Below are 57,408 nucleotides of genomic sequence, written 5' to 3'. Positions count from 1 at the left end.
TGACCTCTGACCTCAAGATATGTGAATGAAAATGAGTTCTATGGGTACCCACGAGTCTCCCCTTTACAGACATGCCCACTTTATGATAATCAAATGTGTTATTTTTTAGCCTTGGATGGATTATTGGTCATTTTGATCAATTCTCGAGTGGTAAAAATTTTTTTAATTTAGCACCAAATCTTTGTAACGAATGGTATCAACCTAAAAATTGCTGCAACAACTTATGAGAAATAATAGAGCATGTGAATAGCCATAAAACACTTCTATCATAATGTTCTAAACCCTTATACACTTTTATAATTTATTTTAATTGATTTATTAGATAAATAATTAATTCATGTTTATTTCTGATTACTGACTAGAACAATTTGACACACAGTGCTGATGGATGGCTTTCCTAGCTACATTGACAATAAGGGAGTTTCTGAGCAGTTTACACAACAGAAGTGCTCGCAATTCCATTCGCCGAAAAATGCAATACTTGCAGAAATCTCCAAATGTCAAAAGTTTTTGATCCCAAATCACAGCATGGCTTTTTCTATGTGTGTTCCTCATTGTCTTGGTGTCTTAATGTGGTATTTTGGAGGGGGAGTTTTTTACCCCTGAAAAAATAAAAAATCCCACTGGAGAATCCCCCCATTTTTTACCACTGGATTATCCAGTGGTAAAAAATAGTTAAATTTAGCACCAAATCTGTGTAACAAATGATATCAACCCAAAAATCACTGCAACAACGTATGAGACGTAATAGAGCATGGGGATGATCATCATATACTTCTATCATCATGTTATAAACCCTTATACACTTTTACAATTTATGAATGAATGAATTAATTCATGTTTATTTCTGATTAATGACTAGAACAACTTGACACACAGTGCTGAGCTGCATCTCAAATTAATCTTCAGGTTCTCAGCTTTCAGATGACGCACACCACTTCTGTGACATCTACTGTTGACCTGCTATCTCCCCCTAAAGACCCCCTCTACCCCTCTAAAAAAGAATAAAACAGGTCTATTGTGGGTCTCAAAGGGTTAAAATACAAATTTTCACTGCTATGAAAATTCCATATTTAGCCACATTTACAGCCACTACATAACTGTGCCACGATGTGCCTTCCATCTTGTGTTTTACACTTTTTGTATTACAGTTTGTGAAGCGAATATGACATAAATATTTTCTATAATATTTTTGAAAGAGTGTGGGTAGGCACTCAGGTATAGTATAGGAATATTATACACTGTAGTCCAGGGGTCTCAAACTCGCGGCCCGCGGGCCAATTGCGGCCCGCAAGACGATATTTTGTGGCCCCCACCTTGATATGAAAGTTTAATGTTAGTGCGGCCCGCAAAGTTTTTTTTGGGGGCATTTTTTCATTTTTATTGACAGGACAGTGGATAGAGTCTTGGAAAGGGGGGAGAGAGAGAGTGGATGCGGAAAGGGCCACAGGCCGGATTCGAACCCGGGCCGCCGCGGTCAGGACCAAGTCTTGTTACATGGGCGCCCGCTCTACCAACTGAGCTAACCAGGCGCCCTCGGCCCGCGAGTTTTATGTGAATGGCAGTTTGCCGTGGAAGGTCCCTTTGTTGCGCGAGCCCGAGCTGAACGAACCTACCAATCACAGTGGGGTATATGGCTCCCGGGGGCGGGCAATCGGCCGGGCTTGATGCAAGCAGAGAAACATTTCACAACAACTATGGCGGCGCCCGTGTAACATCGCATAAGCTTGATTAAAGCTTGATTTATACTTCTGCGTGTAATCGACGCCGTAGCCTGACGTGCACCTCTCCAGAAATGTAACTACACGTCCCGGCGACGCAGACCGCAACAGCTGTGATTGGTCCAGTCTCTCAGCGATGCTGAGCGGCCAGGACCAAGTTCTACTTCTCTCTGCCTCCATCTTTTCAATGTTTGTTCACACAAATCCACTCAGATATATTTTCTCTTTTCGGCGTTGCAGTAATGTCAGTAAAAGTTCTGTGGTTCAACAGTTATTAGCTCCAACTCCCTCAGTTTCTGTTTGTAGTACAAGAAGAAGAGGAAACTCATAGAGACGCCGCCGCCAACTAGCGGTTTGGTGGTGTAATTGCAGAGCAACACAAACACAGCAGGCACAACTTTATTGCGGAGTGACACCAAGTGGAATGAATATATATCTTGTCACACAGCCCCAATCATGTCTTTTTCAAAGCCTGCAGTGAAGAGAAAGGTTGGTGACGAGCACAGACAATTTCAGGAAAAGTGGGAGACGCAATAGAGGCCATGTTCAGAAGAACCGTTCATGTTCTTCAATGTTCCATTAATGTTCAGGACAGTTCATGTTCAGAAGAACCCATTCAAGTTAAAGAACTGTTAATAATGACGTTTGAGAAGATTGTTGTTTTTTTTAACAAAGCTCCTTTTGTGGCCCAGCCTCACCCAGACTCTGCCTCCAGCGGCCCCCAGGTAAATTGAGTTTGAGACCACTGCTGTAGTCTCTACTTCATTGTGTATTTACAGCGTGACTTACACATTGTGGTTGTAAAATAATAAGTATCCACCACAAATTAAAATAGAAAGTCAAATCATAACTTGTGGGGAAGTTTGGGGGTGTGAGCTGTATGTCGCTTTTTTTAACGGATTTCTGACTTTGAGTGGTTTTATTGATGAAAATATAGGAGGATGTTTCCTAGTCACTTAGACATCTGCATCCTGGGTAGCTTTACTGTACATCAAGGAACACAATAGAATTAAGTCTATGACTTTATTACGTTATCCATGTCATTTTCTTAGTATTTTCATAATCTAATGTTTAATTTATGTGTTGTTTTTAGACCACACCCACTCACACCCACTACATTACAGTGGACAGTTATACCCAGAACCTACAAATCCTGAATAAATATGTAACAAAGAATACCTGACTCCTACTCACCCCACAGAGAAAGTCATGCTTCTCTAACTGGCCACCAACCTGAGCATATAATGAAATTACCAAAACCCACTGACATCATCTGGACCTTGGTAATCCAGCCTCACACGTTCCAATATCAGCTTTGAATATATAGAATATAGAAACACAAGAATTTGTTTTCTTTCAAAACATTTCTCTTTATTGCGCTTCAAAGAAGCCAAACTTTTGGTCTTTAGTAGACTCATTAAGTCCCACTGGGACGAGACCTACAAGACATCAATCATAAATAAATACAAAGTTTTCCTCATCCACTCATGAGCATTCTAAAGCCTTCAAATGCTCAAACATTCCATGTGCAAGACAAACCAAATAAATAGATAGTTATCAAAATATTATATATATTATATATTAGTGGTTAAATTATTATTTTAAACTATACAAAACTATATAATAGCTATTTTCTTCGATGACAAGGCCTTCAATATGAAAAGAAGTACAGTGAAATACCAAGCTGCACTGGGCAGAGCTGTAAACAGTCCTACAAAACATACATTATAAATGTATCTATGACAAATAAATATATGACAATAAATAAGCCTATAAAGGCTGATGTGACTTTTGACTTTTGAAGTCTTATATTATCCCAGAACTATCCCAGGGGTGTCGGCTGTGTGATGAGTCCAAACCAAAGTGCTGGAACCTGCTGACCCATATCTGCCCATTAATCACACCGTAGGACCTGACACCCCGGAGTTACACTGTCCAGAGAACTTTATGCATTTTAAAACAAATACAACATGAACTATAGTGTGCCACTTTGACAACAGGTCTGGATGGATCCCTTCTAGGGTGAGGACTTGGCTCTGGCGCAGGTACAGCCCACAGCTACTTTCACAGAAACTGGCTTCAGATAGTACGTCTTTCCATCTTCGCAGAGCTCCCTCTTGAGAAACACCCTGCTCTGCTTTATGGGGACTGAGTTGTAGTCGAAGCTCTCTACTGGGCGTTTGTTGTCCTGGATCAGGACGCATCCGGAACACAGGCACTGAGCCTCGGCGTAGGTGGAAGGAAAGTGGTCCTCCTTTGTTACAAGCCTGGAAAGGAAGAAGAGGACTCAGTGAGCAGCTTATCCAAAGATATGTGTCATCCAATAAGATTACGCTTGATTATTGTATTATGATTTCTTCTTTTTCTTTACCAATAAATTAAAAAAATCGAAATAAAATGTGTTTTTTGGAGACAACTACACTTTGTATGTTTAAACATACATAAAAACCTGCACATTAATTCCAAATGATTTATGGAAATATTCTGAGTATAGCAAGTGACTGGGGGTTTCACTTCTCCTGATTATGGCCTGAGTCCAGATTGGAACATATCATGGCTTAAATAGCAAATGCAGAAAGGATTAATAATAAAATAACAATTCACTAAATTTATTTCTATGTATTTATTTGTTACATTTTGTTTTACAAAGTTAGTAAATCAATGATTAAGTCCAGCCTGGTGTTGCCTAATAGAGGAATGATCCCAGTCACTTCCTCACAGTGAGGCATACAGTTGATTAATTAAACACTGGTATCACATCGGTACTCGGTATCAGCTGATACAAAAAGCTCAGGTATCGCTTTCGGTATCGGTACTGAAAAAGTCGGACCGGTGCACCCCCTACTCAGTAAAAGTAAAAATACAACAATGTAAAAAATACCCCATTACAACTGTAAAATAAAGTATTTAAATCCCTTCACTTTTTCACATTTTCTTATTTTGCAGCTTTATGCTAAAACCAAATTAATTTTCCCTGGTCACTGGTTACTGGTTAACAATGTATAGTGATTCATAAACGAAATGTAGTGGAGTAGAAGTTTAAAGTAGCATAAAATGGAAACACTCAAGTAAAGTGGAAGTAGTAGGCCTAGTTACTTTGCACCTGTACAGAATCCATGTGTAAAAATATACTTTTAACTGCTTTATTTATTTGGTTTGGGTGCATATTCATAAATAAAGTTGTGGTTAATGAAATTACTAGAAACTGCCACGCAGCAGACCTAAGGTCAGGTAGCACTGAAGCATATTGGTTGGTTTGTCTCTGGGAAAATACTACAACTCCGATATATTGTGTGCTGTGTGCACTACCCTTGGTTGAGACTTGGTGGCGACAGACTACACAATGCACAGAGGGGCCTCACAACTCATCTTTTTCCCTTTGGGCCTCCAAACATATTAAACCGGCCATGAATCTTGCAGTTTACGATTATCATATTATAGGGCAAGAATCTAGTAAAAACAACCAAAGTATAATCAGCCAACCTTTGGGATTTCTCATTAAAAATGTAAGGAAAGATGAGAAACAGAGTTAGAGCGGGTCATCCACTAATTGGAAGGTTGGCGGTTCGATCCCCGGCTCCTCTAGTCCACATGTTGAAGTGTCCTTGGGCAAGATACTTGCCCCTGAACCATCGGTGTGTGACTGAGTATTTAGATTAGATCCTGATGGACATACTGTTACTGTACATACTGTTGCTGCTCTAGAAACAACATCTAGCCCAGTTGTATTTACAATATTACTATATGTATAGCTAATATGCACACTTCAATATTTGTTTATTTATCGCAAGTCGTATCGTCATCTCTATATCGAACAATGATATCGCACATCGCAGATTTTCCACATATCGTGCAGGCCTAATGGCAGCCTCAGCCATCAGTGTATGAATGTGTGAATGCTGACTTGTAGTGTAAAGTATGAGGGGCCGTACAAGACATAATTCATTCTTGCACTCACACACACATGCATTCTCCTTCCACATACATACATTCTCCTTCCACATACATATATTCTCCTTTCACATATATATTTTCACTCTCACATACACATTTTTACACTTACACACATGTATTATTTACTCTCACTAATCAACTCTGAGTAGGTTGAACCTGAACATAAGAAGCCATCATCAGTAGAGCTCTGATACTACGATTCACATGGCGACAGGTAAATAAGAGGCAGAGCCTCCATTTGAATCCAGTCCACGTAGAGATTGTAGTACATGTACGTACAGTATATGCTGACTGTGCACATTTATCTATAAAAAAGTCAGAGCGGGGAAAAGTGTCAATAATATAATAAAGTTTTATTCAGTGTGGTCCATTAATTCATCTTTTACCATGGTGGAATCTGACTGTGTATTAGACTGTAGCCTACATTACATCTACAATATATTTGTTTTGCTCTGATGGGGACAAAACACAGGAGCAGCAACTGAAGATGAAAAATATAGTTGAAGATTTAAAAATATATTTAAACACAGAGACATGATTGTAAACTCACAGTCTGATCCAGTAATAATGTGCTTGGTGATTCAAAGGTTAAATAGAGAAGGTGATAATATACACCTTACATAATGTAATCTTAGACTGTCTTATCTTGTTTGTAAGGCGTCCTTGGGTGTCTTAAAAGGCGCACATACATATATACATATATTCTTCTCACACATACATCATACTGAAGCGCTTTGAGTGGTCGGAAGACTAGAAAGACGCTATATAAATTAAATTAAAAAGCATTGTGTTCGTACAACAAAGAAGAGTGTGTGTGTTTCAGTCTGTGGGGTGGATTTGTGGAATGGGTTGAAGCGGAGCACAAATATAAATCACTTTAAAAAGCTATAAACAAAAAATAGATTTTTGGGAGGTATATGGATGAGGAAGAGTTGAGATAAGGGTTGTGTTAAGGGTATATTTACTTTTTAAGTCTGGATGGATATGTGGGTTGTAAATAAACTTGGGATGCTGTTCATATATTTAATTTAGGATGTAAATAAATCTGGGATAGTTTATATATTATATTAAATTATCATTCTATGATATATGAGTTAATAGAGGAGAAGTGAGAAAGGGGTAGGGAAATATTAGTTTCCCTTCTCCTTTTCAGACACTATTACTCATGTTTTGTTTGTTATTATTTTGTATCTGTTGTTATTTATTTGTATGTTCCAAATAAAGTCTTTCATTCATTAAATGTCTATAAAAGTCCATTTAGCAATTAGAAAGCCGACTGTAGGAAGCAAACAGGGAAATAAACTCTGCAATCAGCAGGTAATAAAGTGTTATAGATTGGAGATAGCCCTCAGTGAAGCAATTCACGTCATTCCCTGTGGGTGTGTGTGTGTTTCGATAGAGCCGCGGTCACTGGAGGGAGAAGGGATTTCCCCTCCTCTGGAGATCTGGGTGTGGCGCACGCCAGCGCGTCATAGGCGCTCAAAGCCTCGGGCAAAGTGTGCCACAGCACGGCCACTCTCATGAGTAAGAAGGTCAAAAGGATGCACGTCTGCAAATGTTGTGCAAATATTAATTTCCCCTTTAAGAGTTCATCATTTCACTGAAGCTTTATGGTGCTCATGCATCATCATGTGCAAACAGGATAGCCTTTATTTTGGTATCTGTGAAAACTTTATAGGATTCTTATGAATTATTTCCCAGTCCAGTCGCTCTCACAGCTTCCCCAAGACAATCTCAGCCTACAGTAGGATTTTTTTTTTTTTTATCTCATGATGAGCTCATTGAGAGTTTCCAGTCTAACTGGAAGCTCATCCAAAAAAGTAAATAAATCACAGCATCCAAACCAAAAGTAAAGGATCACACAGTTTAACCCTTTAAAGACGCTGAATTTCACTGAAGCCTTATGATGCTGATGCATCATCATGTGCAAACAGGATCATTTTTATATCAGCTTTCTCCTTATTTTAAGATATTTTGGTATCTGTGAAAACTTTATAGGATTCTTATGAATTATTTCCCAGTCCAGTCGCTCTCACAGCTTCAAGACAATCTCAGCCTACAGTAGGATTGTTTTTTTTAATCTCATGATGAGTTCATTGAGAGTTTACAGTCTAACTTGATGATCATCCAAAAAAGCAAATAAATCACAGCATCCGAGCCAAAAGTAAAGGATCACACAGTTTAACCCTTTAAAGTCGCTGATTCCATTCATGTGGTGTATGTGAGAGAAGTTTGAAATGTCACTTACACGTATCTCCAGGGGGAGAGAGACCTGTCGTGGATGTGCTGCGGCGGCTGCTGGAACAGCTCCACCGGGCAGGACGCAGCGGAGTCGGGCTCTGCAGCGTGTGCGGGCTCCGGAGGCTGCGGGTAGTGACTCCTCAGCTTCCTCTCAGCGGCCAAGTTCAACTCCTGCTCCTTATAGCACCGGGGCATCCCGGACGACCACACGGGACCGACGATAAGTCCAAAGATGAGAATCTGTGGAGGAGAAGAGAGTCAGAGAGAGAGTCAGACAGCTGGAGTGATGGAGAGCAGCCTCAGCAGCAGCAGCAGCAGTCTGTGTGCGTCTCACTCACCTGCTTCATGTCCATCCTCTCTTGTCTCTTGTCTCTTGTCTCTGACTGATGTGTTCTGCTTTTTACCTGCCTCCATCCTCAACCCGGCTACTATTTATTGAGTCGGTGCAGCTGGTGGGAAATACCGGCATGCGTGAGGGAATGGAAACCTTTTTTATTTCCTGGACTTCCTCTTTCCTAAGTGAAAGTATCCGCGTGCATGTAGGTAGGTAGACGAGAGTTGCATGCACGTGCTGTTGTCATAGGAATTCATTAGAGACCGAGCGCGAACCCAGGAATGTCCTGCACGCGCGCGCACGCACACACACACACACGCACAGGTGAGTGCAGAGAGAGGTTGACATCACCCAGGAAATATGCAGTCAAACACAGTGTGTTGAAACCAGAGACTGCTGTTGGAGAGATCTCAGTCTAATTTAAGAGCGACCTCTTGACCTTTTAACCAACATGAGGCAATAACCAGAAGAGCTACCTGAAGGTAGGCCCTATTATATTATATACAGTATATAGGCTGTAAGTGTCTGTGTATTATATGATATAGACTGTGTTTGAAGTGGAAAACAATAAGTGCCGGTACTCCTCTTATTCACATGTTGTTGTGTGTGTATCGGCCGGTGCCAGCAATCTCTTGCAACTTATTCCTATGTATTCATTATTCCTTTAAGCATGTTAAACTGTATCAGTCATAATCAGTTGTGATTTTATTGTTATAATATAATATTTGGGCTATGCATCTTCTATAGTAAGTCTATAATACTCCAATAATGTTCTAACTGGAACATTATAGGGTTAAGGTGGTGTGTTTGTATATAGTGTTAATACTTAAAGTGCTTTCTGTGTTATTTGTAGTATCTCTCTATAATATATGATAGGATGTCAGAACACATTTTATTGTTTATTACACTTAGAAAGACAAGACAATTTAAACATCATCCATCCATCCATCCATCTTCAACCGCTTATCCGGGATCGGGTCGCGGGGGCAACAGCTCCAGCAGGGGACCCCAAACTTCCCTTTCCCGGGCCACATTAACCAGCTCTGACTGGGGGATCCCGAGGCGTTCCCAGGCCAGAGTAGAGATATAATCTCTCCATCTAGTCCTGGGTCTTCCCCGTGGTCTCCTCCCAGCTGGTCGTGCCTGGAACACCTCCCAAGGGAGGCGCCCAGGAGGCATCCGTGCTAGATGCCCGAACCACCTCAACTGGCTCCTTTCGACGCAAAGGAGCAAGGACTCTACTCCGAGTCCCTCACGGATGACTGAGCTTCTTACCCTATCTCTAAGGGAGACGCCAGCCACCCTCCTGAGGAAACCCATTTCGGCCGCTTGCACCCGCGACCTCGTTCTTTCGGTCATGACCCAACCCTCATGACCATAGGTGAGAGTAGGAACGAAGATTGAACGGTAGATCGAGAGCGTTGCCTTCCGGCTCAGCTCTCTTTTCGTCACAACGGTGCGGTAAAGCGAATGCCATACCGCCCCTGCTGCTCCGATTCTCCGACCAATCTCACGTTCCATCGTCCCCTCACTCGCGAACAAGACCCCGAGATACTTAAACTCCTTCACTTGGGGTAAGGACTCATTCCCTACCCGGAGTAGGCAATCCACCGGTTTCCTGCTGAGATTTAAACATCATTTATTTATTAATTAATTTGTTTGTTTATTTAGATGCTTCAGTCAGAAATTTAAAAAAACAAAGCAATGATAACATTTAAAGTGTATTCATTTGTTTGTTTCAGAGCACCTAGAGATGTATTAATTTATTCATTTACACAGAACGGTATTTATTTATTTATTTCAGAGCACCCAGAAATAACAATAAAAAACAGTTTATCTATTTATTTGTTAATTTATTTCAGAACATTAAGAAATACAACACAGTTTTAACTGAGGAGAACATGAACCATTGACACAACACAGCAGTTCCGATGAGGTAATACTTCCCGTTTTTAATACAGGATTGTAAACCCCATGGTCTGATATCCAAAAATAGCAGGATTTGTTATTATTTGTACCTCCCGTGTTTTTTATGCCAGGAGAATTTCCAGTAGAGGCTTGTATGGCTGGCCCAGTAACACTGCCAAGCCTCCTTTGAAAGAGATAAGGTGACAGCTGAGCTATTATTAGCACCCCTTTGTGGTTATATCTCAACGGCACTGAGGCATAAGAAAGTCTTTTTTGTTGTCTTTGTATAAAGGGTTACAACACTCTCTCTCTCTCTCTCTCTCTCTCTCTCTCTCTCTCTCTCTCTCTCTCTCTCTCTCTCTCTCTCTCTCTCTCTTACATAAACTTGATGTAACAATAAACAAATAAAAAACGATTTAGAATATAATTTATCTGACCATCCATATCAGTGTTTTTCTTACCAGCCAAAGTGCATTTTTGTCAGTATAGGAACATGTCTAAAACATGTGAAAAACTGACATGAACCTCTATCAATCCTCTCGAGCAGTGAGAATGGGCCTGCAAACGTGTGTCGGGGAACATATCGTAGCAGTAAGGCTCAAGAACATTAGGTGTGGAAATGAAAAATGCTCAGTTTCTATATGTTTCTATATGTTCCCACTGTAACATACTGGACGCTGTGTCACCGCTCGTTGGACTGACAGGCTTCTAGTGACACAAACACACACGTGAGGTTCATCCCCATGCAGAGACTGCAGTGATTGTTTATTAGAAATCTTGTAAGTCGTTTGTTTTACTGCTTAATAAGAAAGTAAAGATAAGCCCCACCCATCTGACTCCACAGTAGGAAGAATGTGTTTCTCACCACATCTCTATAATAAGAACAGAGCCATAGCTGCCCTGTTTCAAAGAGATGTCGTCTCTATTCCAGATGTCATGGCATATTGGAATTGGTTTGTATATGCTATGTAGGGTATTAAAAGAAGGTCTGGATTCTTCCTCATAAATACCTGATAGTGAATAAGGATAAGGAAGTGAATCACTACATGCAGAAATTTAAAAAAAGACCTTTGCAGATTTGTCATTGTTCAAACAATACTTGTGACCATAGGCACCTCTCTCTCTCAAAGACAGAAACCACGTCTCAAACTGGTGATGCCATAGGGTACTGTCTAAAGTCTGGAACGGCTCCATAGACAATAAATGGGAGACCAACAGAATGTTTGTTTTCTTTTAATTTATTCTATTGTAGTGTTGTCAGTTGTGAAACAGAAAATGTTCCCATATACTCACTCACACTCATAAACACTCCCCTGGGTGCTCTCAGTGTCATCTATAACATCTCTCCCATTCATTGTCTATGGAGCAGCTCCACACTTTACACCCTATGACATCACCCGTTGGAGTTTTAGCACTCTAGTTTTTGGATTTGTAAAAGAGTTGTTCATGTTTACTCATATTTTTTGGACTGTCTTAGACCATAGGAATAACATGTATGAATTTTGTATGAGTTTCCCTTTAAAGTCATTATCCAGGCTAAAAGCAGTTTAAACTGTCAAATACAGAAAGGACAGCTGGCAGACACTGTAACAGTAAGACTCGAGAATAATAGGTGTGGAAAGCAAAAATTGTCAGTTTATTTATTATATATGTATTTATTATTAACTGAAATAGAAATTAAAGGAATTAAAGTTGCACTAATCAATATTTTTGTATTAATAATGGAAAAAAACCTCTGTGGGCATTACTAGCAACACCTTTCATATTACATGTCAGTTTTTCCAAGCCCCCAGGAAAAGCGGCGGTCGTTGATCCCAACTTTCGTAATGGCCAAACGGCGGTACTACATATTCCCAGTCCATCACGTGATGCCATTGGGCCCAAAAATAGTTTTCCCCATAGACTTGCATTGGGAAAGAGACGTTTGTAACTCAGAGGATCATTTTTTTTTTAGGTAAATCAACTTTCCTGTATGAACACTCTTATAGCCCGTATTTACATCACTAGGTCCTAAAAGTTGTAAAATGCACTAATAGCTGAATCCAAAGTTATTTCCCTTCCTCCGTTCATGTGAATGAGACCCAGACCGAGGCTGGAGTGCAAGCCGTGACGACAGCGTGACGTTGCTCCTCAACATCGTTACATGAAACAAAAGCATATAATTATGCCCTTTCTTTTTGGCCTATAAGCACAATTACAAAGGTATTTCAGCAGCATCCACCACATATTAAATGATGAGGAAACAAACAATAAAAGTAAAGTGAGACATTTTGGTGACACATCCAATCACCTCAACTTCCTCCTGTGGACTTTGTGGCTTCATAAAACGTCACACTACTTCCTCATTTTCTGTAAGAGTCATTAGTCCTGGAGGACCTTTGCCATTTGAACATGAATGAATGTCATTTGGGGCATTTGCTGAAGCGCCTGATGCTGCCGGTTTCTCTTGGAGGACAGTCTTGAACCTTCTCCCTCTCTCCCATTCTCTCGTCCATCTTATTTTGAGATTCTTACTGCCCTTTCCTTCCTTGCCTTGTTTCCTCTCTGGAGCCATATTCGAGCTAACACGCCAGCCCAGTCACACAGCAGTTCAAGAAAAAGTCATGAAATGAATGTGTTCATAGACATTACATTTTCCTTTTTTTGCGTGATGGTCTGCACAAAATCAATTTGTATGTAATCCACGTAAATGTGAACCAGGAAGTATAGAGAGCGTAGGGAGGAGATCGGGGTGTTTGGGTGAGTCAAGAGTATAGAAGCAATATATGTTCTTTGGGGTGGGTAAAGAAAACACAGGACTTTGGCCCAGTAGACCGACGGCGTTCGTGTCGTGAAACCAGAAGTCAAAGTTGATTTATTTGTCACGTAACTTCCGTACTTAAAGGTTACGGCACTTCCAGAGTTATTTTAACCCAAACCACCATCTTTCCCTAAAGCTACCTAAGTAGTTTTATTTTGAAAATACTAGAGCGGAAATTGAGATGTGTTGCTGGACATTCGTAGGAAAAAGCATGAAAAATACGTTGTTGAAAGTCGTGCTGAGCGTCACGATAAAAAAGGTAAATTCTTGTCTATGTACACGAATCCAATAGATTACATTTCGTGACTATTTCACGAACTGCAGCGAGACTGTGTTCAATATGCCTAACCCCTCGCTTGGAAGCTGGATTGTCAAGATTGCTTGTCCTAAATCAAAATGTTTGAAAGTCAGTCAGAAAATGTCAAACCCAAATGTCTTGACCAGAATCAGCTCCGTCATTAATGTTTGCTTTAGATATGCTTACCCCTTGTCAGCGTACACTTCAGAACAAGACTTCTTCTCCTGCCTTATGACACAACCATGTACATCGCCACCTAAGAAATGATGCATATTATATATGCAATAACATGTCTATTGTATACATATGCAACGTTTATATACACAGACTAACGTTCGCAGACACGTGTGGAAAATAATAATTAAGCTACTGTAATGCAAATTAAACTAAAGCTGAATTTATACACGGCGTAGCAGTGGACCGTCACAGTGTATTGGCGTGTGCAGTGGGATATTTTGTCAATACGAAGGGGCGATCTGTCAACAGAAGGGACTGTCCTCTCATCAACATGACATGTTAGGGACATTCACAGTTAACTTTCCACTGGTCAGTCCCCTCCGAGTGTGTTGAACAGTGTGAAGCCTCTGCAGATGTGAACACCGATGTCTTTGTGTATGTACGCAGAGCAGGGACTTCTGGGAAACTGCTGGCAGCAAATGACAGTTCTAATGAGACGTTACTAACCAGACAACACAGTCTCATGGCAGTTCATGAAATAGTCACGAAATTGTATCTATTGGATTCGTGTACATACACACAAATTTACCTTTTTTTTGTGACGCTCAGCACGACTTTCAACAATGTACTTTTCGTGCGTTTTCCTACGAATGTCCAGCAACACGTGACGCACGTCTCAGTTTCCGCTCCAGTCTTTTCAAAATAAAACTACTTAGTTAGGTTTAGGAAAAGATGGATTAGGTTAGGCTTATAGGAAACAAAACTACATACGTAGTTAGGCAGGAAGAGATAGTGGTTTGGGTTAAAATAACTCTCTGGAGGTGGCGTAACTTATGTACGGAAGTTACGTGACAAATAAATCAACTTTAACGTGTGGTTTCACACGGGACACAAACACCGGTCTCCTGGGCGATAGTACTGTGTTTTTTTTTACCCACCCATCCACCCTGAAGTTTTCCCTACACCACGTTCGCTGCTCTTTATACTTCCCGGTTCACAATTACGTGGATTACATACGAGTTGATTTCATGCTGACCGTCACGAAAAATAATTTGAGATTTGTGTCTATGTACACAAATCAATATATTAAATTACGTGACTATTTCATGAACTGCTGTGCGACTGGGCTGAATCAGAGGAGTAAAGAAGCACTCATCTGTTTCTGATAGACTGACATGTTGTTCAGGAACAAACTGAATAAAGACCTGTTGCAAGACAACCTACCACCAACAAATGACTATGGCCATGAATATTTATGCATACATAACTTCTATTCTTATCAAACTTTGAAAACCACATTTAAGGATCACGTCAGCAAAGGGTTCTCACCAGTCTGTGTATTTTAGTCGTGTTCAGAAAGTCTGTCTTGAGAATGATCAGGTAATAAGGAGGACACAGCTCAAAGCCATTGTAATTCTGTTTAAAAGGCCAAGATCATTTGAATAAACACAAAAAAAACAAAATTAGGGCTGTCAAAATATTTAATCGCAATTAATCGCATGATTGTCCATAGTTAATCGGGATTAATCGCAAATTAATCACACATTTTTTAATCTGCTCAAAATGTACCTTAAAGGGAGATTTGTCAAGTATTTAATACTCTTATCAACATGGGAGTGGGCAAATATACTGCTTTATGCAAATGTGTGTTTATTTTTATTATTGTAAATCAATTAACACAAAACAATGACAAATATTGTCCAGAAACCCTCACAGGTACTGCATTTAGCATAACAAAATATGCTCAAATCATAACATGGCAAACTGCAGCCCAACAGGCAACAACAGCTGTCAGTGTGTCAGTGTGCTGACTTGACTATGACTTGCCCCAAACTGCATGTGATTATCATAAAGTGGACATGTCTGTAAAGGGGAGACTCGTGGGTACCCATAGAACCCATTTACATTCACATTCCACAATAAACCTGTTCTAGTGTTTTTTTAGGGGGGTACAGGGGGTCTTTAGGGGGAGATAGCAGGTCAACAGTAGATGTCACATAGAAGTGGTGTACATCATCTGAAAGCTGGGAACCAGAAGATGAATTTGAGATGCAGCTCAGCACTGTGTGTCAAGTTGTTCTAGTCATAAATCAGAAATCAACATGAATTCATTCATTCATTCATAAATTGTAAAAGTGTATAAGGGTTTAGAACATGATGATAGAAGTATATGATGGTCATCCCCATGCTCTATTATGTCTCATAAGTTGTTTTTTACCACTGGAGAATCCGGTGGTAAAAAATGGGGGGATTCTCCAGTGGGATTTTTTACCCCTGGAGAATCCAGGGGTAAAAAACTCCCCCTCCAAAATACCACATTAAGACACCAAGACAATGAGGAACACCATAGAAAAGCCATGCTGTGATTTGGGATCAAAAACTTTTGACATTTGGAGATTTCTGCAAGAATTGCATTTTTTGGCGATTGTAATTGCGAGCACTTCTGTTGTGTAAACTACTCAGAAACCCCCTTATTGTCAATGTAGCTAGGAAAGCCATCCATCCTCTGAATGCTCTAGGTCTCTAGTTTGTGGCTGTAAAGTTTCTTGAGGCTGTGATTATCCTAGAGGTCACCACAGGTCATTTTTATACAGTGAGGTCAATGAAATGGCTCCTGTGGGGACTAACATCATCACACATGAATAAAGTTGGGCTCATTAGATCCACAAGAGTCTCAGCTTTACAGTGATACACAATTTATGTAATTCAAGACTGTTTAGGGACCCCAGGATGCAGAAATATTCAGATACACCATTTTAGAATAGGAGACAATAACACATTTATACTGCATGAAAACAACTGCATGTTTTTTCACAAAAACTGCATGTGATTATCATAAAGTGGGCATGTCTGTAAAGGGGAGACTCGCGGGTACCCATAGAACCCATCTTCATTCACTAGTATGCTATATAGATTCATATATCTGTACCTTATCTCTAGCTCTAGAACTGAACCTGCTACAGCCTCTGAAAGACAGTGAAGTCAGTCTGGGTCTCTTAATATCACACTGATCCAGATCCACTGTGAATATCAGCTTGTTTTAGCACCAAGCTTTACTGTTAGGTTGTTGTGTCACCATAACGCTGCTTAGCCTACAAACCTACTGACAGACTTTATGATATTACGCAAGTCTGGAAGTGCATTACACAAGTTCAAACTTGAAAACAATAGAACGTGTCACTGACCCAACGTAACAGGAAAATTACAAGTTAGCAATATATCAAGGCAAGGCAAAACAAATAAACTGCTTAAAGGTGATGTCAACTTGGAAGATTTCAATTACATTAAACTAAATGGACACATTGCAAAATGTTAGGACAGGTTAAGTGACTAAATAGGACAGACGACATGCAGGAGGCAAGACTGAAGGACACCTTTCACACAGAGTGACAGAGGCAAGACGTGAAGCTCAGTCACCTAGAGGACGAAGATCCAGATCCGAGACGTCTGGTCTGGTTGGACAACGACCAAAAAGAGGGTTAGAGCGTTTTTTCATAAAGTTTACAACATTCTCGTCGACAGGACAGACATGGACTTTAATACCAAGACCTCAAGCTTAATAGCTGCAGCGAGACTGAGACCAACCAACCAACCAACCAGAAAGACAGTGGTGGGATGTCATTAAACCTGCACTGGTTAAACATCCCATAATAACCTTTCAGCATATTGTAATATGAATAAAAAATATTGTAAAAAAGAGATAACTAGACTTCTGCACCTCCTCATGGCTGTTTTCAGGCTTTAAAAAAATCTAGCCCGTGACGGAAGACTTTGACCAATCACATGTCATTTCATTGACAGAGAGAGCGTTCCTATTGGCTGTTCATTCAACGGAGGCAGCTGTCAATCACTCACTAACTTCGATAAAACGTCAAACTAGGCAGCGCTGATCAAATAAGAATCAATATTCTGTTACTGTAATGCCTATTTCTCACATATTCAGAAACATCTTGTAGTGTACTGTTTAGCTGTAAAATGAGAAGGTGTGCTCCGGCTGGTGGGCGGTGCTTGGTATTTCTTCAACTGATCTCAACATGGTTGCCGGGTCACAAACTTTCTCATTTTAAAGCTAAACAGTACACTACAAGATGTTTCTGAAAACATTTGAGGAGAGAAATAGGCATTACAGTAACAGACTCTTGATTCATATTTGATCAGCGCTGTCTAGTTTGACCGTTTGGTCGGAGTTCGGGAGTGATTGACAGCCGGCTCTCATAGACGGCAGCTGGATGGCAGACTCCAGATCAGCTCTGACTGCTTGTTTGCCAGTCTCTTTCCAAATAAAGAGGTAAAAAAAAACATGTCTGTGATCTTCTGACATCGGATTTAATCAGCTTGAACACACCTTGGAAATCATCAAGACTCATAAAATCAGTATTCTGCAACAATTACTAATATTTAGCTCTCAAGTGCCAAATTTGTAGCACCCCGATATCTATATCTTTTCATAACATATAAACCTACATCTCTTGCTTTTATCGCAAAATGCACAATTGTTATGAATATTTCAGCTTAGCTGCCCCACTATTTAAAACAAATACAGCTAGTTGACAAACCAAACCGTTGGGAAACACCATCATACCGTCCTAGTGTGCTGCATGACATGACTGATGCAAATTTCTGTATTATTGAGTGGGTGAGTTGTAAATGTTTCTACAAACTAGTGTGCAATAAATGTGATAAACCTTTCCACTGGGATTGGTGTGTCAGCTCTCATAGTGATGTTTATGTCCAAGTTATGGAAAACTAAGCAAATGTCCAGCTCCGTTAAAGGTCACAGGGACCGGAAAGGAATTCCCACATGCAAAATGTGTTATTTCCACCTATTCTTTAATGCTGTGTTTTGAATATTTCTGCATACTGGGATCCCCGTCTATCCCAACAGTCTAGATTGGGTATCACTGTGAAGCTGAGACTCTTGTGGATCCAACGAGCCCAACTGTATTCATGTGTGATGATGTCAGTCCCCGTAGTGGACATTTCATTTCTACAGTGCCTCTTTTATTTAAACACTTCTTGTCTTGCACGACAGCAGAGAAAACCCAGGCAACTGACCTTCTTTTTATCAAAATAGTTTATTTAGAAGGCTTTTGTCACAAAAGCAAGACATCTTGTCTCTAAATGTCCCCGATCCACCTCTCACACTCCAACTAAAAATGTGACACAAATAAAACATCGGTTTATCACTTAAGAGCTAAGAAGAAAACAAAATGCTGTCGATTTTTTTTTAAAAAAAGCAAAAAAAAAAAAAAGCAATACTTCACATCACTGTCTATAATTATACGTTCGAAAGAATTTGATGACTTGCTATTATTGTACAAGGTGAACGGTGGACACTGCCCTAAAACACAGAACGCAGACGAGTCATTGGCTGAACATGGCCCCCCCTCTGAACAAAGCTTGGGCTCCTGATTGCTGACAGGGGCCAAATACGGATGCTCAAGAATTTGTAGATTTATGCAAAGAAGCGTTGTGAAGCCCTGTAGGTTGTCAGTCCCCTGTAGAGCTGACCCAACAGTCACACCGCCCACAGAGGAAACTAAAGAAAAGATGTGAAAGAACAAGACGATAAAAGGGGGGCAGAGACAGACGGACAGAAGTAGTAGATTCAATGTGTATAAATCTTATATTCATAACACCAGATGAGGAAGATGCTTCCTTTTGACTGAAGGAACAGAGTGAGCAGCAAGTGATCAAGTTCTGTTTCTGTACTGTGAAGTCTACACAAAGTACACTCCATTCCTGAGATGTCCCTCCCTCACCAAATGCTCAAATGTTTCCTCCCGTTTCTCGTTGATGAGGTGAACTGCAGCCAAGACATTCAAAGACTTCTACGGGGAGCTTAAGTCGGGCATATGGGAGTGAACAACACTCTAGAATGGAGAGCCAAACCACTTCCTGTTCACTTACACGATAGCCTTTATACATGAACCATACAACATTTTTACACGTCCATTGAAGGCAGCGAAAAACGCTCAATCCCACGGTCCCCACTGTTGCCCCGGCTCACGAGGCCGCACGGGCAGGCCGCCGGGCGAGGAGCGGGCTTCCGTTTATTTGGCGGGTATCTTTGCTCGTTTCCGGGCGATGGCGTCCTCCACAGCCTTCAGCTGTTTCAGCAGCTCCTCGCGGCGGGACAGTGTGTTGCTGGGTTTGTTGGAGCCCGAGCCCGAGCCCGAGCCCGAGCCCGAGCTGGAGCCGGCGGCCGAAGTGGTGCCCGGGGCGGCCGGCTTGCCCGATGGCGCCGCTGGGCCTTTTCCAGATGACTTGGGGGGTGGTGACAGGGGACGTTTTCTACGGAAGAGAAGAGAGAGTCTTTTACTCATGTCAGTTCATACAAGCAGATAGCGTGATGCGACTTAGAACTATAATAGAAAGTACAGCAACAATAAAAATAAGCTGTTGTAAACATTAAATGTGGGTGCAGAAGTCTGGTTTTACTGTCATCAAATCCCATGAAAAAATGAGTTGATCCTACTAACAAGTAGGGCTGTGTATCGGCAAGAATTTGGTGATACGATACGTACCATGATAAAGGGGTTACCATTCAATATATCGTGATATATTGGGAAACTGTAAGGCAGGCGATATATTGAGATGTATATAATCTAATTTTAGGAAAACTGTCTATAAAGAACACACCACCATATGCATCAAATTTGAGTGAAAAAAGTGAACTTTTTTTATGCAATCAGAACAGTGAGATCTGCGTTTATCACAGTCTCTGTAACATCCAACATCATAGCTCTACTTTGAGAGGGCACATACACTGAGAGGACACATCTCTTTGCAAATGCAAAAGTATTGACTTAGTTAATCTTTGCATATAAACTATTAATTAAAAATCGATACAGTATCACAAAGCGAGTGAGTCAGCATGTCGACAGTCAAAAGACACACTCAAGTACAAAACTGTACTAAACTTCATAGTATGGTTTTAATTAGGGCGGTCAAAGTTAACGCGATGTTAACGCGTTAACACAAACTATCATGGCCATTTTCAAAGGGGTCCCTTGACCTCTGACCTCCAGATATGTGAATGAAAATGGGTTCTATGGGTACCCACGAGTCTCCCCTTTACAGACATGCCCACTTTATGATAATAACATGCAGTTTGGGGCAAGTCATAGTCAAGTCAGCACACTGACACACTGACAGCTGTTGTTGCCTGTTGGGCTGCAGTTTGCCATGTTATGATTTGAGCATATTTTTTATTCTAAATGCAGTACCTGTGAGGGTTTCTGGACAATATTTGTCATTGTTTTGTGTTGTTAATTGATTTCCAATAATAAATATTTACATACATTTGCATAAAGCAAGCATATTTGCCCACTCCCATGTTGATAAGAGGATTAAATATTTGACAAATCTCCCTTTAAGGAACATTTTGAACAGATACAAAATGTGTTATTAATTTGCGATTAACTTTCCACAATCATGCGATTAATCGCAATTAAATATTTTAATCGATTGACAGCCCTAGTTTTAATGGATTATTTTTCCTAAAAAATACAAGACTAAAACACTGTTGAAATTTTTTTTTTTTAGGACTTTAAGCATTAATAATGGAAGCCCTGCACGATCTGAAAGGCTGTCATATTAAAACTAGAATTACAACCTCACTGTTGTATGCCTCCGCCAACCAGTCAAGTTTACATCCATGTCTGTCTAAAATGTCAATACTTCATCATTATATCCTAATAGACAACAAGCACCTTTAGTGAACGTAACATTGACGCTGCTCACTTGCCTTCGCAGCTTATTTCGCGGCTGCCGGTAAAAGTAATTTTCCCTTAATACTGGACCAAAAAATTTGTCCCCATTAGTCACTTAGACACAAAGACATGAGATAATAGGGTCCAGGTTGAAACATACCAAAGTTACCCTTGAAAACCCTGATGTGTTTGGCCTGAGTAAACATGATCACTGCTGGGGATAAGGATGATGAGTCAGAAAGATAAATTGACTCTAGAATTTCCACACTGAATGCGCTCCCCCCTCACACACCTTTTTAATCAATTTTAGACTTCTGTTGTTGTATGATAAAGTGTTAAAGAATAAATATCACAGTCCTATAACAATAACACGCTGAAGGGTGCACCAACCTGTCTCCCTGGGAAGGCATGGGTCGGGGCCCTTGGCCTCTGGGCCGCTCCATCCGAGGGGAGAGTGGGGGTCGGCCAGGAATCCTCTTATCACGGACTGAAAAACACCAGTTTCAGAGTTAGTGAGGTTGTTAAAGCAGCAGTAAGCAAGATTGGAGCAAATCTGATTAAAAATAGTTGTTTTTATAAAACGGTCACTGTATCCTGACAGTAGTACATAGTAGATAAGCTGAAAAAAATCATGTTCCTCTGTGTCCTCCGGTGCTCCTAATAACATCTGCAAGATTTCACAGGCCGGAGGAAAAAACAACCAATCAGAGCTGATCTGGAGTCTGCCATCTCTGAGCAGCTGTCAATCATTCGTGAACTCCGACCAAACGGTCAAACTAGGCAGCGCTGATCAAACATGAATCAATATTCTGTTACTGTAATGTCTATTTCTCTCCTCAAATGTTTTCAGAAATATCTTGTAGTGTACTGTTTAGCTGTAAAATTAGAAAGTTTGTGTCCCGGTAGCCATGTTGAGATCAGTTGAGGAAATACCAGACACCGCCCAGCAGCCGGAGCACAGCCAATAGGAACGCTTTCTTATTTTAAATGACCTGTGATTGGCCAAAGTGTCCCGTCACGGGCTAGATGTCTTAAAGCCTGAAACAGAGCCATGAGGAGGTGCAGAAGTGTAGTTTTCTCTCAGAACACTTGAATTACAATATGCTGAAAGTTTTTATTATGGAATTTCTTCTCTATGACGCCTAAAACTTTCTGCCTACTGAAGCTTTAAGCAACAAAAAGAATATCAAGCCCTTACAATTTAAGGAGCTGAAACCAGCTAATGTTTGGCATATCAACTGATTAAATAACAAAAGGATTAACTATTAAACCTTACCAAATAATCTTCTGTCAACTATCTCACTGATTAACCAAACAATAATTTTAGCACAAATTTGGGCATTGATTTAGTATCAAACAACATACACAAATCTGACCAGAGATTGCAACATCAAGAATAAATGTTACTAAAATGTCAATGTTTATAAATTACAGTAATTATAAAACATGTCCATGTGTACTTGTGTGGAATCTGACCAAAATGTTACATCAGAGTTAATTCAGGCAAAAGGGTTCCCATAGACAAAACACAAACTGCATCATATCCATCATGCCAGAGATGGACAAAAAATAAAAAGCCAGTATTGTTCCCATATGTTGGTCTAGGTCTTGTGTGTATTTGTGTGAAACAGTAAACGATGTGTGAGAGTGAACGGGTGTGGATGCTGTTTGTAAGCACGTTTCTCACCTCTGTCTGGAGACATGGCCATCCTCTTGCTGAGGGGGGAACTTGGCCTGTCTTTGTCTGACGGCAGGTACCTCTTTCTGTTGCCCTTATCTCCCTGTTGCTGGAAAATGACAGGATATATGGAGTCAAGCAATGAAAATGAAGGAAGTTTAAGGAATTTAATCCAAGAAGCGAGGTCAGGGTCCAACTGATTTATTCCACATCTGAGTGAAAAAAAACCCCAAAACAGCTTCAAGTGATTTACCCAGTGCTTTTCATAGAAAATATGTCTGTACTGTGTTTCTCACAAGTATGGAACTAAATTGGCGGAGGGGACGGGGTAGTGGAGGGAAATATTTTAGTGATGGAAACCAGCACATTTAAAGCTCACTAATTAAAATGTGATATCTTGTTTGTTCATATGAAAACCAAAGGGTAAAACAGACAAGTTGTGGGGAGGTTATGTGCTGGTTTATTTCTTGGTTGGGTGCAGTGACTTCCTGGAATGGACTAACTCTCGTCAAGAAAGAAACAGACCCTTTAAAAATGCAAAGAGGAGCAATACTAACCTTATTGAGAAGGGTGAGTTTGATGTCTTTGTGGGAACCTGAACCTCCGTAGTTTCCTGGGGGGCCCATGGCGCCAGGTGGGGGATGTAAAGGATGGCCACCCCTGCTACCAGGTCCTGATCTGGGCATAGGGTTGCCTCCTCTAGGCGGGGCACCAGATGGGTCCATCTTCCTGCGGTCCTCCCTGAAAGGCTCATCTTTCTTTGATGGTCTCTCTGTGATGAGGACAGAAAAACATGAGAACTGATGAGCTATGGAATGCTGCTCATCATTTCTATAACTCCCATTTAGAGAGAAATGTCAAATATTTTAAATCTATATATCATTATCTATTTATAATTTAATTGTATTATTTTATACCTACCATTTTACACTCTTGCGTTTTTTGTTTGCAATACATACATACATACAGGGTCTGAAATTAACTGTTTTCACTGCCTGCCACTGTGGCAGGCAAGTATTATTTTTATCTGCCACTTTTGAAATCTCTGCACTAAATGAAGGAAATATATTTTAGATCTGATGTCATTCAATGTTCAATATACTTTACATAAAAAACATTATATACATGGTAAATTACAGTGTTCGAGTACCACCGTAGACTCCGGGGGAGCCCTATTTTTCAGCGGAGGGAGAGTACTGTACACAGTACTGTACTGTACTTTGTTATTGTCATCTATAGTGGTTATTTGCATAACAACACACAATTCAAATGATTATGAATATTTTAATAATTGCTTTGATTAAAAACAATCTTGGCAAGCTGTTAGGAAGTTAAGCAGGTCGTAATTCCCTCTCTAATATTGTTTTTATATTGCTGTGAAAACATCTCCAACAAACATCTGGATTTATTTAAGTTTCCCACCAAAAACTTAATTTTACGAGATTACATTTGAACACATCATGATAACGTTATAATTTACCTTCGCCCAATAGTATATTTCCATCCCAAGCGTTTTCCCTGTCTGCCAAAGTGGTGGATGGCCTGACAATTTTATCCACCACTGCCAACAAGTTACCCGTATTTGGCGGGTGCTAATTTCAGACTCTTCATACATACATGTGTATATGTGGAAAAAACTCACAACTGTGGTACTTTTGATTTTATTAAAGCTAATGAAAAACAACATTTTAATTTTGAAGAATATGTGTTGAAATCTTGACTTTTAATGCCTCTAAAACAGAGTTATGTCATTTCACCAACCTGTTTCTCTTCTCTAACTGAAATACTGTTTTCAGTCACTAATCGCTTCCAGTCACTTGTAATTTTCTGTCTTTTGATTGCCGTTAAACTATCGTCAATGAAACTCAAACTTCCTGAACAGATGTTATATACTAAAAGCCTTCCAGTCGTGCAATGGGCATAATCCCTTTTCGGGTGGGCTTTTACTTTGAAACATCTACAGGAAGTGAGTTTAATTGAGAGTAGCTCAACAACCATCATAAAAAACACTGTTTGGAAAAGTTACTGGAAGTAATTGGTGAATAAAAGTAGGATTTGTTTTAAAAACAGAAACAGAGCAGCAGAGTGGTGAGAGTGATGACATGACACTGTTGTTGTACTGATTGAATTATGGAATTGAACATTATGCTGAATTAACCATAAGAGCCAGTGGCCCAGGTAATTCCAGCCCCCTCAATATTTTTATCCCAGCCTTTATTTGCTCATGGTGGCTATTTTTGAGGCCGTTATTTGAATACCGGTTTATTTGAGAATCTATGATTTGTATGTCAAGCTGTTGTGTAGCAGCCTGCCTATGCGTCCTGGCCTGCTGCATAGGGACTTTGTTGCCAACACTAACCCCTGATCTTGTCTCTGCCATGTGGAGGCCGGTCCCGCGGCGGCGCTCGCTCCTTGCGAGGTTGATTTGGTGTGGGCGAGCGGGAGCTGGCAGAGGACACCGGGCTGGCCAGGTCAGCATACATGTCATCGGAGTCTGCGCTACGCACCGAGCTGCTGCTGGACGATGCCGATGACACCGATGACACGCTGCTCACGCTCAGCGATCTGTGGCAAGAGACAACAGGTCTAACTGAGCATCACAGTTGTGTATAAATGACACAAAATGCCCACATACACACACACACAACAATAACACCCTGAATAATAACTACCTGGATTTTCTGGAGGGTTTCCCAACAGTCAGTCAGCGCATGAAAGCAAGAGAGAAGAACATAGAATGAATACATATTAGGATGTGTAATCACAATAACCCATTATATATACATTTAACATACCTTTATATTTTCAATATTTAGCTTGCAAACTTACACAGTGACTGAAGATGAATGCAACCGATCAATAAAATAAAATTCTGATAGTACTAAAACCTAAAAGCAGCCAATTGTAATTGCAATAAACTATTATAAATCCCACCTGTTCTCTATCCATCTGCTTGCTCATAAATAAGTTAAAGGGACTGTTTGCAAGAATCAGAAATGCTTGTCAACAGCGACAACTGTGGCCGTTAAGTCAACGGAAGTCAGCGTCGGGCTCGCGCTTGCTCGCTCTTAATAGACATGAACGAGCATCGCTCAAAACAGTGAGGCGACACGTCAGCTAAAACCACAATATCATTCTATATTTCACCTGCTTGGCAGTAATGTTAGCTGACCAAACACACAACCGTCCACTGTACATTCTCTAGATATTCTCAGAGCTAAACTAACTCTTCTGCAGTGTGGAGTGTGCGTGCATGCATGTGAGGTGGAGCGAGCTGAGTGAAGGCAGGCAGGCAGGCAGGCAGGCAGGCAGGCAGGCAGGCAGGCAGGCAGGCAGGCAGCGGAGCAGAGGAGCAGAGGAGCAGAATACAGCAGAGACTCCGGCCCTGGAGACCAAAGCTACGGCCTTCCCCGAGTACTACGACCGCGGCCAACACTGTTTTGCAAGATAGAGTTATATCACTTGATATAACTTTGCGGTTTTGGTGCTTCCTAGTAGTTTGTGTTGGAGTCTGAACAGCGTAGCCACACGCGAGTGCGCATATGCGAGCGCGTATACGCAATCGCGCATGGGACACCGACCCGGGTGATTTATACGTGTAAGAACTTACAAACAGTCCCTTTAAATATATAAATGACCCCCCAGAATACAATATCTGGTCAACAACATCTCTCAAAAGGAAATGGTTGGGAAACTACAGCGAGTACCTGGATTTTCTGGATCCCGAGCGTGAGCGGGAGAGGGAGTTGGAGGAGGATCTTGATCTGGAGCTAGAACCAGTATAACTGCTAGCGCTTCCACTAACACTCCCACTCACAGTTCGCCTGGAAGAGACAGACACAGAAGTGAGAACACAGCTGCTTCTTTTCCCCTGCCAGCACTGAAAAAATCACGGAGGGTGTAACAGCGCTAGGTTCCTGCGGCCTGCCGTACCCACCAGTTCCATCACCCCACTTTGCAGGAGCCCTGACCAATCAGTTGGAGTCACTAATGTAGTTAGGATTTGGACCATAAGCCCCCTTTTCAACCGCAAGAACTTTCCACCAGAGCTAGGAACCTTTGGAGGAACTAATTGCATTCCGTCCGCTGGTTCCAGGGACATTTTACCCCCTAAAAGGGCCCTGGCTGGGGATGGTACTTTCTGAAAGTTCAGGAACGTTCGGGATGGGATTTTCAGGAATGACAGTCGCTGATTGGTGAAACACACAGAGTGCCGTTGCTTCAACTTGTGTACCGCTTCAGTCATAAAACAACTCGGCTTACCAACTTAAAAAAAAAGACAGAAAAAGAGAGAGAATGCGCGAGCGGGCTGAGATGGCGGGCGGTAGAAGAGACAGGCGAGTGCAGCTGTGTTGTGAATGAGAGAAAAAAAAGTAATTTTTTGATTGTTTAACTGCAGTTATGTTCTAAAGCACAAATAAATAACCATCAAAGACTCAACAGAGAATTTAGTGTGAAGACAGATACTTAGTTTAATTTTCCTCCACTGCATTTCATTCATCACATCCAACGTGCATCAGTAAATACTATGCAGCAGTAAATGTCATCGCAGCGACGTTTATTTTTTTTCAATGTGCTTTTTTAGATGAAATGGGGTGGGTTCACTGAATTGCATTTTTATTGGCACAGATTAAAAGAAAATATCTCACAAATATGACCTTTTCCCTCGTTATGGAACTCCAAAGGAGGAGCCATCATGTGTGTGTCCTGGCAACACTGTGTGTTTTATGTACTGTATCTTTAAACAGTGTTGTTTCAGCAGACAATAGTGAATTCATCTTTACTTTTGCAGAGTACCACTGTGGTAAACCACTCCTTAAAAGACAGACACTACCGCTGTCTATTCAAACACGTTCAGAGCCAGAGCCTGGTTCTGCCCAAAACCAGGCTCTGGTTCCAACTGGTTCTACCAGTTAAAAGGGAGTTTTTCCTTGCCACTGTCGCACCAAGTGCATGCCATCTTTTGTTGGGTCTCTTAATTAAAGAGTATGGTCTAGACCTGCTCTATATGAAAAGCGTCTCTAAATAACTTCTGTTATGATTTGAAGTCATAAATATAAACTGTATTGAATTGAATGTTACTTAGGGATGCAAATTTTGAAAAAAATATTGAACCAATGACTCTCACTAACCGATTATTAACCGTTAATCGACAAGATTAGTGCCTGCATGCAGCTGTGTGCCAGCTGCAGTGTTTGTCTGCTCAGTCCCCAGCTCACTTCTCCGGGAGCGTTACTGTAGCAGCCATGGTGCTGCGTGTAGTGTCGCGGACATGCAGCCACTTTCCCAGTAGTCTCCACCACACATTTAGTTTAGTTTAGCAGGTTGTCAGCTGTGTGTCTGCCTAGTGTACCGATAGCGAGCGTCCGACAACCCGTGTATGTTTGTGCTACGTTAGCAGCTCTAGCTGCTAGCTGTGGCTACGTGCTCCCCGTTGTCACACACATAAGGTCTGTCAGCGCGGCATAACTTTAGCAAGTGTCCGACAGACACGTGTGTGTGTGTGTGTGTGTGTGTGTGTGTGTGTGTGTGTGTGTGTGTGTGTGTGTGTGTGTGGTGAGTGTGGGGTTGTCGGTGGCTTTATAGCTGTAGCAGACAGTGTACTGTGTGCAGTTTATTTGTCGGTGAATACATGCTACAACTCCTCAGCTCTGCTAAGGTGGGCTGTTAAGGTGGACCAGCTTTTCCCCTGTAAGTGACGAGCCGCTCCTCTGAGTTTTGCTCAGCTTTTTAATTAATTATTAATATTTCTTTTAACCATTTAACCGATAGCATTAATCAGTTAGAGTTCTTAATGTCGGTTAACGGTTAAACGGTTAATTATTATCCCTAATGATACTCCATCCTTCGCCCCCGTCAGTATCACTAAACTATACCTCATATCATACCTGTCAATCAGAGGGAAGTAGTTTACAAACAAAATAAAAAACAGGTGTTGGAACTGGTTTTCCTGGATAGTTTCCACAGTGTAAACCTTCAGCCCACACTCACACCCACACTCACACACACACCCTTACTGTTCTTCCCTGACCTTTAGCTTTTCTTCCTCTCTGTCTGTTATTGATCGGTCACACGCACACACATAATTTGTGCACTCACAACGGTGCTGCATTTTAACTCAAGCTACCCACCCACTCCCTGGCACACACCCAGTCTCTATGGTCTTCCCCCGAAATGCACAGCTGTGTCATAAACCTGCAGTATTGCATTATGCCACACACAAACACAGACACAAATATGCAAATGTAAATGTGTTGGGAAATAAAGTTCTGCTTATTGCAAATGTATCTGTTTAACAATCATTCACTGTTGACATACTTCCTTGCAAATGTGAGTCAGGGGGGGTCAACATTCACCCACATGTACGCAACTAAAACTAATAGCACAGCATCCAGACAGTTGCCCTGTATGCACACAGCGTGCTCACACAGCGTTTAACCTTTTCCAATCCCCCCCTCTTTTTCATAGACCCGTTTTTGTCTTTTTTAGGGCGGTACATGGGGTGATAGCAGGTCAATAGTAGATGTCACATAGAAGTGGTGTACATCTGAAAGCTGGGAACCTGAAGATTAAGCACAGCTCAGCACTGTGTCAAGTTGCTCTAGTCATGAATCGGTAATAAATATATATAGTATATATATAAATATATATTAATTAATTAACTAATTGAAATAATTGTCAAATTGTATAAGGGCGTAGAACATTATGATAGAAGTTTATGATGGTGATTCCCATGCTCACTTATGTCTCATAAGTTGTTGCAGCAATTTTTGGGATGACGCCAGCTGGCACACAAACTGTAGCAGCTTATAAAGAGTTCAACAATGTTGTGGCAATCCATTTCCAGTAAACTGACTATACACGTACATATATATATAAACCTTACCTTAGTCACATTTTGTGCTGACAACGAAACTAGTTTTTTTATTCAGTTTCGAGAGAAACACCATTTTCAGCGTGGGTGTGTTGGGGGAGCTACTTCGAAAGTGTAGTGAGTTACGCAACCAGTTACTCTACATTTAATGAAGTTTCACTGCAGTGAAAAAATGTAACAAGCTAAGCTACAGCAACATGGCAAAATGAGTTTAACTACATCAAACCTATATATATATATATATATTTTTTTTTTTTCCATCGAACCAACTGAATTTGAAGTCAATGCTATTAATACAAAAATATATAATACAAATATACTGTATATAGGCTTAATATAAATTATAGAATAATTTAATAATATAATGAATAATATAATATGAATTGTAATGTATAATGTCTTATGACACATCATAGAGCAGGGGAATGGCCATCATGTACTTCAAATCATAATCATCTATCATAATGTTCTTACACACATTCACAATTTATTTTAAGTATTAATTTATTCTTCTGATTTATAACTAGAACAACATGACACACAGTGCTCAGCTCAAATCTCCAATTAATCTTCAGGTTCCCAGCTTTCAGATGATGTACACCACTTCTATGTGACATCTACTGTTGACCTGCTACCTCCCTCTAAAGACCCCCTGTACCACCCTCGTTAAAAAAAGACAAAAAGGGTCTATGGTAAAGAGGGGTGGAGTGGAAAAGGTTAAATAAAAATAGATTGTACATTCTATAATCTGATTAAAAGTTGCTGATTTTGATCTTCTCTCTGACAACACTCCTCAACACTAGCGGTAAGAAACCCCTTGAGATCGGCTGTTTTTTAGTTTGTAGTAAAATTTGGATACTAAATCAATGCTAAATTGCCAAGTTACTACTGAATTAAACACTCTGCTAGTGCTGTACTGTTGTATTATGCTGCCACTTAAGGCACAATGCTGCTCACTGTGCATCAGGTGCAATTGAGGCCGTTTGGCCAAACGTTCTCCCCTCACACTTAACGTCATTTTTGACTATTCTTGACTATTTATTATGTGTTTTATTTGTTATAGTTGATTTTTAAATTATAATTGTATATTAGGCTTTCTTATTCCGGGACCTGAGTGCTATATTTCGTTCCCTTTCATGTACCAACATGTTCTGGAATGACAATAAAAACTTCCATGATCCTTGAAACATCTCTGGTTTAAATGGGAGACGCTAAATTGAATAGTTACAGTTGACTGCTTTGGCCGAAGTAAATATTTGGCAGTTATAGGTACTTGAACTGAATTAAGTGTTTTCCAACCTTAGGTGGATTTAGATTTAAATGAGACATCTGTTAGTTTAAAGTATTTGAACTGAACTGAGTGTTTGATTTGAATTAACTACTTTCCAGTTTGGGATGTTTGAATTGAATTAAAACCTTTTCAGTTTGAATTTCTTGCTACTAGATGGAATATTGTTCAAGTTAAATCATTTGATGCTGAATGAAAAATGTTCAGCTTGATTTTTTTGAGAACTTGCAGTTTAGTTTGTTGGATTGAATTTGAGATTTTACTAAATTGATGGTATAGGGTTCGAAGAGGCTCGACGCTGCCTCATTGAACCAGGCGAGGCTCTTGACCCAGACAAACTAACTGGAAAATAATTTTTCCTTTTCCTGATTCCTGCCATAAATCAAATTCCTTTTGCCAATGTAATGTAACACCAGACTTTCAGTCAGATCTGAACCCATAGCAGATAATGTAAAATGTAATACACCAATGTATTATCATTTTTTTTTAACAGCACTTCAAACAGGCCTCAAAATGAGCCGAGAGCTTGAGGGTGAGACACTTACCTCCGTGGAGGATGCTGCTGCCGTTCTTTCCGCCTGTCTTCCCTTGGGTTGGGAGGTTTTCCAGGTTCTCTTGGAGGCAGGGGTCTCCCCGCTCCACCGCTGCCTGCCCCGCCACCTGCACCTCCAGCCTCCCGTGGATTGGGGGGAGGCTTCCCTCCCTCTGGCAGGGGTTTGGGAGGCCTGCCCTGCGGTCCACCAGGTGGAGGAGGACTGGGAGCTTTCTTCATGGCAGGCTTTTCCCTGCGAGGAGGGGGCATCGCACCCGGCTTCAGCGGCATGCTTAGGGATGGAAAAGGGACTTTTTCAAGCATGCAGACAGTGATGGGCAGGCATGAGCTATCAACTAGCATGTCAGCGGAGCTCATGCAATGCTCTAGCTAATGATCAATAAATAATAATCAATAAACAGGCATGATGCAACGTGATGCTGGAGCAGGCCCACACTACAGACTTCATTGTTATGACAATCTATGACTTACATTATTTACTACCACATACAAAAAAAAGAAAAGAGTTGAACGCTAATGAGAAAATGTATTTAAGGAGGAAGCAGATAATAAACGCATGGCTGACTGTGGATTAAATGGATGTAAGTGCTTAATATTTACCCTTTAGTTAACACCGGGGGAAGATCTGGTTTGTTCTTAGCAGTCCTCTGTGCTGCTGGACTCGGTGAGGGGGATGTGGAGAACGATCGAGACCTATAAATCACAGAGATGCAAAGACATGTACGGTGAAAAAAGAGAGAGCCACCTGAAGTGCAAAAAAAACGTGACATCATAATATCAAATCCCAATGTGACGAATGCCTGTGCTAAATAAATTGGAAATTGGAGAAAAGTAGCCAGCTAGGGGTGTCTGGGGGCATGCCACCTGGAGAAAAATTTTGGCTGTGAAAGCCAGATTTTGGTTCCTCTGGCACATCTACAGTTTATTTTTTGACCACCCGCAGCAAAGTTGTAACCGCCTGTCTTTTTGCCTTTATTAGATAGACAGGACAGATAGACTGGAAAGGGAAGATAGAGGGGACGACATGCAGCAAAGGACCATGGGTCGGATCTGAGCCCAGCTCGCTGCGGTAAGGACTCAGCCTTGTTACATGGGACACCCGCTCTAACAGGTGAGCTAACTGGGCGCCCCTCTAATCAGTTCTTGAATCCAAATTTTGTCAAAATGTGTGCCAAATTTGAAGAAATTTCCTTAAGGCATTCCTGAGATATCGCATTAATAAGAATGGTACGGACAGACAACCCGAAAACATAATGCCTTTGGCCACAACTGTCACCGGGTAGGAAGCATACAAATTGAATGCCGTATGATTTAGCTGGAAAATCAACAATCTTTTTAGATATATGGAATCCATTTTTCACCTACTTGACTGGACGGCTTGGGAACACCTCAGGAGGATAATTTTTTTATCTCTTGAAGAAACACATGCTTACTCACCTATTGCCATTACACCATTACATCCAGTTATTTTCAATAAGTGTAATATGACAACATGTGCACATCATTATTCCCTATGTCTTTCAAGAGGTTAAGATTTTGTATCGACTTAATAAAGATGGCGTTTATCTACAGTATATTAACCGTTACTGTTAAAACAGATGCCGACTTAACATGGAAGTTATAATGTAAACTGTTCTCGATTGAAAGAGATGTAAACAACCTTGTAGTGGCTAAAAACTTTGTGAAATCCCACAGGAGTGGGCTTTGTGGAAGTATTGCAAACACTGTATAAACAGGTCTGCAGGTTGAACAGAATGAGAGGAAAGACTGAATGTGTGTATGTAAAGACTGTAAGTGCAAATTCAACAGCTAAGTGTAGTGAAATACACAGAGATACACACAGACACAAATACTTTTGTGTACCTAGAGCGGCTGCCACTGAAAGAGCTGCGCTGGGAGGAGTGGCTGGAGTAGGAGCTGAACGAGGAGGAGCGGCTGCGGGAGCGAGATGACCCAGAGCCTGTATAGGATGAAGAGCGAGACGAAGACCTGAAACACACAGATACAGATTAAGATTAATGAACGGCCTCTTAAACACACCTGCAAACTCTAGTAGTGAAACAGGTGACAAAATACAAAAAGCTGTATGATAAATGTAGTGGAGTAAAAGGTACAATATTTGCCTCTGAGATGTTGTGGAGTAGAAGTAAAAAGTAGCAGAAAAAGGAAATACTCAAGAAAAGTACCTCAAAGTTGTACTTAGGTACAGTACTTGAGTAAATGTACTTAGTAATAATTAGTGGTGGAAAATAACTAATGATTAGCGCTAATAAGCGAATGTTAGCATGCTAAGAAGCTGGTGAATATGGTAAAAATACCTGCTTTGAAGAAGAACAACTACTTTATTAATCCCTGGTGGGGAATTAAATATTTTCACATTTCATACCAAATTTATACATTTTCATTTCACTTCAGGTTGAAAATGGCTCAACACACCATCTACTGTTTTAAATCAGCCCTAATCTTGCAAGGCCAGTTCTGAGATAGAGTTGACTGTTTGGGACTAATTACCTCCACCAAGGCCAAAGGCCTTGGGCCAAGGAGGTTATGTTTTCACCGGCATTGGTTTGTTTGTCTGTCTGTTAGCAGGATTACTCCAAAAGTTCGCAATGGATTTGAATGAATTCTTTTGGAGGGGTGGGGTGTAGCACAATGAACAATCCATTAGCTTTTGGTGGCGATCCGGATCATGATCTGGATTCAGGAATGTTTTTAAGGATTCCAATCAGCCTGAGCATTAAGACCACAGGGTATAACACATGCGCAGTGTAACTGATGATGCGTTGATGACGCATGACCCATGAAAACTTCCTTTCCCATCATGATGACACAGGACATCCCAACTTGAAGGAGGAGTTCTTACCGGGAGGAGTTGGACAGAGAGACAGAGGAGCCTGAGGGCCGATGTCGCCGGCGGCCTCGTGGTGGGGAGCCGAGCCCAGGGCGTCTCCTGGGGGATTTGGACCGACGCCATGGGTCCTTCCACTCATCTGGTCGCCTCATAACCGGAACAACCTCTTTCTTTGAGGGAGGTTCCATCGGCCTGCTGAGAAAATTGAAAATGGCTGGTTAGAGACAAGTGACAGTGCAAAGACAAACAGCTTTTTTTTCCTTTAAATCATTCTAACATCTACTAATTTGAGATAAACTGGGTGTACGTCACCATTTTTTTTGTGTTTTAAACATTGCATACAATTTCATAAGTCAGGGAGTGACTTATGAAATCACCAGCAGATGATCTAGGGGTAGTATACTTTCTGAAAGTACTGAAAATGTCAGGGTGGAGTTTGCAGGGACGACTGCTGCTGATTGGTCAAACAAACACACAGCGTAACTCCTTCAACGGCGTCAACTCGCGTACTGCTACATACTAACAAGGAAGCACTCTAGTATCGATTTAGGACCATTTTAGGACGAGGGCAGAGCATTTTTCTTTATTGGATAACATTGAAAGTAAAGTTCTGCGGTCGACCTTCCGACTCATTAAAGAAAAAGACAGAGACAAAGAAAGAAAGAGATTGTGAAGTGAGACAGTATGGTGGTGTTGTGAATGAGAGAAAGTAAAGTTATTTTCTGATTGTTTCACGGCGGATACGTTCTAAAGCACTAATAAATAACAACCAAACACTCAACAGATGATTTACTGTGGAGTCAGATCTTAATTTAATTTTCCTCTGCTGCATTTCATTGATTACGGCAAATTTCCCCACTGCGGGACTAATAAAGGAATATCGTATCTTATTTTATTACATCCCACATAATATGCAGCAGTAAATGACGACGTGTTTTTAGATGAAACAGGCGGACACACTGAACTGCAGGCTGCAGAGTGAGTTTACCCCTCCTATCAACATGTATGGGATTTTCCCCAGTAGAAAGGCCAATGTTCATTTTTGCGGGAACATTTTTTCAAATGTTTATCTTCAAGGGTGTATATAAATATTTATTGGAGGCCAGGCACTTGCTAGGCATTAGAACTTGTGTGAGAAGTATGCAGTGTTTCCCGTATCATTGTACAACGGGAGCCCCCACCAGAGAAAATAAATCTTTTTTTAAAAGGTATATATACAGGATTCAGAGCATTAACACAGCAGCAAACAATGGTTTGCAATGTTAAGATATAGTGGAGTAATGTCTACCTCAGCAGAGAATGAAGTTGCTTTCCCTATGTGTGTGCTGTAATTAGAGTTTCTCAGTGCTTTGTTTACATAGACAGGTCAGACACACTGAGCTACTGTTCAGTTGTCACTTACCTGGCAATAGCACTGTACTTGCCTACGCTTTGACAAGAGTGTGTGGATGAAGCATTAAGTTGTTCAATTTTACTCATTTACTCTGGCTTCTTTTTTTTTGTAGTTACAACTCCACTGCACGTTTGAATGGGAATGTCCATTCTACTCTTATTCTATTTCTATGGTTTCCCCTATATCCACTCTGCAGCGGCACACCGCTGTGAGTCTATGAACAAGGCAAGTGTCTGTGGTTATTTCACATGTCTGTAATAACAGCAGGACTGTCGAGTGTATGTTCTCTAAACCGCTCAAGTCAGTTGAACAAGTGAAGTGAAGATAACGTTGTTGGTAGTCTACGCTAACATGCTGACGGAATCGGTGTTTTTAGCTGAGCTAGACCAGAGCATATTCAGTTTAAACAGATCAGTGATGCTGGTTTGTCCTCATTGCTCTCCGTTTGCTGGAAGTGATGTACATGTAGCCCTGGTGGGTTTTATATGGAGTGAGCGCTGCACCTTTTAAATGCTACATTGCTTGTCAGCAACTTTTCATATGGTAACTTAGGAGAAAATTTGGCCTTGTGCACTCTGATTAATTTGGCATGCAATTAACACACCAAGTCATAATTTAGTTTTAATGAAAACTCAACTCCTGGCATTTGCTCCTGGTGTTCTTCACAACTGTTTTGGAAGTGACGTATTTTCTTATTAATTAAGTGACATCTGGTAGATCTAATTTATGCTGATGTGAAGAGTGGTTCATGTGGATTTCGAAAAGGGTCTGATAAATATTTAGAAAAGTAACTGATAAATATTTAAAGAAACTTTAAAGAAACTTTAAAGTGTTAAATTTGAGAACGGAATTTGGTGTAGTGTAATTGTGTTAGTGTGAGTGCGTCCTCCCCCCCGCCCATCCACCAGGCCAGAGCAGTCAACCTCGGGGAAACACTGGTATGTTTTGGTTTACTATGACAATAGTAACTGCCTTTGGACAATGTGCTGCACAAACTGTTGAAGCTTAATATCACATGTAACAGGGAATTAAACATTAACATAAATCTGGAACAGGGAAACATACTTGGAATAACATCTGCTCACCCATAACGAATGAGTGGGCATCTTTTAATGAGTAAATAAATAATGTGAGTACATGAAAGGAACAGTGGATGAGAAATTCCGCAGGTGTAATGCAAGAGCAAACGACGTCAGCGCACTCATAGAGCTAAAAATAGAATCACAACACAGGAGCTATTTTTAGCTCTCAAACTTACATCCTTGTCAACAGAATGTTTCCTTTGAGGAAGTAATGAAAAAAAAAAGGGAAGTGGGGCAAATAAACTCATAATGCCCACGGAGTACAACAAACGGTAACTACTTAATTACCTAACTAAAGGAAATTAATGGGTTTATATGGTGACTTTGCTGTTGTAAACCTTATTGTTGCTGCTCTAGAAACAACATTTAGCCTAATTATATCTAAAATATATGTATATGTAATATGCACACTCCAATATTTGTTTGTTCATCGCAAGTCATATCGTCATTGCAATATTGAATAATGTTAGCACACATTGCAGATTTTCCTCATATCAGCAGGCCTACCACGGAGTACAACAAAAGGTAACAGGATGTTTGCAGACCTCTGTAGGTTTAATGATCACCGCCTTTTCATTTTGAAAGAGCAACGGCCAATAAGGAAAGTTCAATAGTCGGCTGAACAATCGTGTAACTTCATCACTCAGTCACTCACTCAGTGACATACTTTGGCGTTTGTAGGGCTGGCCCTCTGCAGTCCAGCCAAAAAAAGTGTCAGAGAGTACAGGCTTCAGGAAGTTGAGACAAAAAGAAAGACATGAAATTGAACACCAATCGAGGCAACTATCTTGCATCCACCGGTTTTGAGTAGTGATGGCAAAATCTTTCGACTAAACTGATTCTTCTTCATTGCTGGTAGCTTAACGGAGATAAAAAAAAAGGAAATACTTTGCACATAAAGACCGTATTTCTGTTACAGAGTAGTATATGTCACTTGATCATATTGTTGTCCTGATGAAGTGAATGATTGAGTTTGCATAAACTGGGAATAGGGGAAATTAGGAATAGGTCTGTCTCCATATAAGTCTGTTCCTAGTAAAGGCCATGCCTCTACGGTTTGGGTATTGACAATTTATTTAACATTAAGGTTAACTTGAGGGATATCCTCTCTTTAATGACCGAGGCCAGTTTTTTGGTGAATCCACTATTCTGGCAACCCACTGATGAACAAGGTGTTGCACAAATATAATTAATGTGTAGATCAAATTTGACTGTTAAGTGAATATACATACTGGTTTTCCCACAAATACTGTTCAACATACAGAACTTTTCCATACCATTAACCCAAATATAAATATACTACTATTGTGCAGAAGTGAAGTAACTTCTGCAGTCGCAGTAACATCGGAAGTTTGTATTACTGCAGATTAGAAAGTAAATAAATAAAAATCTTTAAAAAGCAATGGTTAAATGAGGTTGGGTATTGTGTACCAATATCATGTTCTATTTACAGTACATTTCTTAAATTTTTCATTAAAATGTTTTTATTTTTCACTTGGGACCACTTGGCATTCAAGATCTTCTACCGAAAAAAATATGACACAGAAAAAACAACGCTCAGTATGTATTTCTACATTTTCCAAGTAGTCAGTGCAGATATGTTGAACTAGTAGTTCTTCAGCCATGTCCAAGAATAGATCACTTCAGGGACTTCCACATTGCCTCAGGCAGGTCATATTGCCTAAGGTCTTTGCGTGATTCATCATTAGACACAATAGGGTGTGGCTCGGAGTTGTTAACAATAAAAGTCCCCTATATCCTTTAGTGTGTAAATACACAATGTACTGTAATTACATGAAAAGAACATGTCCAACAGTGGATGAGAAGAAAGTGTGATGCAAGAGCAAACGTGTGATGTCAGAGCACTCAGAGCTAAAAATAGAATCACAATACAGGAGCTACAAAAGGAAGGAAGGAAGGAAGTGGGGCAAATAAACCCATAATGCCCACTGAGTAGGGCTGACCGATAGATCGTATTTTCATCGTCATCGCGATATGAACATGCGCGGTAAACACATCACAAAAGGCTGTCTGAATGAATAACGCGATGAATAATGAAAATACAGCCTCTCCCTGCTCTGTGTCGGAGCTCTTCAAACACAAACACACACAGCGCAGTCAGTGAACAGCTGATCAGAGAGGCCGCGGTGGGGACAGAGAAGTGAAACCAGGTGAAGTCGAGCTGACGACACTTTGCTCCTTACTGTAAGTAAAGGCAATAAATCTTTGCAAGTGTAAAACCAAGATACGTTATCATTACACCTGTTCAACAAGCATAAACATGAAGAAACGCTACACATGTAGAAAAACGATATTTCAATCTGCTCTGTCCGCAGTCTCTGAACCACCACCGCTATGTTTACACAAGTACAGGGCGTTAGCTCGGCGACTAACAGCGGGTTGTAAACACGTGTAAGTTATTTAGCTGAGTTGTGACTGACTTTAGTTCCCTCTAGTGAGCAGTGTTTCAGTGTATCAGTGTCTGGGGAGTTTATTGTGAAGGGTGGAATGGAAGACGTGAAGCGGTGATGCGCCATTATTGACATGGTTGGAGCCTCCGCGTTATTAATTTATTGTCTTCATGAAGTATAGGAGCAACGTAACCCTCGGCTACACAAGCTAAAACTGGCAGTAGGTTATGTAGTCTAACTGTTTAGGTTAGTTTGTCCTGTATCTTACTAGTAAACTGATCAGCTGGCTGAGACAAAGCAGTCCCTCCTCTCTCTACCAGCCCTAACGTTACCAGCAGCAGTGAATCACATCAGCAGAGGGAGGAGGACAGAGGAGAGGAGGAAGGACTGATACTGACTGATGTCTGTGTTCTTCAGTCTTTAGAAACTTCACTCAGGAATATGATTTATTTTATTAACATTTTAGGTTTGTTTCCAGTGAGATATTAATGAGTTTATATAGCGACTTTGCTGCTGTAAACATTATTGTTGCTGCTCTAGAAAGAACATTTAGCCTAGTTATATATAAAATATATGTATAGCTAATATGCACACTTCAATATTTGTTTATTCATCGCAATATTGAACAATGCTATCGCACATTGCAGATTTTCCTCATATCAGCAGGCCTACCACGGAGTACAACAAAAGGCAACAGGATGTTTGCAGACCTCTGTAGGTTTAATGATTCTACCTGAGGAGCCTTCTGGAAAAGCATAAGCCAATCTGGTGGAAGAAAGCTTGAAACCGTTGAACGTCGCATGAACCCAACGTCACTGTTTGTTTTTTAATATAGAGCAGGTGTTTAAAAAAAGTGTCCAAATTTCGTGAGCCGGAAGCGTCCCAGATAGTACAGACTTCAGGAAGTTGAGACTAAAGAAAGACATCAAATTTAACACTAATTGAGGCAACTATCTTGCATCAACTGGTTTTGAAATATAAAATACAAAATTTGACCATATTCACAACTATTTACAGTCTTAAATTCAATTTAATTACGTATTAAGACTTGCTAAAAACCAAGCGATGTTCATAGTGAAGGCCATAGCTCTCTGGTTTGGGTATTGACAATTTATTTAACATTAAGGTTAACTTGAGTAGTAAGTGACCCAGAGTAGATCACTGTAAGGATTTCCACGTCGCTTCAGGCAGGTAATATTGCCTAAGTGCTTTCATCACTCATCATTGAACACAATAGGGAGTGTCTCGGAGTTGTTGACAAACATGACAGGAACGTCATCATGATCGTTGGTGCCTCCACGGCTGATGAGAAACAGCTAGCTATGTTCCACAACTTCAAAAACAGAAACTATGAATGTGGGCAAAACAATGGCTGGCTGTGTTATCAGTCATAAACTGGTGGAATGTGAAAAGATTTATCAATTCTGAATCACAATGAGGGAAGGTTTCCAAATACGGACTACTGCTTTTCCAAAGACGTAGCTTTATCGTTTTGAAAGAATGCCGACTGAGACGTAGTATATTGTGGCGCATTGAGAGAAATACTTATTAGCAGTAAGTGGAATTTCTAATTACAAATTGACATGCCTTTTGTGACGGTGAAAAGAAAACATTAAATATAAAACCAAGGCTTTAAAAATGGCTCAGTAAATAAGATAATGTTAGTGCTAGGGGTGTAAGATCACTAGTTTAATCACATTACAATATTATATTGATTTTTTGGACAATACGATATTTGCTCATATCACAAAGTCTGCCACAATACGATTTCCATCCGATTCAGGGGCCGGCGCTCGATATGAGACGATATAATATTTCATATACAGTACATTTAACACAATCGTTTACAATTATATCAACTCATAAAAAAACAGCAACATTATGTTTTGAAAATTCTACTGGGCTCTTCCAGACATTTAAATGAAAAATTATTCTTTTCAATAAAAATAATAAACAATAGACCTCCTGATGTTCACTAGAAAGTGCCACATTTCTCATGTTTAAGTGCAGATGTTTTTTTATCAGTCAAGAATTTCAAAATAAAGGTGTATCTTAAAGATGATCATACACACGTGGACAAAATTGTTGGTACCCTTCCGTTAAAGAAAGAAAAACCCACAAAGGTCACTGAAATAACTTGAAACTGACAAAAGTAATAATAAATAAAAAATGACTGAAAATAAACTAATGAAAATCAGACATTGCTTTTGAATTGTGGTTCAACAGAATTATTTTAAAAAACAAACTAATGAAACTGGCCTGGACAAAAATAATGGTACCCGTAACTTAATATTTTGTTGCACAACCTTTTGAGGCAATCACTTCAATCGAGCGATTTCTGTAACCTTCAATGAGACTTCTGCACCTGTCGACAGGTATGTTGGCCCACTCCTCGTGAGCAAACTGCTCCAGCTGTCTCAGGTTTGAAGGGTGCCTTCTCCAGACTGCATGTTTCAGCTCCTTCCACAGATGTTCAATAGGATTTAGATCCGGGCTCATAGAAGGCCACTTCAGAATAGTCCAATGTTTTGTTCTTATCCATTCTTGGGTGTTTTTAGCTGTGTTTTGGGTCATTATCCTGTTTGAGGACCCATGACCTGCAACTGAGACCAAGCTTTCTGACACTGGGCAGCACATTTCGCTCCAGAATGACTTGATTGTGTTCAGATTTCATTGTACAGATTCAAGACACCCTGTGCCAGATGCAGCAAAGCAGCCCCATAACATAACCGAGCCTCCTCCATGTTTCACATTAGGTACAGTGTTCTTTTCTTTGGATGCTTCATCTCTTCGTCTGTGAACATAGAGCTGATGTGACTTGCCAAAAAGCTCCAGTTTTGTCTCATCTGTCCAAAGGACATTCTCCCAGAAGCTTTGTGGCTTGTCAATATGCATTTTGGAAAATTCCAGTCTCGCTTTTTTATGATTTGGTGTCCTCCTCGGTTGTCTTCCATTAAGTCCACTTTGGCTCAAACAGTGACGGATGGTGCGATCTGACACTGATGTACCTTGACCTTGGAGTTCACCTCTAATCTCTTTGGAAGTTGTTCTGGGCTCTTTGGTTACCATTCGTATTATCCGTCTCTTCAATATGTCATCAATTTTCCTCTTGCGGCCACGTCCAGGGAGGTTGGCTACAGTCCCATGGACCTTAAACTTCTGAATAATATGAGCAACTGTAGTCACAGGAACATCAAGCTGCTTGGAGATGGTCTTATAGCCTTTACCTTTAACATGAAGGTCTATAATGTTCTTTCTGATCTCCTGAGACAACTCTCTCCTTAGCTTTCTGTGGTCCATGTTCAGTGTGGTACACACCATGATACCAAACAGCACAGTGACTACTTTTCACCCTTTAAATAGGCAGACTGACTGATTGCAAGTTTGAAGATACCTGTGATGCTATTTACAGGACACACCTTAGTTTAACATGTCCCTATGGTCACATTATTTTACATCTTTTCTAGGGGTACCATCATTTTTGTCCTGGCCAGTTTCATTAGTTTGTTTTTTAAAATGATTCTGTTGAACCACAATTCAAAAGCAATGTCTGATTTTCATTAGTTCATTTTCAGTAAATTTTTACTTATTATTACTTTTGTCAGTTTCAAGTTATTTCAGTGACCATTGTGGGTTTTTCTTTCTTTAACGGAAGGGTACCAACAATTTTGTCCACGTGTGTATGTATTGATGTTTTCACTTTGCATCGATATATTGGATTGTTGATCGTTGAATCAATATTGATCTAAATCGATGAATCATTATACCCCTAGTTCGTGCATTTTGTGGAACCTGTTTTTTCCATGTTAACTCTAAATTGGCAGTTATACAATATAAAAAGAACTTTGCTGTCAACTAGGTTGAGTTATGTGAAGATATACTAATTCAGAACATCTAAATTTGTCCACTGCCAAATATTTTTATATATGATTTACAACATTATAGCTATCCATTTAATATCTCTGGATGATTTTAGCCCACTGTGGACAACGTTGCAAATCAATGAGCAAAACTGATTTATGGTAATATTGGATTGTTATATGATTTTTGCATCAATGTGATGAAGTTCCTTGATTTGATTTGCTGAATTAGCCAAAATCAGGCAATCCTGCCTGTTTATTTCAACCATGAACGGCTCAATAGAATCTAAATACAATCATCTTCTTATGATAAAGCTGAGTACTGAATCAAGGAATCCTTAAGACAAGGAAATACGTTGTTTTTTTTTAAAGAACATGTAATCACCACCGATTGATGTACAGAACAAAAATATCTGCATATTTCCGACACCAAATATAGGCTCCAAAGAACAGTAAAAAGATGTATCACCATGTGCCATCATGCCATGTGATTCTTAATACTTGTTTAGTAGTCAGTGTGTTGACCTACAACAAATTAATGTTTTCTAACCAAATTTCTCTCGCACTGCCACATACTGTATGCTTGTGTTCGGTATGTTAGTATCAAAGAGGATAATTCTAATGAATTGGAAGGTTACAGCGCTCCTCGTTTGTCCAGATGGTTTAGGGAACTAGTCTCAGGGATACAGACAGGCTGATAGATCGGCCATTTCTAGCTTATTGCAGATACAGTATAAAGGTATCTGTGTATATGTTGGCCGATAAGTAACAAGAAATTGTAGTACAGAAATGCCAAACTAGGTTTGAGATGATTAAGAAACAGTGTCTCCATTAGTTTGTCTTAGTTTGACAGATTTTTCAGCTGTAAAATGTTATGCTTTGTAGCCTACGTATTTATATCTTCCGGGCTATGATATTGATGCATGCCTTTCTGCATCAACCACACCCAATAATTACAAAAACATAACTGTGCCAAACAAAATATACAATCATAATGACTGGATTTTATTGTCCTGGCTTCTTACTGGTGTATCAAGACATGACATCACAAATGTCTGTAAAACAAAACAATCAACTTAAAGCCAACTGAAATGTCACTTACTTGGGCGGCAGGCCGAGGGGAGAGCGTGGTTTCAGTTTGTCCTCGTCTTTCTTCTCCCTGGCATCTCGAGGAGGACGCATCCTCGGCCTCTCCTTATCATCCCGCTTCATCCGGTCTCTCTCCCACTCTTCTTTCCGTCGCATCCTCTCCTTCTCGCGCTCCCGTTCTCTCTCCCTCTCTCTCTGCCGGCGCTCCCTCTCACGGTGATCTCTCTCCCTCTCTCTGTCCCGGTTACGCTCCCGAGGGTCGCGCTCACGTTCACGCTCCTGTCGACATGGATATTTTCAGTTTTCTAGCAAAAAGGTTTTGGCTTGTGGCACAGAGTCCCAGGCCCATTAATTCCTACTGAACTCTTCTAACTCACAAATATATGGTTTCATTTCTAAAGAAAAAGGCTCAGTAATTGAAAAAAACTAAAACTGGTGACTAGATTTTAGTAAGCGTTACTCCCACAGGATTTTATAGTGAATTCATTTGGGGACTTTTTTTGTCCGCATTACTGTTCTCATGTCATGTCATGGCGATGAAAACATTAACGTGAGGGAGAACATTTTAAGCAGACTGTGGAGGATACTCACAGTGTAGTGGTAAGGAAGAGGAGCTTCTGTGTACTGCACTCTGAAGTTTTCATACTGGCCGCCCCGCCATAGGGCCTCCATTTCATAGTCATAGTATGGATCAGCATATGGATCACTGCGGAGGGAAACACATTTGAATTGTACGAAACCTCACAAAAGGTTACTTTAATATTTATTAAGCACAAAGGGCAAAATGTGCTTTTTTTTGGCTGGTTAATCTCCTTTCATGTTATGGTGTTTTTATAAACAGAGATTTTACAGATTTTATGCATATGGTGGTGTGTTCTATAATTTACAACAGTTTTCCAAAAATTTGATTTAAAAAAATCACAATATATCGCCTTGCTTACAGTATCGCAATATATCGCAATATATTGAATCGTAATCCCCTGTATCGTGATACATATAGTATTGCCGGATCCTTGCCAATACACAGCGCTAATACAAAGTACTGCGGCATGTCATTCCTTTTTTATTTGGACCCGCGGTTTTCAAATCCTTTGTCAGGCGGTCTTTGATTTATTTGATTGACTTGATTCAGAGTTCCATATAAGTTTGGCCAAACACAACTCCATGGCTGGAAAAAAAAAACTATGGAAGAATTGGAAGATGAGGAGGAGCTCCTGTGCCTGAAATTATTAAGGTTGTTGTAACGGATGTGATGTATTTGTCCATCTCCCAGCTCTGTTGGCAACATCAAACTCATGCAGCGCCGGTGGTGCCTTGTGTGTAGTCACATTTTTCAGGAGGTGCATGGCACGTCTCTGCGACTCTCATCGGCTCTGGGCAAGCTTTTCCACACAAGTATAAATTAGGCATTAGTGAGTCTACACTTACCCATATATAGGATCTCTGAACTCCATTTCACTGAAAGAAGAAAACAGATTAGTATTAATAACAAAATATCAATGATATCATATTTGGTACATTTACAACACACTAATTGTTTGTACGCTTAAAAGGAAAACTTGTGTTTTGCTCTAAAGTCCAATATTTTCTTAGGGAGAGGAAAACCAGACATGACCCTTACTACAAATAATTATACGGAGATTTTATAACAGAAAACCAGAATTTACAGATAGACTGGTGTGATTTAAGTATGGTGGGTTAATTAAATGTAGGGTTGGTTGTGCTGTTCAGATACATTTTTTTGTTGCATTTGTTGAAATTTCTCATTACATCACAACAGCAATCAATAAATCAAATGCTCTGATAAAAGAAAGAAATGCAGGTATCTGAAAGCTGTAACTTGTGGTGGAGCAGGTGGGCCAACCAGGTTCAAATCGACAGTAAGATGGAGTGTTTCTTCTTCTTCTTATTGTACAATATGTGTGTATTTGTTTAAAACTATTCTGTAGTGTGTCTGTCATCTCACCAAGCTTTACTTAAATCATGCGAGTCTGACGTGATTGGATTTAGGATTTAAATAATTTAAAAGGTAACAGAAAAAAGCTTTGCGTTAAGCATGTACTTCAGGGCTAGAGATGCTGACAACTGCAAGATAAACACATAATCAGAAAAACAATTGTTCAATATAAGGAGGTAATACTCTCTGATGATGCGGTAGCTGCGTTCTCTGAAGAAATCGTTCTCTTTGTCAAATTCTCTCTCGTCCTCTCCGATGGTCACGTTGAAACGCTTCTCCTCAAAGTCCGGTTCCTGCTCCTTACGGATGGTGGCCTTCTTTAGCACCTATGGGACACACAACAATTTGATTAAAACACAGATATAACAGTCAAAGGGCACTATACCACACAGAAATCTGCAAGTTTTATTATGAAGTAAAGAGACTGTGTGTTGTTCATCTCATATTATGTGTTGTTTGCTGTACATGTAATATAATGTAATGCTGGTCCTATGTTTCACATGAAAATCTTCTGTGACAAGGTAGTAATCAAAACCCATTTGGTTAACAAAATAGGCTTTAAGCCTGCAAACCTTGCAGCTTGCAAGCTCTGCCTTTTGGTCTCGAGCGTCATTAAACAAACAGCACTACGGGCGCAGTTATTTAAACACTCTCAGCAGCATGAGGAAGTGGAAGCATTTACCTCTTTGGCATGCCTCAGACCTCGCTCCCAGGCACTCTCCACAGGAGGCTCCACTGAAGGAGGTGGTGGAGGGAGCTCCTCCACTGCAGGTCCAGCCTAAAACAGTGACAAATGAATTCAGTAGTTTCTCTATATTTGCACACATGCTCACAGAGAGATGCAGAGGCCCAGTGATACAGTCAGTAGAATTACAGGTGGCGTAGACACAGTTCCTGAGCATTTGTACTCATTATTTTTTCTCTTTATGTAAATCTGTATACATGTACTGTAACAATATAAAAGCAGTCTGTGCAATTTCTTCAAATTTACATAGATTTTACACCGTTTTAACTGTTTAACAAAAGTAAAAGACGTACCCAGGGATTATTGGGTATGAGTGGGTGTGGTCCTCCAGGAGGCGCTCCATTAGGTGAGAAGAGGTCTGGCTTAGTGATGAGGGAATAGTTCCCTTTGTCATTGACTCCGGGGTGGATGAACCTGCAGTTCATACCCCAAGTGCAATTTCCTGGAGGAAACAAAATGTACCAGTATGGTTTAAAATAATTTGCAGGCAATTGGTTTTTGGTACTTTCTTTCTTTCTATTAAGATGCAACAACATGACATTTTAAGACAAATGCCAATGAGAGATATCCTAAATTATATCAATATGCCTTCTACCAGCAGTGACAAATATATTGGAACATTAATATTCGTGCTGTATCCCCATTATCTATCCTTTACTTAAAGATCAGAAATAAATAGAACAATGGCAAACATTTATATTTGTTGCTAACAGACAATGAAACTACTTTCTAAACTGCTGTCTATATGTTTCTTATTGAGAACATGTCTTTACTATGGGCAAAATAAAAAGAAACCAAAATCTTTGATAAGTACAAAGGCTCCCCCTGCTGTAGAACAACTTGCATAACAGGGGCTGACAGAAACAGTTACATTCCTCACATGTACTTCATGTTCTTCATCACGGTAACAAGACAGATATTATTACAATGTTAGATTGTTATACATCTATAATTATGCAGATAGCACTTATATAGTTGTCATTAAATATTCTAGGGGGCATGGGATTTGAGAATTTTAGTTAGTGTTCAATCAAAGTGAAATCACTAATAATATCTGCCTGTGTCAAATTTAAAAATCCAACCCAAGAGCATTATTTGTGTTGTGTGTGTGTTCATCACATTAACTTTTGTTACTGTGCCATAATCCTCTTTTCAATCATACCACTACAACTTCCAAAATTGATGATACGGTGGTACCAGAATTGTCTAAAAAGGAAACTCACAAATTCCCAGAGTCCAAGGTGTTGTCTCAGCAATCAAGAATTTAGTTTATTATGATATGAGATTCTATCAGATTAGACCAAAGTTGGCAGCAGTGAACACACTAGAGTTGGGTCGATTACCGGTTTTGCCGGTCTGGTCTGGTCCGGTGTACGAGCTTACACCGTTTTGATTTTATGCCAACCGACTGAACCCGCATTTGTCATTATGACACGTTCTGGAAAAATTAAAAAGTAGCCGAAATCAGCAACCTGTGCCGACGCCATCACGGCGCTAAATCCAGTTTATGGCAATATGACAATGTGATTAACATAATATTATGTTCGTTTATAAACTGACTAATGAAGCCACTAGAGTCACTAGAGTCTGACAGGCTGTGCGCATCTATGACTTCAACATAACACCGGCAAAATGAAAAAGATCACATTTCAGTAGAGGTGGGAGGGAAAAGGGGCGCACGGCGTGCATTGTGTTTGTTTACTAGAAAGTTCACGTGTTTTTTGGGGTGACGAGACAAGACGGGCTTCCGTCAGCTAGTTTATTATAAGTCCGGCGGCCCATAACGTTAGCGTGTAGGGTTGAGAGAGAGGGGGGCAGAGAGAGAGAGAGAGAGAGAGAGAGAGAGAGAGAGAGAGAGAGAGAGAGAGACGGGCGTTGGTTCAGGGGGCTCACTGAACCCCCTAGAAATGCATCTATTTTTTATAATAACGTAGAACTAATAATTTATTGTAATGCTGAATAATATCGACCTTGTTGTGTCTTCATGTTGAGAGAATAAGAAACCAACAAGACAAGAAGATAGATTTGTTGTGTTTTTATTAATTTATAGCCTGATAACATCAGACACTCTCTGTCCACACACCGTTATATATGCACTTTCTGTTACGCCATGTAAACACACCACGTACCTATCAGCTGTGTGCTGGAGATGACTGGAGACGTAACCACTTTAAAGATAGGTGAGTACTAGGCTACTTGCTCTATTCCCACGTTTGTGTTATTTTTAAATAGAAAACAGGTTTTACTGCGATATTTACTGAAAATGACTAAGAAACCTAAGTAAGTAAGTGAAATGAGGTATCGTATCAGATAACTCCTCATTTCAACTTCACCAATCAGCTGTTCCTCACTCGTTGGAATAAGGAATAAATAGAAACAGGGCATCTGACAAAAGTTCAGCTCAAAACGGCACGCCGTGGCCAGTTAGCTTATTCCAATAGAAAACAATGCAATCAAAATGATTTTGTCACTGAAGCTTGCTGGCGTCGCATTCTGTTTGTGTTTGGAGGCTGTAATGTGCAGACTACATCCCAATACGTTAGACCTCTCTGCGTTGTACACATTATATTCCCTCTAGATTCTTTTTGTGAACCCCCATCCTTAAAGTTCAAACTGCGCCTATGGAGCGAGCGTGTGACTGAAGGTGAGTATGAAGTTATCAGTAACGTTATAGCTGTGAACGTAGCAGTGCAATGTGTGTACAGATTAGACTGTCGGTGAATAAATGCTTCAACTCCTCCAGACCCAAGCCAAGTTCCTGTGTCTTGCTGGCCATCTGTTGATTAAAGCGAAGGGGGTTAGCCCCGAAGCCAGCGACAACTTCAGCTCAGGCTCTCTTAAGGTAGACCAGCTATTCTCAATTTGTGACAAGCGGCTGCTGAGTCAAGAGTGACAGCTAGTGGTGAAATTCTGTATACCGGTCCGGTGTTATGGCTTAATATCAAACTGGTTTGGTAATTTTTACAGCAGCTCAACTCTAGAACACACACTTCCAATCCACATTAAAAATCTACTATGACATAAGTAAAACTTTTTTATGAATAGACAACAGTCAGCTTCTAGTACAGCATCAGTTGTAAAAGATTTTATTCTAATGGTTCCCCACTTTAATATAAGAAATAGAGGGGATCCCTTGAACATGGTTATTATAGAATTCTGACCAAGATATGTACTGCGCGAGACATTTTACTGTTGAAAAATAAACTTAGCAGTGCTCTCTGGAGGACAAGCCATGTAATGACTACACTGTTTCTAAATGACCTGAAACTATCTTTGCCAATGTGGCACTGCAATTTCTTGTTAGTTACCTGCTTACATACTGTATACACATACACCTATATATCTGTCAAAATTGGCAGACAATATCAGCCATGCTGATATAATGGTTGGGTTCTGGGGTGAGACCTGCTCTTCACCACCTACCTTTGATGAAGAACCTGCAGATGGGACGTGGTCTGATCTTCCTGTCTGAGGGATCTTTGACCTCACCCTCCTCCAGGTCATCGTCCTGCCCACACATACAAAAGGCAAATGATGACACACGTTAGAGCGTCTTACCTACTAGAAATAAGGTATTTGGAGAATTTCTTATTTTGTATTTCATGTTAAAGAGTTGATAGAACATTATGTGGTAGGCATTATTCATTATATTCGACATAAAAACTGATGAAGGACATTTTTAGAAATTAAACAATGTAACAGCCCTCATCCTCAAATCACGAACCATCAACAGTATGTGACACTGTGCTGTCACACAAGGTTAAAGTAGGTCAACAACATCACAGGTGAAATAAATATGGAAGTATATTGACGACAAAAGATTTGAGGGAGCACAAAAATCACTCTGAGCTCTACTCAGTCTACAAGTAAACATTGGAGAAGAGCAGAATCTGATTTGAGTATGCAACCCCAAATTTCTCCTGCTGTTTTGGCAGCTTCTGAGCACTTGAGATCGCAAGAAATTACTCGCCAACCGTTTTTTACTAGCAAGCAGCAACAATGCTGTCATGCAGAATGTAGCCACATGCCGTAATAATGTTATTATTAGTAGTAGTAACGGTAGTAGTAGTAGTAGTACAAGTAGTAGTATTGTTTGAACCATTATTTTCTCGAAGCCCACAGTCGAATCAGATCACGGTAAACCCAACCCCCGTAATGTCAGGCTCATTAGATTTCTGAGGGCAGCATTACTCTCAGAAGTAAGGGTAGCTTAGTGTTATCTAAAAGATTTTCAATGTCATGGCTGAATATTTAGACGATTTCGACAATGTGGGTGAGGTCTTTGAATTTGATGGCAGCCCGTATTTATTGTAGCCAGAGTATACGGATATTCAGATTTCATGAGACTTCTCCTTGAGCAGGACTAAACAATAACAGACCAGATCAAGCGGACGGAAAGGAAAAACTTGTATTTCTCTGTAGGGTCCTTTCCATAAAGTTGTCAGACACTTATAATAACAATCTGAGTCTGTCAGTGGCAAAAACAAGCACTGTTAGTGGAAGGAACGCAACACTGACGCTGCTCACTTGACTTTGCTGCTGCCGTTTACAGCGTTCTCCCTCAATACTGGACCAATTTCAAAAATGATTGTACCCATTAGTCAGTTAGACACAAAAACATGGGGAAATACGTTGAAAAATACCAAAGTTAGCCTTTAGTAATGTGCATTTGCTGACATGGAGTCTGCTCCAATAGCCCACTATTAACATACAATATGCAGTGGAGATTAAATATTTATCTGGCACAATAAAATAACAGGTGTAGCCTACTGACTTTGTCACACCTTATTTTTCACAAGTTACTTAATCCAAATAATACCAAAGATCATGGTTCAAAACTAATATGTTCATGTGGTTAAGCTATTGATATGATATGAAGTTTCACTGGGAGAAAGCAACTCCTGAAATTGATGTGACGTGATGAGCAAGAAGAGATAAGACGCATCGCTCTGTTGGGCTTGTGGGAACTACAGAAATCCTCATACACGTGTACAGCGATGTCACAGAGGGGAGCTTCCTCCTGAAATGGCTGACTACAGACTCTGGCGGCTTGCATAAAGTACACAAACTCAACAACAGCCAAGTTTAATTTTGACCTGTCATCAAATTACTCACAAAATGAACGTTAATTAGCAGCAACTGATATGACTAGCCAGCCACGTTTGTCCTCTTAACCAGTGAATGTGATGGTCAGCACCGGCTAAAAATTAGATGCTGCTACCTGAATATTTCGTACACTTTGTTAAGGTGAACGACAGATCTAAAGTTGAATGTTATTTTGCCAACCTGGATGTTAGAATTCAGAGTCACTCGCACCAAGTGTGCCCAAATTATTTCTCACATTCAATCAAATTTTCACTTGCATTTGAGTGAAATGCACTGTAGGCTGCAGAGCAGGAGGGCAGTGCTGCACTACTAACGGGCTGAGGTGGACAAACCCCAGTAGAGTACAGTAAAGAAACGATCGGTTTTATTTCAGCCGATGCCAATCTATTTAAATATGCCCGGATCGGCCCTGATACAGATCCTTTGGACCGGTTTAGGACATATCTATTGTCCAGCCATAACTGCAGTCTATAAATTCAACAGTTACTATTTTACAAAGTTTCGTATTGATGAATTAAACAACAACACAACAAAAAATTAATTCCAGACTAGAGAGCAGCACTTCTGAATATGGAAGGCATTTGTTTCCTAACACCCGCACCCAGCCAATCACCTCACACTGATTAACAAATAATCCAAACTATGATCACTTACATCAATCTCTCCTTCATCAATCTCTCCATCATCCTCATCCTTCTTCTTGTCTCTGAAGGAGTCTCTGCGCATCCTCTCGGGCCCTTTGGAGTCACCTGTCCTCTTGAATTCACCGTCTTTAGGAGATGGGGGGAGGATTGGTTTCTTCTCCTTCTTCTTAATGCTCTTTTCCTCACGCTCCTCTTCTTCTCCCTCCACTTTTGTGTCTTCCTCATCGTCCTCTTCCTCGGGTGCAGGGATGTTGGGCTCCTCTGGGACCTCCTCATCGTAATCCAGCTCGTGCTCATCCAGCTCCCGGGAAACAGACGCCGAGTCATCCTTCATCTCCCTCACCGCGACAGCTCTCCTCCTCTCGTCTTCCTCAGCTCTCATCCTTTCGTCCTCCTCGGCCTTGCTTTTGTCTTCCTCCTCCTCCTCATCATCAACCTCAGCTGTCTCGGGATCTGCTGAATCGTCCTTTCTGTAGTCACAATATCCTTCCTCCCCATCTTCTCCGTCCTCTTCAGCAATGAAGCTCTTGCCCTGTTCTGGCTCTGAGTCTGGAGACTGTGGGGTGTCAATGACCCCATCCTCTTGCTCCTCTTCATCCTTCTCGTCCTCCCCGTCCAACTGGTCCCCCTGCGAACCGTCTTCATCCCCCTCCATCAGCAAAATACTCCCATCCTCCTGTCCCATTGCTTCTGTTTCTCCTGCAGGTTCCTCATCCTCTGGGTCAGAGACAAAGTCAGGGACAACCTCGTCATCTTCTTCCCTCTCCTTCTCTAATTCTGAAACTCTTCCTCTGCTTTGCGCCGCCACCTCCTCCTCTTCATCATCATCATCAAGCCCCCCATTCTCCTCTTCATGGACTAGCTCACTGTCTGAAATGGCCCCCTCCTCCTCTTCATCAGGAGAATCCAGCAGTTCACTGTCAGAAAAGTCCTTCTCCTCCTCCGGAGACTGAGGGGACTGGGTAGGGCTTTCAGGAGTATCCATTAGAGAATATTCTGGTATAAACAGAAAAACAGTAGTCTGTAAGAAACAGTCAAAATTAAATATCCTAACTGAGCCCCCACACTTTGATGGTAAATTTCTGCTTTTCTATATCATGAAAAGAACATCATGCCGTACTCCATTGAAAAACCTGTCAATTTAACATGTACATATCAGCCAGATTACATACCAGGTAAAATAGGATTTCAGAACATGGGGTTGTATTAGGTACTTATCCATAGTAGGTGTATATATAGTAAGGGCTGTCTGACGGCAAGATACAGGAGTGGAAATATTCTATATATAGTGTACAATTAAACAGATATCATTTTTTTAGGTGAAAATACATTTTTGCTGCTGCCCCCCTCCACAGCACTATACTGTTTTGCTCCATTGCTAGTGTTCCTGTCTGTTTCTCCAAACTGGGAACGTGCTGACCGTCATCTACTGTAAGTAGTTCACCAACTATGGATAAATACCTCATACAACCCCACTTCAAAACACCCGATCTATCCCTTTAACTAACCAATAAAGTTATCAAAAAATGCATAATGCAACCAGAAAAAATATAAATATATAAATTTATTTTCCAACTGCAAATGACCACAATCCACAGTTTCTGTTGATGGAAAAATACTGACAGTGTTATATTCACGAGTATTTACACATACTCAAGTGTGTATATCTTAACCAAATGGGCAAAGAATTACATTGCCAGACTTTTAAATTGAGTTTGGCATATGAGACTCTACATAATACAGTAGTGCATAATATAGAACTAAATAATAACACACAAAATGTACGACAGCAAACATTTTTTGATATATTTACTGTATTGTTATTGTTGTCATATATATATCTTGTCCTAATTGTTTTGTTATCACTATTATGTAGTCATATTATTTCTTTATATTAATCTTGTCTCTAGTTGGAGGCTTCAGATAAGCCCAGTGTTTGTTTTTTTTGCCTCTTTCTGCACTGTATATTATTCTTTTTTTTATTTTTTATGTTGTATAGGCTGACCCCCATATGTGAACTATTAGGACTTTAAGAAGTTTAAACATGCACTATCTACCTTTAAACATGCACTATCTGCAATCATCTTGGGACTCTAACCACTGGCGCACTTTACACTTACTTTACACTATACATCCTATATACCACTTTATAGACTGCACATATGCACATATTACATTTATTTATTGACGGACTGCATACACTATGTTCACCCATTCACTCAGTATCTTTTATATCTCTATTATTGTTTTTATAATGTTTATATACCTGTACCTCTCCTGTGTTTCACTCTGTTTGCTGATGTTGCTGCTTTGACACCTGAATTTCCCTCCGGGGATTAATAAAGGTTCATCTTATCTTATCTTATCTTATCTTATCTTATCTTATAATCTTAAATTGTGCAAAACAAATAAACAATGTTTGTTTGTGGTTGCTTTGGAGCAAAGAAACACTAGCCAGCTTTGATAACAAACTGGCAATCTCAATACAGAGAATTAAAGCTTTAAAATACAGTTTTATATGAGGATTAAACATAACAATATGTTTATAATTGATCGTTGTCATGTTATTTAATGAAAGTTAACTTCCGGTGCTGCTAATTCAACAGCAAAGGAAAGAAACACAGCAATAGCGAGCTACCGTCATCTTCTAAAAACCTCATGCACTTCAAATGTCTACTGTCTAGTTACCTACTTATGTGCACATCATTAGACAACACGTCCACGTTAGTAAACATCGTAGTGAAGTCCCCCTGCAGCGTTATGTCTGGTATTAAGTACCAAGTGGCGCTAGTAGACAACAAGGCCTGTAACTCTGCCGTCACCCTGAGCAGAGAGCCGGCTAACCACCGAGCAGATCATCCTCCTAGAACAACATAAACACACGAGCCGGCTATCTTCACTGCATGACTAACCGGACACAGTCGCGTTAGCGCTGAGCAGCGGACACTGTAGCAGCCTCGCCAGTCTTTCAGGTAACAATGCAGCCTCCTCTGAAGCTAACTGTAAGCTAACCTGAAGCTAGCCTCTGTTAGCTCTGTTAGCTGCTCCCGAGAAACACATTATTCATTCACCTGGCCGACCCGGAGCTCTTCACAGACAGCACTGCTGCGTCAACAACCGCGCTCTCCTGCTGGTGATGATGTTTGTTTGTTTTACAGTCTATGATAAATGTGATAGGGTTAATCTAACAGCTCTGCTGGAGAAAATAAAACACGCCTCACGGCACAGCGAGAGCGGCCATTACCTTCAACGTCATCAACATACGACAATCCAGGGGGGAAAGCAAGAGGGTAAGTGGCTAGATGGGAGCCCGCAAACTGGGGGAAACTCTCGCGAGATTATAAAGGTTTTAGGCACTGATCTCAAATGGTTGAGGTTAGGATAGGTCGGCGGGCAGCGAGTCTCGCGAGAGTTTCTCGCAGTTTGCGGGTCCCCTTTTAGTCACGACCGGTAAAAATACCGCGCTGGAAGTGAATAAGGTACAGATCTAGGAGCTTTACTGGGGTCAGATTGTTGACCGCTGTGATGTGGTCAGGAGAACAAAATCTGGTCTGCATTCAGTGACAGCAGCCCAACTGCAGCAAAGCACCCTCAGCAATTAACACAAACGACTTATATTTGCCGTTTTAGATTAATTATATTATATGATATTATATGATATGATATGATATGATATGATATGATATTATATTACATTATATTATATTATATTATATTATATTATATTATATTTATTATATTATATTATATTATATTATATTTATTATATTATATTATATTATATTATATTATATTATATTTATTATATTATATTATATTATATTATATTTATTATATTATATTATATTATATTATGAATCTATAACAGCAAATAAAATTAGTTTGTGTTCATTGCTGAGGGTGCTTTGCTGCAATTTCTTGTTCAGTTTGTTTCCGTATATTTTAAATGGATAGAAAATACTTTGATAATTTCCCTAGATATTACATACATTTCTCCATGTCCAAAAACATAGGTATTTGTCTAGTCCCCTGTGTGCCAGTAAGGACTGAGTGAAGGACAAAATATTCATTTTAATATCAAGTTGTCCTTTACATTTCATGACATTTTGACACGGTTTTTGAAATCACTACAAATACCCGTATAATTAAGCTTGACAAGTTCATTCTTGACCTTGGAAGCAACAGTTGACAAAACAATCTCCCCTCAAGGTCCACTTACTCACTTGTTCATCTGCCGATGAAGACCTTGAGATATACAGTGGAAAACTCTACAGCAAGCAAGTTTACCATGAGCGGAGATTTTGTCAATTGTCAAAATGGTACAATCTTGTCTTGAATATGATATTGAGTAAATTGTCTAAACCAGAAATGTCCTTTAACCAAAGGTTTTTGTCCATTACTGCAAACAATACGGTTGACAATATGAATGTTTTTGTGGGGTTTTGGGAAATACTATGTAAGTAAAGGTTCAGTGATTTATCTTGTTTGTGTCACAGAGGCCCTGTAGCAGCTTTGACTAGCCATATTAATGTATAGTTTGACATGTTTTCAACAGTAATCTACCATATAATATCCCCATTTACCATTTACCATTTAATATCACCCCAAATAGTTCTCAATACTAATGAGGTAATTGCCAGTCTGCCCAAGATGTAATCAGTGGCTCGTTGAAATGGTTATTTAATGACAATTGCCTTTTCCATGGACAGCTTAAAATGTGATCTGAATA

At 40.2% G+C, this 57,408-nt stretch overlaps 2 protein-coding genes and 1 long non-coding RNA gene across 8 annotated transcripts; 1 reads left to right on the top strand and 2 right to left on the bottom strand.

Moving 5' to 3' along the window:
- Positions 1-3,092: 3,092 nt before the first annotated feature.
- Positions 3,093-8,708, bottom strand: il17c (interleukin 17c). The gene is made up of 3 exons (XM_074634303.1): positions 8,255-8,708; positions 7,924-8,156; positions 3,093-3,988 (listed from the first exon to the last, which is right to left on the bottom strand). The coding sequence occupies exons 1-3, from the start codon at positions 8,267-8,269 to the stop codon at positions 3,739-3,741; spliced, it is 498 nt and encodes a 165-aa protein (XP_074490404.1). The 5' UTR covers positions 8,270-8,708; the 3' UTR covers positions 3,093-3,738.
- A 9,781-nt stretch (positions 8,709-18,489) lies between these two features.
- On the bottom strand, positions 18,490-55,945 carry zc3h18 (zinc finger CCCH-type containing 18). Of its 6 annotated transcripts, none has more exons than XM_074631742.1 (20): positions 55,924-55,945; positions 52,690-53,675; positions 50,353-50,437; positions 47,223-47,371; positions 46,867-46,962; positions 46,368-46,510; positions 45,656-45,685; positions 44,819-44,933; positions 44,241-44,506; positions 34,405-34,587; positions 33,405-33,530; positions 32,142-32,234; positions 31,534-31,812; positions 26,535-26,650; positions 25,499-25,532; positions 25,186-25,391; positions 23,384-23,598; positions 22,836-22,935; positions 21,539-21,635; positions 18,490-19,727 (listed from the first exon to the last, which is right to left on the bottom strand). In XM_074631742.1, exons 2-20 carry the CDS (start codon positions 53,662-53,664, stop codon positions 19,487-19,489), a joined length of 3,549 nt encoding a protein of 1,182 aa, XP_074487843.1. In that variant the 5' UTR covers positions 53,665-53,675; positions 55,924-55,945; the 3' UTR covers positions 18,490-19,486. The 6 variants fall into 6 exon arrangements, with proteins under 6 accessions (XP_074487843.1, XP_074487839.1, XP_074487841.1 ...); XM_074631738.1 differs by lacking the exon at positions 55,924-55,945 and adding an exon at positions 55,751-55,917; XM_074631740.1 differs by lacking the exon at positions 55,924-55,945 and adding an exon at positions 55,592-55,741.
- On the top strand, positions 28,389-34,498 carry LOC141765630 (uncharacterized). Its single transcript, XR_012593538.1, has 3 exons — positions 28,389-28,517; positions 32,521-32,610; positions 34,375-34,498. It is a non-coding gene; the product is annotated as an uncharacterized LOC141765630 (long non-coding RNA).
- Positions 55,946-57,408: the final 1,463 nt, after the last annotated feature.

Source organism: Sebastes fasciatus, chromosome 4 (genome assembly GCF_043250625.1).
Source record: "Sebastes fasciatus isolate fSebFas1 chromosome 4, fSebFas1.pri, whole genome shotgun sequence".
Taxonomy (NCBI): Eukaryota; Metazoa; Chordata; class Actinopteri; order Perciformes; family Sebastidae; genus Sebastes; species Sebastes fasciatus.
This window is presented reverse-complemented; position numbering and strand designations above follow the sequence as displayed.

What these genes read in the sequence shown, in the direction of transcription:
- il17c (XM_074634303.1), bottom strand. An exon ending in CTCTCCCCCTGGAGATACGT is followed by an intron (nt 3,989 to 7,923) that starts GTAAGTGACATT and finishes CTTCCTTTCCAG; the next exon opens with GCTTGTAACAAAGGAGGACC.
- zc3h18 (XM_074631742.1), bottom strand. Translation starts at nt 53,664, where the DNA reads ATGGATACTCCTGAAAGCCCTACCCAGTCCCCTCAGTCTCCGGAGGAG. An exon ending in TTCAGAGATCCTATATATGG is followed by an intron (nt 44,934 to 45,655) that starts GTAAGTGTAGAC and finishes TTCCCTCCGCAG; the next exon opens with TGATCCATATGCTGATCCAT. An exon ending in AAACCCTCCAGAAAATCCAG is followed by an intron (nt 25,392 to 25,498) that starts GTAGTTATTATT and finishes CTCTTGCCACAG; the next exon opens with ATCGCTGAGCGTGAGCAGCG.